Source organism: Ursus maritimus, unplaced genomic scaffold (assembly GCF_017311325.1).
Source record: "Ursus maritimus isolate PB19 unplaced genomic scaffold, ASM1731132v1 scaffold_3, whole genome shotgun sequence".
Taxonomy (NCBI): Eukaryota; Metazoa; Chordata; class Mammalia; order Carnivora; family Ursidae; genus Ursus; species Ursus maritimus.
Window position 1 is genome coordinate 86300423 of NW_024425563.1, and position 63991 is coordinate 86364413.

The 63991-nt window shown below is 40.3% G+C and overlaps 1 pseudogene; it reads right to left on the minus strand.

Moving 5' to 3' along the window:
* Nucleotides 1-26268: 26268 nt before the first annotated feature.
* Nucleotides 26269-60143, minus strand: LOC121105911 (annotated as a pseudogene).
* Nucleotides 60144-63991: the final 3848 nt, after the last annotated feature.

A 63991-nucleotide genomic window follows, 5' to 3' on the forward strand; every position in this document is an offset into this window, starting at 1 on the left:
TGTGTGAAAGTCAGCTCTGAACCAGTGTTTCTTGATGCAGACACGATGATCAAAATCATTCTCTCCTTTTTTGCAGCTGAGGAAACTGAGGCACAGAGAGGGGGTGAATGTCCTTGGGTCAAGAGAGTTAGTGGCAATTATAGACCCAAGTTTACTGACTTCAGTGTTCTTGCCAAACGTAAAAATATAAAATATACTAGCTGGCAGTTAAGTGGTGCATTTTGGAGCTTTTCCTAGGTAGGTGTTTGAGCTGGGAAAGGCAACTGTGACTGATTCTGTAACTGTCCAACATTTCTACAGAGCGGAAGTTAGGCCTGATTAGAATAGATGGTTACATGGCAGAAATGACAGCCCAGCTGGCTTTGTTTGAATGAAGATTGTGTGTGTAGATTACCAGCTGGTAGAATCCTCTTCTTTTCCTGGGGTCTATTTCTCTAGTGACAGCCCAGTGGCCAGCAGGGGGTGGTGGGAAGACAGGAGAGGGTGAGTGGATCAATTCTGGGGTTTTAGGCAATCGCCTCCATTTGCTGTATTTTGAGCATGAAGATGATAGGAATTCCCACATAGTTGAAAACATGGTAAGAAAGGTTATGAATTGATAATGGCATGTCGCTAAGAGAAAGCTGTCAGAGTTAAAATTAGAATATCTCCAGAAGTTCTTTACTAGGAAAGTAAAAATCATTCTTATATTGATTCTTTTTTCTTGGCCATGGACTTGGGCAGAGGATACAAAAGCTATGATTTCAGATTTTACACACACACACACACTATATTTATATGTATATGTATACATATATATGTATTATACATACATTATATTATATATATGTACATATATATGACATATGTACATATGTATGTATAATGCCCCAATGTGTGAATTTCTTGGACTCACTTTTATCTTTACATTAAAGCTTCCTGGGAACTCTTCAGGGATCCCATGTCAGATAACACCATATAACCCTGTACATATTTTCTTCTTTGATAGAACCATCAAATATAGGTGCATTACCTAATTTATTATGCCATGTGTCCTAACGCTCTCAGAAAACTAGTTAGGACTGAGACATATACTAAAACCATAAAATTATCCCATAGGGTCAAACTAGTGTTGCAAAGAGTCTGAAATGACTTATAGTAGTACTTCAGAAAATAATCTTGAAAATAAGGAGATAATCATCTATGCATCCCCCTTTCCTCTCTATGACTGGTACGGGACCATGATTTGCCCCCAGATCTTCATGACTCTCAAGTTTTTCTCTTAGGGTTAAGAGAATTTACATACTTAATAACCATGCCATATTCTTAGTGGGGTTCTCAGCACTGTACCCTATCTGAGGCAATCCTGGTTTCTGAAAAATGCAGTGGGATAGATGCTGCAGGCATATGTGCTTTCCTTAAACCTGGTGTCTTAGGCTGGGTTTCCTCGTAGCAGAATCTGTGGCAGGGATTCTTGCCCCAGTGATCTACCGTGGGAGTGATCTCTGGTGAACTCTGCAGGGGAGTAAGGGAGGACAGTACAGAGGAGAAAGCTAAACGAGACGTGGTTACAGCTGAAGTCCGGCCTGTCTGATCCCACGGCGGAACTCTGGGGCAAGGATGGCACCACAAAAATAGAGGCTTTGGGTTTTGTTTTTTGTATTCCCTACATCACTGAGCTAACGGCTGCAGGTCGTCTTTGGGGAAGTGTAACCCCTCGGCCGTTTGCGGGTGAGGGGTATCACAGCAGTTCCCTCGAGAAGGAGCGGCAGCTAGGGAAACGTGCATTGATCCAGTAAAGGGGATCTGGCTAGGTCACCAAGAACGTCTGTTATACCTAGACAGCCTTATTGTCCTGAATCCCTGCTTCCCTTCTTATTCTGCCGGCCTGAGCTGAACTGCCTGGAAAGAACTGTAAAGGCATCATACACGGTACTCTCTTGAGTTTAGGGGGAAAAGCCAGCTCTTGGCATTCAGCTCTCCCCTGTACCCTGACCCACCAACGAGAGGTCCTAACTTTGAATCCCAAAGTTAACCCTCACATCCTCAAGCCTTGAAACCCATTTATCTTTTCTGGGTTTATCAGCTCTTCACTTCATTGACGAGAGTTTCTATTCACCAGTCTCGGTCCTGGTAGGGCAGTATATTAGTTCCTGACTGCTAGGTAATAAATTACCCAAAAACTTAGTAGCTGAAAACAAAATGTTCACCTCCTTATAGCTTTCGTGGCCTGGCTGGGTTTTTTGGCTCAGGACTTTTTTCTTGTGAGGAATTTTATTCAGATGTTGGCTGGGGCTGCAACCATTTGAATCCTTCATTGGAAATGGAGTATTGCTTCAGAGGCGGCCTGCTCATATGGCTGGCAAGTTGCTACTGGTGGCTGGTGGGAGGCTTCCATTACTTCCCATGTGGCCTTGGACAGAGGGCTGCTTGAGTGTCCTCTTGGCATGGCGGCTAACTTCCCCAGAAAGAGTAATCCAACAGAACAAGGAAAAACTCCAATGGCTTTTATGCCCTATCCTCAGAAGTTGTGTACTGTTGTTTTAACAATCGGTCCCACAGTCCAGCTCTGATTCAGTGGGGAGGAGAGAGCACAAGAGTGTGAACAGAAGAAGGCAAGGATCAAGGGCCGTCATAAAGGTAGGCTATAAGAGGGTAGTATATTTTTCTATTCCTTCTCAATATTTTCCTGCCTTCCCCCTCTGCCTGTTTGCCAAGAATATGGTGGCTCTTTACCTCTCTACCCATAATTTTTCATTGTGTATCCCTGGTATTTCTCAAGACTGCTACTTGAATGGAGTCATACAGAATGTGAAACCAAAAGTTTATTTAAATTAATTTCTAGCAATTTCTAAGCTTTCAGAGCTGTCTACTAACATTGGAGGAGTTGGTGCCAACTCCATATTCTCCTCATCTCTAAGCTTCATCATTATATAATCTTCAATTATCCCTACTTCTGGCCTTCATGATTTCCTGGAAAGTCCTCAATTATAAAGCATATCTGTCCTCTCGTAGCTATACCTCTGTTCTCTCCCTGGGTCTTCAACCATCCACTCTAGTTCTTTATCTACTTAACCGCAAAGATTCCACAATAAGATCTCCTTCCTGCAAGGTGGCAATGCTGAGGTATGGCTGTAGTTGAGCTTGAACTGTAATTGCAAAAGTAGGCAGGTTAGCAGGGGAAAGCTAGTGCTGGACAGCAGAGAGACCCAATCTCTGAAGGGAGCAAAGCTTCTGACCCAAAGCTAGCTTCTGTGATGTCAGATGTCAAGGGAGAGTGATTTTTTTCTTTCACAGCAGGGGATCTAATAGAGTTGTAAAATTCTGACTGTACAGACAGGAGCACCACAAACAGTTTATATGAGCCTCTTTGCTGATCCATACGGGCTCTGAGTCATTAATGAGAATTTGGCGAAGCCTGACCACTCTACTATCTGTGGGCCTCATTCTCTTCCCACTTTTGTGATATTTTCGACTGTCCTGAGACAGAAGAACTGTTCTACTGACACAGGCAATAGTCCCAACCCTGCCAGCTGGCTTACAAAGTGTGTCATTGGTCACTAGAGGAAATGAAAGGAAGCATATATATTCTTTCTTGGCTCAAAACAAATTTCAACTCAAGATAGTGAATATTTTAGGCTTTGCAGACCACATATGGTCTTTGTCACTTATTCCTCTGTATTTGTTTGTTTACAACTTTTTAAAAACTTAAAAACCAATCTCAGCTCTGAGGGATGTATAAATAGAGGCTTCTGGAGGGATTTAGCCCATGGACTGCAATTTCCTAACCCCTGCTATGTCAAACAACTTACAAATGTGGCAATGGCTCCTATAAAATTGGGGAAAAAACCCACTTAAATACAAGTCACAGCCATTTGAAAAGAAAAGGTGCTGATTACTTTAAACAACTATTATAATCTCAAAATAAACAGGAAAACGTCTTGTTAAAAACACGTTCATTCAGTGAAAAGGACGAGGAAGTGAATTATTAGTTAACAGAACTTATTGCCCAAACAGGAAGTCACACAGTTGGTCACATTATTAAGATGTGACCACATTATTAAGATCATATTGATGTGAGCATGTACAATTACTGTACATAAAATGCTAGGACAAGAAGCAGGACCAGAAACGGAAAAGGTTCCACAGTCTCAAGCAGTGTGACAAGTTGAAGTACTGATGACACATTACATGAACTTGAAGAGGTTTTGTGAAATAAACTGCAAGGCTACACAGCTTCTTTATTTAGACTGATGAAGCAGATTTCCCCAATAAATGCCATGCATTGGTAAGATACACAAGTAACTGTGAAATTCAAGAACAGAAAGTATTGCCGACAAGAAGTGAAGGCCAAGATATAATTAATGTTTAGCCTTCATATCTACAAACAAAAGTTCTCTCTTGGGAGAACTGTGTTGATTTTTGTACTAATGATCCCTTGTTAATGGTTGATTTTTACATCTTGCTAAAAAAAATGTCCTCACATTGTCGTAACACACTACCTTCTTCACAGTGAAGTGCTATTACCAAACATTCTTGGTGACGAAACAAAAGAAAGTTGAGGATGCTGCTATGAGATGGCTAACTTTGATATACAAAACTATTCACCTGAGAATATAAAGTGTGGGAAAACCTGGACGGCCTCATAAGTATCATGCTATACACATAAATTTGGTGATTTACTAGAGGAAGAGTTTTCAACAAGGTTTTTGAGCTTAAAGATGAAATTTAGAAGTGCTTTCAAGATAATATGGGCCAGATTTTGCTAAATACTTTGAAGAGGAACAATGGCTATACAAACATAGCCTTCTCAGCAGATACTTTTCATTGTGTGAACCAGTTGAACAAGTTTCTGCAAGACTCTGAAGAAAGTATTTGACCTCAAGTGACAAGATTCTTGAAATTAAAAGAGGGATTTCTGATTAGGTGATGATGGAATAAGATTGTTCTGGAAAAATTTCCTGCAATAAATAACTATAAAACCTGGACACAAAGCAAAAAACCCCCAATGATTTGAAGACACTGGAGAGAGAAAAGAAGCAGACAGACACTGGTGAGGAATAAATACTTGGAGAACAGGAGCTGTATGAAGTAACTTTCCAGTTATCTGTTGCTTTTAGCCTGGTTAGATGGCCAGTGCATGGTGGTGAAGGTGTCACGAGGAAATCTACTCCCTTTAGTGGGGAAATCATAGATGATGAAGAGAGTTGAAATATCCCAGAAGAGGAGACAGAAAGAACATTCACAAATTCTATCTACCAGATTCTCTGGCATATTCCTCAACCACCTATACGTAAAACAGACTCGAGTCATCTGAGCTAAAGACAGATGATTTGAACTGAGACTGGAGTTGCCATGCAAGAAACAGAGTTACATAAGCAAAAGAAAATCACTGGTCAGAGAGAACAACAAAATAAAGAATTTATACAACTTACCATTCACAAACTCCAGGATAAATCCAAAATTTCCCAACATAAAAAGAACCATGAAAATTAAACACATTCTCAGGAGAAAAGAAAACCAATTGAGTCAGTACTTTAGAGCAACTAGATATTAGAGATAACAGAGACAAGGACTTTTAAACAGCTATTATAATGGTTCTCAATGAAGTAAAACAAAATATGAGCTCAATAAATGAGAAAAGTAGAAAATTTCAAAAGAGAAATAAAAATAAAGAAAACAAAATGAAAATTCTAGGACTGAAAAATACAGTATCTGAAATAAGAAATTCACTGAATGGACTTACCTGGAGATGACAGGGTACGTGATTCAATAGTAATTCTCATTTTTTACTATTCTTTTCTCTTTTTGCTGTTCAGCTTGGTTGCTTTTCATTATTGTCTTTCAGGTTGCTGATCCATTCATCGGCCTCCTCTAATCTACTACTGTATTTTTTTTTTTTTTTACAGTTATTGAGTCCTTCATCTCTGTTTTTTTTTTTTTTTATTTCCTATCTCTTTGTTGAAGTTCACACTGAGATCCTTCACTCTTTTCTCAAGTTGAGGGAGTATCCTTATGACCATTACTTTGAATTTTCTATCAGGCCTATTGATTATCTCCATTTCATTTAGCTCTTTTGCCTGTCAGAATGGCTAAAATAAATAACGAGTGTTGGCAGGGATGTGGAAAAAAGGGAACCCTCATGCATTGTTGGTGGAAATGCAAACTGGCACAGCCACTACGGAAAATAATATGGAGTTTCCTCAGAAAATCAAAAATAAGATTTACCATATGATCCAGTGATTTCACTACTTGGTACTTACCCAATGAAAAGAAAACATTAATTCAAAAAGATATGTGCACCTCCATGTTTATAGCACCAGTATTTACAACAGCCAAAAGAAAGAAACAATGACAGATGAACGGATAAAGAAGACGTGGTATATACAAACAATGGAATACTACTCATAAGAAAGGATGAAGTCTTGCCATTTGCAACAACATGGACAGACTGAGAGGGTATAATGCTAAGTGAAATATGTCAGTCAGAGAAAGACAAATACCATATGATTTCACTGATATGTGGAATTTAATAAACAAAACACATGAACAGAGGAAAAAAAAGAAACAAAAACCAGACTCTTAAATACATAGAACAGACTGGTGGCTGCCAGAGGGGAGGTGGGAGGATAGATGAAACAGATAATGGGGATTAAGAGTACATATATTTGATGAACACTGAGAAATGTATAGAATTTTTGAATTATTATATTGTACACCTGAAAGAAATATAATACTGTTAATTATACTTCAGTTAAAAAACCCAAGTAGTTATGATCCAATGCGAACAAAAAAGAAAAAAGATTGAAAAAAGAAAAAGAACAGAAACTTTTACATAAATACGAAGTGCTCTAACATCTGTAAAATAGGAATCCCAGAAGAGAGAAAAAAAGTTTAACAGAAAATGGCATGTGTTGTGATGAGCACTGGGTGTTATACGTAACTAATGAATTGTTGAACACTACGACACGAACTTATGATGTACTATATGCTAACTGAACATAATAAAAAAATAAGAAAGTTTAAAATGCTCAAAGTTGGGGAAGAAATATTACACTTCTGGTATTTTTTCTATTTTTTTTTTTTTTTTAACACAGTATAAAACCAAAAAGTCATATATCACAGCAAGTCATAATTGATGGGAAACCCAAACTGTGAGTAACTTGAATCTATATATTTTTATTAAATAAAGAAATACCTGATTAAAAAATGGCAAAAAAAGAGGGGTGCCTGGGTGGCACAGCGGTTAAGCGCCTGCCTTCGGCTCAGGGCGTGATCCTGGCGTTGTGGGATCGAGCCCCACATCAGGCTCTTCAGCTATGAGCCTGCTTCTTCCTCTCCTGCTCCCCCTGCTTGTGTTCCTTCTCTCGCTGGCTGTCTCTATCTCTGTCAAATAAATAAATAAAATCTTAATGGCAAAAAAATTTCCCCAAATTTGATAAAAGGTAGAAATTTATAGATAAAACATGTTTTGAGGGACATCAAATAGAATTAAGTATTAAGAATCTGACATTAAAACACATCATGGCCAAACTGTTGAAAGTCAAAGAGAGAGAAAGTCTTTAAAGCATGCAGAGAAAGACAGCAACAACACATTATATAAAAGGGAACAATAATTTAATTAATGGCTGTGTTTTCATCAGAAACCACAGAAGACGGAGGAGGGTGAACTATGTTTAAAGTGCTGAAAAAAAAATAATCAATCCAGTTTCTATCTCCAGAGTAAAATATCCTTCCAGCATGAAAATAAAAAGAAGATATTTTCAGAAGAAGACGACTAAAAGTATCATCACCAGCAGACATGAACTATAAAATTGCTAAAGGAAGTTTCTCAAGCTGAAGGTAAATAATACTAGATGGATATTTGTATCTCTACAAAAGAACAAATAACATATACTTGCAAATGTAAAAGCATATTTTTTTGCTTTTTTCTTAATTTCTTTATATGAATCACATAACTCTAAAGAAAAATTATAATGGTGTGTAATTTATAATAAACATAGATGCATTATATATAATAATTGTAACATAAGTCATGGGGACATATGGAAAAAATGGCTTCAAAATTTCTGTTGAGTGGTATATTTAATGTAAGTGGATTATGAAAAGTTAAGAATGTAAGAGCAATTACTAAAATAATAATACAAGGAAGTATAGCAAATTTTAGTAAGATGGAGTACTAGGACAGGATATACCTTCCTGTCTAAAATAATCAGAAAACTAGGAAAAGGATACAATCATAAAGACATTGGATGGCAAGAAATAAAAAACAGCATTCTCTAAGAGATGGGAAATAGAACAAGTCTTACAATTACCTCAGCTAACTATCTGGAGAGAGTTTCAGGTGATAGTGCAGAGAAGGGGAAGGCAGAAAGAACCCAGTTACTTCCTGAGTTGAAGACTCAGAGCTAGAGAGTGGAGAGATGAAGGCAGCTGGAGTTTGAAGGGCAGGATGGGCAGTGGAGGGGGACGGGGAGAGGGAAAACATGAGCACATTCTGGAGATTGGCACTGGGTACCCTTAAGTCTTCAGCTGAATACTGATCAGTAACTGCATATGTCTGAAACTAGCTGAAGTTGGAGGAAAAAACTACCCAAAAGGAATCAGAAGGAATAATATCTAGAGATAGCACAGGGCCTGTTCCTGTTCCCAGTAGAGGGGGAAATCTCATTATTTATGGAGAATCAGGTAAGATATTAGTCTCAGTAGCCAGGAAAAAAATAGTCTTAGACTAAACACTGCTCCGATTCTGCATAAGAAAGCTTTAAAAGCATCTCCTAAAACGATCGAATTGTTGCCAAGTAACCAAACTGTGTCTGAAAGGACAAGGTCAAGAATATTTTCAGGAACAAAAATTAAGCAAGTTAAAATTAATAATACCTGGCATACAATAAACCATTACCAAATATATTAATTTTCTATTGCTTCATAGCAAATTACCACAAACTTTCTAGCTTACCACAACACCCATTTATTGTCTTATGGTTCTGTGGGTCAGAAGTCTGGGAAGGCTCATTTGAGTTCTCTGCTCAAGTCTCACAAATCTGTAATCAAGGCGTTGGCCAGGGCTGAAGTCTCACCCGAGGCTCCGCTCTTTTTTCAAGTTCATTTGACTGTTGGCAGAATTCATTTCCTTGGAGCTGTAGAACTCATGGAGACTGTGTCTTCTTCAAGGCCAACAGAAACAGATCTTTGTGACTTCTAGATTCCTTGTTTGGAGCTTAACTAAATAGGTCAGGTTCCAAAGACAATTTATCTCTTGATGAATTCAATTGATTTGGGATTTAAATTTCATCTGCATTATAGGAGTCCAGAAGGAAAAGAGAAATGGGCAGAAAATTTATTTGAAGAAATAATGCTGAAAACTTCCCAAATGTGGGGAAGGAAACAGATATCCAGGTTCAGGAAGCACAGAGAATCCCAAACAAGATAAACTCAAAGGAGTCCACAACAAGACACATAATAATTAAAATGGCAAAGATTAAAGAACACGAATCTTAAAAGCAGCAAGAGAAAAGCAACTACTTATTTACAAGGGAAACTCCATAAGGCTATCAGCTGATTGTTCAGGAGGAACCTTGCAGGCCAGAAGACAGTGGCATGGTATATTCAGAGTGCTGAAGGAAAAACCGAGAACCAAGAATATTTTACTTAGCAAGACTATCATTCAGAATAGAAAGAGAGATAAAGAGTTTCCCAAACAAACAAAAGTTAATCACCACTAAACAGCCTTGCAAGAAATATCAAAGGAACTTTGTTAGGCAGAAAAGTCCACAGATAAAAGTGAGAAAATTATGAAAGGAAAAATTTCACTAGTAAAAGCAAATGTATAGTAAAGGTAGTAGATCAATCACTTATGGAGTTAGTGTGAAGACTAAAGACAAGAATAGTAAAATCAATTATATCTACAATAATTAGTTAAGGGTGAAACCATATAATTGTTTTTCTCTGCTTGACTTATTTCACCTAGCATAATCTCCTCCAGTTCCGTCCATGTTGCTGCAAATGTTGGGTAATATTTCTTTCTGATGGCTGAGTAATATTCCATTGCATATATGGACCACATCTTCTTAATCCAGTCATCTGTTGAAGGGCATCCTGGCTCCTTCCACAGTTTAGCTATTGTGGACAATGCTGCTATGAACATTGGGGTGCATATGGCCCTTCTCTTCACTACGTCTGTATCTTTGGGGTAAACACCCAGCAGTGCAATTGCTGGATCATAGGGTAGCTCAATTCTTAACTTTTTAAGGGACCTCCACACTGTTTTCCAAAGTGGCTGTACCAACTTGCATTCCCACCAACAGTGGAACCTAAGATACAGCAGGAAGATCGGTAGGAGAAGGAAGGGAAGAATGAAGGCGGCGGTAAACAGAAGGGGGAATGAACCATGAGAGGCTATGGACTTGGGAAACAAACTGAAGGCTTTAGAGGGGAGGGGCGTGGGGGATTGGGATAGGCTGGTGATGGGTAATAAGGAGGGCACATACTGCATGGAGCACTGGGTGTTATATGCAAATAATGAATCATGGAACACTATATCAAAGACTAATGATGTACTGTATGGTGACTAACATAACATAATCAAAATTATTATTAAAAAAACTAGTTAAGGGATACACAAAATAGAAAGATATAAAATATGGTATCAAATACATAAAATATGGAGGGGATTAAAAATGTAGAGCTTGCAGATTTGTGTTCAAACTTGAGCAATCACTAACTTAAAATAGTCTTTTATATAGACAGGATACTAACTGTGAACCTCATGGTAACCACAAACCAGAAAACTGCAACAGACACACAAAAAATAAAGAAAAGAATGGCAAATTTACTCTCTCACAGTTCTGAAGATTAGAAGTGAGAAATCATTGTGTCAGCAGGGCCATGTTTCCTCTGAAACCTGAAGGAGAGAATCCTTCCTTGCCTCTTCTAGCTTCTGGCATTTGCTGGCGATGTTTATTTACTGTTTGGCTTGGAGGTGTATCGTTCCAGCCTCTGCCTCTTTAATGACATGGCTGTCTTCTCCAAACATCTGTGTCTTCACACGGTACCAGGGGTTAGGACATCAACATATCTTTCTGGGAACAGAATTCAACCCATAGCAGTGGTCTGTTCATACAATAGTGTATAAAGATTAAAAACCATTCCGGTGTGCAGTTTTTTAAGAAATAGCTTTTTTGAGGTTGAACTAATGAATCTCAATGAAGTGCACAATTTGAATGCCCAGTTTGATCAATTTTGACAAGTGTACACAGTGATAACCTCACCACAATCGAGATAACGAGAACGCTCATCACCCCCAAGCTTCCTCATGCCCATTTACAAATCCTCTAGCATCCCTAGAGACTTTGATCTGCTTTTTGTCACTCTAGATTACTTTGTATTTTTTAGACTTTCATATAAACAGAATCATACAATAATGTTTCCTTTGTTTTAACTGACTTTTTAACTCAGCATACTTATTTTGAGATCCATCCATGTTGTTGCCTGTGTCAGCAGTCCATTCCATTGTACCTTTGAGTGACGTTCCATTTTAGGGGTATGCTATAATCTGTTTAGCCAGTTGCTTGTTGGTTGACATTTGAGTTGGTTCCAGTTTTTGGCTATTACAAATAAAGCAGCTGTGAACATTCTTGTACCAAAAAAAAAAAGGAAAGCTAAGCATAACACTAAAGAAAGTCATCAAATCACAAAAAGAGAGAGCAAGAGAAAAAAGGAACAGAGAAGAACTAAAAAACAACAAGAAAACAATTAATAAAATGGCATAGCTACATACCCATCAATAATTATTACTTTCTATGGTGAAAAAATTTAGACTTAGATTTAGTCAATTGGACTCAATTTAGATGGTCCCAATTTTGTTGGCAACATCCAAAGCATCATATGCCTTGCAATGATGTGGCCAAGCAAACATATGCCTTCTTCTCTCCATCAGGACTGATCGGGGTGTTGACCTTGGTCACATCAATGCCACAGAGCTTCTTCACAGCCTGTTTGATTTGGTACTTGTTGGCCTTGACATCCGCAATGAACAAAAGTGTATTACCTTCTATTTTCTTCATGGATGACTTGGTAGTTAGGGGAACTTGACGATGGCATAGTGGTCAAGCTTGTTTCTCCTGGGGGGGTGCTCTTTCCAGTACATTTGGGCTGCCTTCAGAGACATAGTGTCTTGGGCCATTGAAAAGTAGGTGACTAGGGGATTTGTTTTTTGTGTGACTATGGATGCCTAAGGGCATCACTTTCTTGGCCTTCAAAACCTTTACTTTGGCTTCAGCTTTGGGAGGGGCAGGAGCTTCCTTCTTTGCCTTTGGTGCCATCTTTGTGAAAGGTCAATAATTACTTTAAATGTTAATGGACTAAATGCTCCATAAAGAAATGGGGTGACTGAATGGATAAAAACAAAGACTATATGCTGTCTACACTATAGGCTGTCTACAAGAGACTCACTTCAGACCTAAGGACACATACAGACTGAAAGTGAAGGGACAGAATTAGATATTCCATGCAAACGGAAGCCAAGAACAAATAAACAAACAAGACAAAACAGACTTTAAAATAAAGACTGTAACAAGAGACAAAAAAAGGCATTGCATAAAATAAGGGGATCATTCCATCAAGAGGATATAACAATTGTTAAATATCTATGTACCCAACATAGGAGTGCCTAAATGAAGAAAATATTAACATACATTAAGGGAGAAAGTGACGGTAATACAGTAATAGTAGAGGACACCCAACTTAACATCAACAGACAGATCATCCATACAGAAAAACAGTTAAGAAATAGTGGCTGTAAACAACACACTAGACCAGAAGGAAATTAAAGATATATACAAAGCAGCCCATCCCCAAACGGCAGAGTACACCTTCTTTTCAAAAGCACATAATACATTCTCCCGGGTAGGTCACATATTAGGCCATAAAACAAGCCCCAATAAATTTAAGAAGACAAATTTCATCAAGCATCTTTTTCAAACACAACTACATGAAACTAAAAATCAATTACAAAAAAAAAATTGGAAAAAAACCCCTAAACATGTGCAGGCTAAACAACATGCTACTAAACAACTAGTGGGTCAATGAAAAAACCGAAGATGGAATCAAAATACATCTTAAGACAAATGATAATGGAAACTCAATGGTTCAAAATCTTTGGGCTGTAGCAAAAGCTGGGTTTTTTAAAAATTTTATTTATTTATTTGACAGAGAGAGAGAGAGAACATAAGCAGGGGGAGTGGCAGCCAGAGGAGAGGAAGAGGGAGAAGCAGGCTCCCTACTGATCAAGGAGCCTGATGTGGGGCTCGATCCCAGGACCTTGGGATTATGACGTGAGCCGAAGGCAGGCGCTTAACTGGCTGAGCCACCCAGGCGTCCCAAAGCTCTCATACGGAAGTTTACAGTGATATAGGCCCACCTCAAGAAACAAGAAAAATCTAAATAATCTAATCTTATACCTAAAGGAACTTAAAAAAAAAAAGCGCAAAGTTGGTAGAAGGAAGGAAATAATAAAGAACAGAACTGAATAGAGACAAAAAAAAATAGAAAAGATCAATAAAACGAAGACCTTTTCTTTGAAAAGATAAACAAAATTTATAAACTTTAGCCAGACTCATCAAAAGAGAGAGAGAGGGAGGAAGGGAGAGAAAGGATGGAAAGGACTCTAGTAAGAAAAATGAAAAAGAAGTTACAATGACACCACAGAAATTCAAAAGCTTATAAAAGATGACCAGAGAAAATTATATGCCAACAAACTGGACAACCCAGAAGAAACTGATAAAATCCTAGAAACATACAATCTTCCAAGACTGAGTCATGAAGAAATAGAAAATCTAAACAAATTACCAGTAAAAAAAGTGAACCAGTAATCAAAAAAAAAACTTTTAACAAGCAAAAGTCCAGGACCAAAATGGATTCACAAATGAATTCTAATAAATATTTAAATAAGACTTAATACCTATCTTCTCCAACTGTTCTAAGAAATAGATGAAGAGGGTCCATTTCCAAAGTTGTTTTACAAGGCCAGTGTTGCCTTGATACCAAAATTGGGCAAATACATTATCAAAAAAGGATAATTACAAGTTCTCAACATTTGCTGCAACGTGGACGGCACTGGAGGAGATAATGCTAAGTGAAATAAGTCAAGCAGAGAAAGACAATTATCATATGATTTCTCTCATCTATGGAACATAAGAACTAGGAAGATCGGTAGGGGAAGAAAGGGATAAAAAAGGGGGGTAATCAGAAGGGGGAATGAAGCATGAGAGACTATGAACTCTGAGAAACAAACTGAGGGCTTCAGAGGGGAGGGAGTGGGGGAATGGGATAGGCTGGTGATGGGTAGCAAGGAGGGCACGTATTGCAGGTATTGGGTGTTATACGCAACTAATGAATCATCGAACTTTACATCAAAAACCAGGGATGTACTGTATGGTGACTAACACAATGTAACAAAAAAACATTAAAAGAAAAAAAAAGGATAATTACAAACCAATATCCCTGCTTTAAAGAGATGCAAAAATCCGTAAACATGCTGGCAAACCAAATTCAACAACACATTAAAAGGATCATTCACCACAATCCAGTGGGATTTATTCCAGAGATGCAAGGACAGTTTAATAGCTGCAAATTAATCATTTTATAGCACATTAACATAATGAAGGATAAAAACCATATGATCATCTCAAAAGATGCAGAAAAAGTATTTAATAAAATTCAACATCCATTCGTGATAAAAACTCTCACCAAAGTAGGTTTAAAGGGAACACACCTCAACATGATAAAAGCCATATATGACAAACTGATAGCTAATATCATACACAATGGTGAAAAGCTGTAAGCTTTTCCCCTAAGATCAGGAGCAAGACAAGGATGTCCACTCTTGCCACTTACATTCAACATTGTATTAGAAGCCCTTGCCATAGAAATCATGTAAGAAAGAGAAATAAAATGCACCCAAATTGCTAAGGAAGAGGTAAAACTGTCTCTAATTGCAGATGACAAGATACTATTATGTAGAAAATCCTAAGGACTCCACCAAAAAACTATTAGAAGTAATAAGTCAATTCAAAATTCAAAATAAGTTTCAGAATACAAAATTAATATACAGAAATTGCTTGGATTTCTATACTCTAGTAAGGAAGTAGCAGAAAGAGTAATAAAGAAAACAATCCCATTTATAATTGCATCACAAAGTATAAAATATCTAGGAATAAATTTAACTAAGGAGATGAAAGACCTGTACTCTAATAACTAAAAGATAGTGACGAAAGAAACTGAAAACAACACAAATAAATGAGAAGATATATTATGCTCATGGATTGGAAGAATTAATATTGTTAAAATGTTCATACTACACAAAGCAATACATAGGTTCAAAGCAATGTCTATAAAAATATCAATAGTATTTACAGAGCTAGAACAAAAAAAAAATCCTAAAATTTATACGGAATCATGAAAGACCCCAAAGAGCCAAGGAAACTTTCAGAAAGAACAAAGCTAGAGGTATCACAATCCCAGTTTTCAAGCTATACTACAAAGTTATAATAATCAAAATAGTACAGTACTGGCAAAAAGTAGAGTCATAGATCAATGAAATAAGACAGAGAGCCCAGAAATAAACCCACCCATATATGATCTAATAATCTGTGATGAAGAAGCCAAGAATATACAATGGGGAAAAACAGTCTCTTCAATAAATGGTGCCAGAAAACCAGACAGCTACATGCAAAAGAATGAAACTTGACCATTTTCTTACCCTATGTACAAAAAAAAAAAAAAAAAAAAGGATTACATACCTAAGTGTAACACTTAAAATAATAAAACTCCTAAAAGAAAACATAAGCACTAAACTCTTGGATATCAGCCTTAGCTGATACATACACATACACATACACATACACACATACACACACACACACTTATGTATATACATATACATAATTTATATATACATATATATGCAAATATATTTGGATGTGTCTCCTCAGGAAAGGGCAATGAAAGCAAAAATAAGCAATGGGACTGCATCAAACTAAATATCTTTTGCACAGAGAAAGAAATCATCAATAAAATAAAAAGTCAGCCTACTGAATGAGAGAAGGTATTTGCAAATGATTCATCTGATAAGGGGTTAATTTCCAAAATATATAAAGAACTCATCCAACGCAACACTGAAAGAATAATCTAATTTAAAAACGGACAAAGGACATGAAAGACATTTTTTCGAACAAGATGTACGGATGGCTAAGAGACATATGAAAAAATGTTCAACATCACTAGTCATCAGGGAAATGCAAATCAAACTCCAATGAGATATCCCACCATTCAGAATAGCTATTATTGAAAAGACAAGAAACAAGTGTTGGCAGGGATGTGGAGAAAAAGGGAGCCTTGTGCACTGTTGATGGGAATGTAAACTGGTACAGCCACTTTCCAAAGAAAATGAAAACACTAATTTAAAACGATTTATGGTGCGCTTGGATGGCTCAGTTAGTTGAACATCAGACTCTTGGTTTTGGCTCAGGTCATGCCCTTTCGGGCTCCATGCTCAATGGGGAGTCTGCTTGAGATTCTCTCCCACTCCCTCAGTCCCTCACCTTGTGCTCTTTCTCTAAAATAAATAAATAAAAAGATTTATATACTCCTATGTTTATTGCAGTATTACTTACAATAGCCAAGATATTGAAGTCACCTACATGTCCACTGGTAGATGAATGGATAAAGAAGATGTGGCACATGTGCCCACACACACACGCACACACACACACGCACACACGAATATTACTCAGTCATAAAAAGAAAGAAATCTTGCAACAACATGAATGGACTTAGAAGGTATTATTTTAAGTGAAATAAGTCAGGTAGAGAAAGACGAATATGATTTCACTTATATGTGGAATCTAAAAAACGAAACCAACCACTAAAACAGAAAACCAGAAACAGACTCATACATAATGGGGACACACTGGTAGGACTATAAGTGAGGGATGTGGCAGGTGGGGCAAAATAAGTGAAGGGATTAAGAGGTACAAACTTCCAAACAGAAGTCAGTCACAGGAATGAAAAATAGAGCATAGAGAATATAGTGATAATATTGTAATAACTTCATAAGGTAACAGATTATAACTACACTTATCATGATGAGCGCTTCTTAATGTATGGTAATGTAGAATCAGTATGTTATATACCTGAAATTAATACAACATTGTATGTCAATTATATTTCCATTCAAAATAAAAAAATTAGAAAAAAAAGAAAAAAGGGGTCAAATCACTGACTTCTTATGCTTTCACTTTTAAGAAATTAGAAGAGGAGAAAATTAAACCTCAACTAAGTAGAAGAAAGGAAATAAAAAAGATTACAGTGTAAATCAGTGATTTAGAAAACAGAAAAAAATAGAGATAATTAAAAACCAAAAACATGTTCTTTGAGAAGATCAATAAAACTGATAAATTTTTAGGCTAATCAGAAAAAAAAATGAGCAGACACAAATTACCAGTATTGGGAATGAACGTGGTAACATAACTACAGATCCTACAGTTAATAAAAAGACAAAAAGGGATCATAATTCATTAGATTAATACATCTGATAACTTAGATGAAATTGATATATTTTTGATAGATACAAACTACCAAAGGTCACTTAAGAAGAAATTAAAAACCTGAATATCCCTACATATTTTAAGAAATTGAATTGTAGTTAAAATAGTCCAAGAAAGAAAATTTCAGGGTCACATGGCTCTACTCATGAATTATACCAAACATTTACTGAAGAACTAATATCAATTGTATGTAAGCTCTTCCAGAAAAGTGAAGAGAAGGAAATAATTTCCAACTCATTGTGTAAGACCAGCATTACCTTCATAATAAAATCAGATAAAGACATTGCAAGTAAAGAAAACTACAGCCCAATATCTGCCATGAACATAGATGCAAAAATTCTAAACTAAAATTTATAAATCCAACAATATATTAAAGGGATAATATGAACAGCAAGGTTTATCTTAGAAATTCAAGATTGGTTTAATTTTAAAAAATTAGTGTAACTCACCATTTAACAGACTGAAAAGGAAAAACCATGATTATTAGAATTGATAGAGAACAAACATTTGGAAAAATTAAAAATCCATTCCTGATAAGACTCAACGAAGGAGATACTATAATAGGACGCTCCCAACCTGATAAAAAGCGTCTATGAAAAACACACAGATAACATTATACTAAATGGTGAAAGACTGAATGCTTGCCCCCTAAAATCAGGACAAGAGAATGATATTCATTTTTACCATTGCTATTCAACGTTGTACTGGAAATTCTGGGAGCAAAAGTGACCTGGAGAGAATAGAGCATTGTGTTGTGAGTGGAGTCTACAACTACAGTTGGAGTGAGATTTGGGGATATGTGTGCTTTACTTGGAAATTTCCCAGAGGAACATGCGTTTGGGACGGGGACCTGCTAAACCGCAGGACTTCACGTGGTCAAATGGGATGAGGATTCAGACTGTTGGTAAGAATATGAATCCTTGAGGGACTCAGTCAGTTAGGCTTCCAACTCTTGATTTCGGCTCAGGTCATGATCTCAGGGTCATGAGATTGAGCCCTGCATCAGGCTCCGTACTCAGCAGGGAGTCTGCCTGAGATTCTCTCCCTACCCCCCGCCCCTCCCTCTCAAATAAATAAATAAATCTTAAAAAAAAAAAAAGAATATAAAACCTAGAAGAAGAACTTAACACATCTAGGTAACGTTTGTATGTATCAACTTACTGCTCTTAGTTGAGGATAAAGACTTCATGATCAAGGAGCTTGTCTTTGTCTTTACTCCCTTCACCAAACTGTCTTGAATACAGCAGATGCTCATGGCTGTTTGCTGACTGAATGAAGGAAGGAAGGAAAGAATACGTACATAAATAGCAACATGGACTCTTGACAGAAATAGCATTAAAATTCCTTCAAATGCTCTTACTTTAGAACACTTTATAATTGGGATGATTTCCATGTTGCTCAATCGAATACACCGCAAAATATTTTCATTATGTCTGGCACTGAAAATTATTGACACAGTATTTATGGGCAACAACATCTCTGGTATCTTATTGGCTTCAGAAGGCTAATTTTTGAAAGACCAGTTTCAAAATCCGCCCAGCGTACTCAGGAAGAGCAGAGCAAGAGAAATCATTTTCTTTAATTAGGGAAACTTTCACTAGAAAGAATGCTCTACGGAGGCATGACATTGCCAGTCTCGAGCATATACTCCCAGTTCCTAGAACAGTGCCTAGAATAAGTAAATACTCGGTAAATATTTTTGGATAAATGCCCAAGTGGTTGCCCACTAAGTTAATAGGATGAGGATTTGTTGACCTATAGGCATGCATCCAAAATTTGTCTTCTCATTGCCCCCAAGGTTGCTCACAAGATAAATCCTCCTTTGCAAGGCTTCTGAAAGCTAAGCCTCTATCTGGTGGTGGGGCTGTTGGAAGTGAGGAACAGACATTTTGCTGAAATATAATTGGGAGGTCTTAAGACTATTAAAATTATTCCAAAAGCAATGCACATTTATTACAAGAATTTAGATATAATAAAATTACATAAAGTAAAAGGTGAAAGAAAGGTTGTGGAGTCTTAAGATTTTTTGGGAATTACTGCAAAAGTAAAACTTATTGCAAAAATTCAGATGCCACAGAATTATGTAAAGTAAAAGGTGAAAATTTCCCTTCTCCCTTTTTTCAATCTGTTATCTTGAGAAATCACCGTTGCTGGTTTGGAAGACCTCTTAGGCTTTCCTCCATGCCCGATCCTGACTATAATAATAATTTTCAAAATGAGTCATGCAACTTTTAAATAATCTTAATATATCTTGAATATCCTTCCACGTCAACGCATATATATCAAATGCATTATTTTAATGGCTGGTTACTAATTCATTGTATAAGTAGTCTATAATTTATTTAAACTATCCCTATTGATTGACATTTGGACAGTTTCTTATTTTTTGCTATTATTAACTGCACTCTGATGAAACATACATTTAAAAAATAGTTTTATGTGTATTTCTATAAGATAAATTTTAGAAGTGGAAGTGCTGATTCAATTAGAAACCAGGTAAGGGTTAGATCTTAAAGCAAAAGGCAGACAGGCCCCAGGTTCTGACTCTTTGCCAGAGAGGGACTTGTGCTTTCTAGCAGCCACAGCAAAGAAGGAAACAGAATCGTTCACAGGATTCCCTGTCCTTAGGAGGGATGTTGAAAGGAAAAGCTACCTTTGGGAACAATTAATGGAATAAGCACTAAAGAAAGGCAGAGCTCAGTCATTCTGGGTGAGAGCTGACCTGTGACAGAGAGAGCAGACCCACTTTCCTTTCTTTCAGAAACAACAGGTGCAGTTTGCTGGAAAGAGCCTAGGCCAGGGGGCTGAACTGTGGGAGGTTTCTGCTATCTACCAGCCTGACAGCGTACATACAATTGAAAACCTGAGAGTCACACAGCTCTCCTGCTTGTATTGTGTGAGAGGCATGGAGATGGGAGAACAAAAAGGGAAGTTAATCAAACCATCAAGTAGTAGCTGGTCCTGGGAGGTGTAGACCCAACTCACCAGTATCAAAATAATAATAATAATAATAATAATAATAATAATAATAATGTCTGACCATGAGCTAGGCCCTATGCTACACACTTCTCACAAATGGTCATATTTACTGTTCACTCATTAAACCCATTTTATAGATATTGAGCCAGGGGAACAGAAAAGTTAAGTAATTTTCCTATGGTCACACAGCCAGGAATGGGCAATCTGAGATCCATGTCCAGGCTTGGCACAGAAGGCACCTAGCAAGTGTGCTCTGAATAACATGGTAAGACGAGCAGATCAAGAGAGGACAGGGACTTCGACCGTGTGAGGGGTCTGGAGCGTACTACAGCAACCTGGGAGAGTCAGGAAGCCCGAGATCCTCCCCAGCGTTCACAGAAGGAGAGCAGGAGTCCATGCTGTGCCTGCCCAGATACTTAGGTTCCAAAAGGTGCCACATAAACTCTCATCACCTACTGGAAACCAGAAACAGGGTCTGGTGAAGAGACTGGGCTCATGTTTCCATCAGCAAAAAGAAANAAAGAGTGTTTGCTCTTTAATTTACCATCCTTGAGCTACTCTGCCCATTTGCATCCCAGAGGACACACACTCTAAAGGGTTTGTTGACTCCACCGCCACTCTCTCTGGGGATTACTGCACAATCCTATGTCACCATGGGAAGACCTCACTGTCTTTGAAATATACCATCCCCCACACTTCACTTCTTTAAAGTCTATATCACATTATTCTAAGATAGTTTACTGAATGCTTACAATTCCCAAAGAGGAGACAGTGCAGCAGGATGGAGCTCTGCTTTCAGGCGACAGTAGAACGTGTATCCCTCATTTCCTTTCTGTCTTGGAGATAACTGTGATGGGATTAGGAGAGTCACTAATTTTTAAAGCCACTGAGGGCAAAATACAAAGTACGTGATCATAGCAGTCATTGCCCTATCACTGCTTTGCTAATTTAAAAGAAGGAAGAATGTTAACAGGGCTGTCTTACTTTTAATATGATGATTTATTCATTCATTTCACAAAGGTTTACTGGGTGAGGGCCAGGCTCTTTGCTAAGTGTTGCAGATACAGAAATGAGACTCAATGTCTTAAATTTCACACAAAAGATCTGGCAAAGCTGTGTGTGAATTCCACTGGCAACGTTACTGGCAATCTGCAGGATTAAGTTATGCTTTTATTTTTCAGCTCCCTCCATTCTATAGTTGCAAGGTGTAAGAATTTCTTGCTGCACAGTCATGGAGAGTCCCTAGTTTCAGTCCTTAAAGAAAGAATGTCATCATCCTCAAATTTCTCATGTCTTTCAAACTATTTTATGGTGGCAGCAATTCAGTGTCCCCAAAGCCCTGGCTTCAGTGGAGACCTGATGCTTGGTGATCACGGATAGTAAGTAATTTGTTTACTATCAGCAACTCCTCTCCTGCATGCCATAGACTGCCGGTTGCAAAAAAAAACAGAAATCAATCTCCGGTTAATTGGAAAAGAGAAAGGCTGTATTAGCTGTGTATCTGGTAGCTTCTACAGTTCATGAGAAGTCCAGAGAACTGGGTTTAGGAAAGAAATAGGAATGGTGGCTGGGCAGCTTAGATAAGCAGAATCTGTTTATAATGCAAACACGGGCACCACTCCCATCCATTCTGGGTCCTGGCTGCCACTGCCACCGCGGTCCTAAACCCTCCCGCTTCTTTGTCTCTCTCTGACTCCATCTGAGGCAGGAGCAGCTAACTGGCCAAGCAGGTCTAGTACCCAAACCCTAGCTTTCAGAGGGCCAAGAAGCCAAGTAATTGGATCCTCACCAAGATTCACACAGTGGCAGTTTCTTCAAGACAGAAAGGAGTTCAGATCCAGCTCCCAAATCACAGATTGCCTTTATAGATAGACAGGAAGTAACAGGACCCCTATGACTATCAGGAAGCAGCTTGGATGATGGATTATAATGATTTGAGACTTTATGGGGACTGACGGGGAGTGCCTTTTGAACCTGGCATTATGGAGCTCGGTAATTTACTGGATGTGAAGGAGGAGAGAGAGAGAAGGCAAGAGTGGGGTCTAGGACCACTCAGGTTTCTGGCTAGGCTGCCTAGGTGATTGGCTATGCTGTTGATCTTACAAAAAATACCAACAAGTGGGGTTAGATTCTAGGTCCCTAACTCTAAGACAGGCAATATGGCATACCAGTGGAGAGACTCTGAACACAGTCTTCTTTGGTTCAACTCCTAGCTGACTATCTTCCAGCTGTACGATTTTGGATGTATGACTTAACTACACTATGCTTCAGTTTCTGCATCTTAAAATGAGGGTAGTAATAATATCTGTCTTAAAGAGCGGTTGCCAGGCTGAATGAGCATTCACATTAAAGAACTTAGAACAGTGCCTGACACTATTAAGTTCTCAATAAATGTTGATTACTATTGCTAGCTATTATCAATTCAGTACTCTCTCCAATTAATACAAAGAGTTTGGGGGTTCTTTATACCCCTATGACAAGGCTGATCCGAAAAACACAGCAACAACAGAGTGGTCTTGGGCAGTTAGGGTCTACTGGTCATACTCTCCACGGAGAAATGCAGACTAGCCTGAGGACAGCCACTCACAGCCATTCATACAGGCAAGACAGCAGCCACTTAATTAAAGACAGTGCTCCACAGCACCTTGATCAGAAATTAAAAAAAAAAAAAATAACTTTTGCAGATCTAAGACCACGTCTTCTGCATATTCTGATTTCACTTTGTGAAAACTACTAACTCACAAGTTACTTCTACCAAGGGAGTGACACAGCATTCTGAAACCTCTACTCTAACACGAGCAAGTCAAACAGGTTTCTTACATAATAAGAGCTCCGGCATTTCACCGAGGGATTGGCTCCCTGCCAGCTCCTCCATCCCCTGGAGAAAGGTACCAACATATTTGCACAGCCGGGTTTGATCCAAGCTTAGGGCACAGGGCATAGTGCAATGAGCAGGTCAAGGCAGAAAGAGGCCAGTTCTACTGCGGCTCAGAGCAACTCTGGAATGTGTGAGGTTGAATGCAAGTGGGAGGCAAATGCTTAGAGACCCCTGGTGTTTCCAATTCCATTTGGGCATGATTGGGGGAATTCTGGGTCTAGACTGAGCTGAATCCAATGGAACCTTCAAAACTCAATCTCCAGGAGCTATCTGGCAGTTCTGTATCAAATCATTAACGTGGGAACTACCCTGATGCTTACAACCCGGAGAAGCAGCATGCAGCTCTTTCCCCCACATTGAACAGCTTGCGTAACAGAGCAGATCTAAATTTCCTAAAGAATGGGAGAACCCGGGGCCAAGAAAGATAAAGATCAGCTTTCAGGCTGGAAAACAAATATCCTTCTCTGCCAGACTAATGCAAAAACGAACTAAAAATTCTAAAAATTTACCGAAGCCTTTAGCACAAACCTTCCGTTCACTTCTTACTCTGAACTGCTGGAATAATCACAGAATACTCATCTGGTGACCATGAGACCTGGCTGGAAAAGGCTAGTCGGTTCTAGGAAACATATGACCTCTCTACTTTTCTGAGTTCTCTTACTGACTTTGAGACCGAGTGGATCCCTACTTCTGGTGTATGATCTAAAATTTGGGGTGTTTTTATGTTAGGGAAATTAATTTATCAGGATAATGTTATTTTTGACATTACATTGAAAAAGGGAGACAAAATGTAAGCCCCATATCAAGAGGACAAATATTCCATTTTGAGCAATTTTTAGTGGAAGAAGTCTTGCTGACCAGGTAGGATATTTCTACCTTAATAATGAGGCTTGTACTACTTATTTTCAGGTATTGTCCTTGGCACTTTGCATGCATTCTCTCTAATTCTCATAATTAACCTGCAAGGTACGCATTACTACTCCATTACGGGGATGCGGAATGGGTTCGGAGAGGTTACTCTGGCTGGTGAGGAACAGACTTGCTACCACAAAGCACCAACGTTATTTCGCTGTACCAGGATGCCTTTCCCTAAAGAAAGGAAACTGCCGTAGAGTGAGGGTATTTTCTGGTTAAGGTAATTCAGAACAGACTCGAACTTGGTGCAACCATTTGCCAAATAGTATTTTGGGGCTGGAATCACACTTCCATAAAGGTCAAAGATTTGAGGGTCCCCCCCCCCCCGCTTTGCTCCAGTGCGTCAATCAGAGCAGATCAGCATGGAAATACCTAAAATTTATGAGCAGCTCCTGGGCAAATGCTGTCGAGACCAATACCCAGTCCACCCAGACCTTGTCCTGAAGGCTGTGTCTGAGAGAAGCTCTGGGAAAGTCTGTTCCCCTTTGGGGTACTTCCTGCAAATGCACAATCTTTTTCATCTATGCAAAAAGAGCCAATTCATCCACCAACCAACCCCCATGCCCTTCTAGCCCAAACCTATCAACAGTGACATTCCTGGAGGACAGAATCTCTACAGGCAGACCTCGGACATATCGCAGGTTTGGTTCCAGACCACCACAGTACAGCAAATCTTGCAATAAAGTGAGTCCAATGAATTTTCTGGGTTTCCCACTGTATATGAAAGTTATATTTACACTACACTGTAGTCTGTTAAGTCTGCAACAGCATGATGTCTAAAAAGCCCATGTACACATCTGAGTTTAAAGCTACCTTATTGCTAAAAAATGCCAACCATCATCTAAGCTTGCAGTGAGGTGTAATCTTTTTGCTGGTGGAGGGTCTTGCCTCAGTGTTGAAGGCTGCTGACTGATTAGGGCGGCGGTCGCTCAAGGCTGGGGCAGCTGTGGCAGTTTCCTAAGATAAAACAATGAAGTTTGCCACATCAATTGATTCTTCCTTTCACGAGTGATTTCGCTGTAGCATGCGATGCCGTTTGATAGCATTTTACCCACAGAAGAACGTCTTTCAAAATTAGAGTCGATCCTCTCAAACTCTGGTGCTGTCTTACTCACTAAGTTTATGTCATATTCTAAACCCTTTGTTGTCACTTCCACAGTCTTCACAGCATCTCCTCCAGGAGCAGAGTCCATCTCAAGAAACCACTTTCTTTGCACGTCCGTCAGAAGCAATTCCTCATCCATTTACGGTCTAGCATGAGATCGCGACAATTCAGTGACAGCTTCAGGCCCCACTTCTAATCCTAGACCCCGTGCTATTTCCACCGTGTCTGCAGTCACTTCTTCGCCTGAAGTCTCAGACCCCTCAAAGTCACCCAGGAGGGTTGGGATCAGCTTCTTCCAAACTCCTGTTAATGTTGGTATTTTGACTTCTTCCTATGAATCATGAATGTTCCTTTTATAAAAAAACTTCCAGTATAGTTAACATACAGTGTTATATTAGTTTCAGGTGTACAATACAGTGATTCAACAATTCTGTGCATTACTCAGTGCTTGTCAAGTTAAGTGTGCTCTTAATCTCTTTCACCTATTTCACCCATTCCCCCCACCCATCTCTCCTCTGGGAATCACCAAGTTGTTCTCTATATTTAGGAGTCTGTTTATCTCTTCTTTATTTTGTTCATTTGTTTTGTTTCTTAAATTCCATGTATGAATGAAATCGTATGGTATTTGTCTTCCTCTGACTTATTTCACTTAGTATTATACCCTTTAGGTCCATCCATGTTTTTGCAAATGGCAAGATTTCATTCTTTTTTTATTTATTAATTTTTCAAAGTTCCATGATTTATTACTTGCATATAATTCATTCTTTTTTGTGGCTGAGTAATCTTTCTTTTTCTTTCTTTCTTTCTTTCTTTCTTTTCTTTCTTTCTTTCTCCTTTTCTCTCTCTCTCTATCTATCCCACCTCTACTTTATTCATCTACAATTGTGAATAATTTCCAGAAGGTCTTCAATTGACTTTGCCCAGATCCATTAGAGGAATCATTATCTATGGCAGCTATAGCCTTATGAAAGTTATTTCTTAAACAAGAAGACTATAAAATCAAAATTACTCCTTGGTCCATGAGCTGCAGAATGGATGTTGTGTTAGCGTTATGATACCAACATTAATTTCACTGTACATCTCCACCAGAGCTCTTGGGTAACCAGGTATAATGTCCATGAACAGTAATATTTTGAAAGAAATATTTTTTTTCTGAGCAGGTCTCATCGGCGGGCTTCGAATATTCAGGAAACCGTGTTGCAAACTGACGTGCTGTCACCCAGGTTTTGTTGCTCCATTTACAGAGCACAGGCAGAATAGACTTAGCATAGTTCTTAAGGGCCCTTCTATTTTCAGAATGGTAAATGAACACTGGTTTCAAATTAAAGTCTCCAGCTGCATTAGCCCCTAACAAGAGAGTCAGCCTGTCCTTTGAGGCTTTGAAGCCAGGCGTTGACCCCTCATTGACAATCTGTTGTTTAGCGTAGCTACCCTCATTCATGATCTTAGCTAGATTTTCTGGAATAACTTGGTACAGCTCCTACATCAGCACTTGCTGCTTTGCCTTACACTTTCATGTTATGGAGATGGCTTCTTTCCTTAAACCTCATGAATCGACCTCTGCTAGTTCTCAGCCTTCATAGAATTGAAGAGGGTTAGGGCCTTGTCTTGAAATAGGCTTTGGCTGAGGGGAACATCGTGGCTGGTTTGATCTTTTGTCCAGATCAGTAGAACTTTGTATCAGCAATAAGGCTGTTCTCTTTCTCTACATTCGTGTGTTCACTGGAGTCACACTTTTGATTTTCCTTCAAGAACCTTTTCTTTGCATTCAAAACTTGGCTAACTATTTGACACAAGAGGCCTAGCTTTCAGCTATCCCGGCTTTCAACATGCCTTCCTCACTAAGGTTAATAATTTCTAGCTTCTGGGGGCACCAGGGTGGCTCAGTTGGTTAGTCTGCCTTCGGCTCGGGTCGTGATCTCAGGGTCCCGGGATCGAGTCCCGCATCGGGCTCCCTGCTCAGCAGGGAGTCTGCTTCTTCTTCTGCCCCTCATCTGCTTGTGCGTGCTCTTTCTCTCTCCCTCTGACAAATAAATAAGTAAATCCTTTAATAAATAAAAACTAATAATAATTTCTAGCTTTTGGTTTAAAGTGAGAGATGTGCGACTTCTCCTTTCACTTGAACACTTAGAGGCCCTTGTAGGGTTATTAACTGGCCTAATTTCAATACTGTTGTGTCTCAGGGAATAGGGAGGCCTGAGGAGAGGGAGACATGGGGGAAGAGCTGGTCAGTGGAGCAAACAGAACACATACAATGTTATCAGTAAAGTTCCCCACCTTACAGGGAACAATCGCGGTGCCCTACACAATGACAATGGTAACATCAACGGTCACTGACCACGGACCACAACAAATATAGTAATAATGAAAAAGTTTGAAATACTGTAAGAAATGCGACACAGAGACACAAAGTGAGCAAATGCTGTTGGAAAAATGGCACCAACAGACTTGCTTGATGCAGGTTCCCACAAGCCCTCAGGTTGTTAAAAAAAAAAAAAAATCTGTGAAGCACAATAAAGCACAGCAATAAAACGAGATATGCCCGTACCTGATTCATCTTTGTATCTCTCATACAACACTTATCACAGGCCTGCTGGTAACGGAGGGTCCACAGACGTCTGTGGACCCAACAGGTGGATATGAAGCAAGACGTTACATGCTACAAATAATTCATACTTCTGTTCTCAAGAAAACTGCTGCTCTAATGGGGTGATAAGAAACCACCAGAAAAAAAAAAATCAGCTAGTATTTGAATGTGGGATCTAAGTTACTTTCATAGTAAAAATCACAAATGCAGGAGGGAGGACTGTGGGCTAGAGTCCTCAGGGATACTTCATGCAAGAGGAGAAAGCTGGAGAGTGGATAGGGATGGGGTAGGTGGGGGTGGTATGGTGGATGAGGGGAGCAAACATGAGGAGTGAGGGACGGGGAAGAAGAAAAGCATGTTAAGTGGAGGAAACAGCATCTCTCTCAGTATTCCTTCTGCTGTCTTCCTCCCAGCATTCCTTATTGCATCTATTCAAGTTGGTTCTGTCCACAAGTTTTTGTTGTGTTCCCATTTCTATACAAGAGCCCCGATGATGTGGTGAGGTATGGGGGAGGGAAAGCATGCTACAGTCCTTTGAGGAGGGCTCAGTCTTTTCCTGAGCCTCTGTCCCCAGGCCATGCCCTTCTCAAGTGCTTCTCAATCCTCCCTCTTAGGTGAGGCACGATGGCTAGAATGGGCTGGAGCTCGGTATTTCCCTCCCCCTCGGTCACTTAGGCTCCAGTAAAACCCCAGGTGATTAGATTCTGGACAACAGTTTCACATGAGGGCAGGCCATATTAAGAAGAGTGGTCTGGCATATTTCAAAATGGCTGCTCTCCCCTCCTCCTACTGGAAATTGGAAGCCCGAGGGGATTTTTCTCCCATCTTCTCTTTGAGAACCTAGTAGTGCTCCTGGGGGTAAAACTAACAAAAGTGTTGGGGGACTCCTCTAAAGACTATCTTTCCCTGGAGTTTTTCTCTCTCCAACTTGTTCATACTGAGCCTCCAACAACGCACCCGTTAGAGTTCAGATTTTCCTACCTCGCACTTCCCACAGAGGTTTCTGCTCTGGTAACCTGTGATTCTCTGTATCTGCTTGTGTGCTTCTCTCCAATGTCAGGGATAGCAGTTTGCCCTCTGCTCTCAATTCTACGATGGATGGAAGAGGAGTTGTTGGTTTTTAATTTGTTCAGCTTTTTCGTTGTGGGTACTGGAGTGATAACTTCCAAGCTCCTTACATGTAGGATACAAGCACATGTTTCCAAAGCAGCATTTTCCTGCAGTGCATCCTTCAAAACACGAATCTGATGGAGTTCTACAGAATGTTAGTAGTGTTTAGTAACAGAAGGGGTCCATGTTCAAGTAGCTTTGCACAATACTGGGTTTCTTTATAGCAGGACTTTTCAGTGCCTTTGTTATACTAATATGCACCTGATTCTATTTTATGGACTACAGATGACATTGTTTCCTAAACTGATGTGACTATGAAGTTCCTTTGGGAAAGAGTATTTCCTAAGACTATATTCCTCAGAACTTGGGAAATGCTGAATTATTGTCTTTCTCAATACCTTCCCCTTGCCTCTAGTTGCCCCACCTCTGTAGGCACAGTTGACGTAATTAGTCCTTTTTAGGTTCATTCATCCCACAGGCAGTATGACAGCTCTGGTGGGTGAATCTTAAATGTTTGGAACATGGTGCCTTTTAGAGCTTAGAGTTAGGTAGGGAAGGTGAGAAAGACATGCACAGAAAGAACTCTAATTCAAGTCTTCAAAGAAAGAACTGCTTCCCCAACATTTCCGCCGTTTACAAAAGATAAAACAAATTACATCTAGAGAGCCAAAACTGAAAACAAAAAAAATTTTTTTTACGAAAGCTGTTCACTTCCCACATTTCATTGAGGTGCCAAATTGGCTTCAAGAATGAAAAAAGCTTACAGATCAAGTTTCTGGGCAGATCTTCAGGATATCATTCTGCACAGAGTTGCCCATGACTTGCCACCTCATTCACTGACTTGTGCCCACTGCAACATCTCCTTCTGATGTTTCTAGGGGTCCCTGTGGACAAAAATCTAACAGGCAGGAAACGAAGGGCCTGGTGACTTACTCCACATGCGTATTCTCAGCAGGTGTTAGGGCTTTGCAGAGGAGTGAAGGGAAGGCTCTGTGGCACCATTCACCCATCAGCCTCTTGCCTGAATTTGGGACACAACGTTTTTACACTAAAGGACCATTCTCCAGAGCATCGCTCTAGCTTTGACTTATTGGCAATACAAGGAAACAAAAGAGAGCTGCTTTTGCACCAGGCACAAGAGTCAAGAGAAACAAAAATTGGTCCTACACTTGATCTTAGCCCAGAGGCCGAGAAGTGATAGAAGAAACAAAAATTGGTAATGAGTAACCAGTGTATCAATTATTATGAAGAGAAGTGACTGTGTATCCGGTAGGCAGTTTAGTGCAATCTAAGAGGCCTGAGAAAATGCTGTCCCAGGCCTTTTTCCCTACCTGGCTCCCTCACCGGATGCAGCTGTGCCTGAAATCTACCCTCAGGCAGCTTTCTTTGGCTTAAGCAGCTCTTCTCCGGCAATCATCTCTCTAAAAGGCACATACCTAAGGAGAGGAGGACACGACTTAATATGACAGCCTTCGCGTGACTGATACCAAACAACAACTTCGTAGCGTAAAAGGAAACAAGGGCAAATTACTTTGTCTCTTTTTCCTCAGGTTCCTTGTTTGTAAAATGACAAAGTTGAATCAAGAAAGTTCTAAGTCATGCTTCCATTTTATGACTAATGACCACTCTCAGGCTCGAGACAGAATCAAGGTGCTGGTAACTCAGGGGGAAAGGAGGGGAAAGCCTCACAGGCATGAAATCCAGTTAGTGGACATTTATTTTTTATAATGGATGAGGATAGAGAAAACTAGATTGTATGTAAAAAAAAAAAAAAGTAAGTATTATTTTGTGAATATAAGATGTATACTGTATCTACTGGGATTCTCTCCGGAGAAACAAACAAAAGAGAAAGAGATTGACAATCTGGAGGCAGAATTCGCTCTGCCCTGGGGCACCTCAGTCTGTTTTCTCTTAAGTCCGTCAACTGACTGAATAAGCCCCCCTACATTATGGAGGATTATCTGCTTTACTCAAAGTGTACAGCTTTAAATGTTAATCTCATCTAAAAAAATACCTTCACAGCAACAATCAGTTTGATATTTGACCAAATATTTGGATATTGTTGCCTAACTAAACTTACACAAAAATTTAACTATCACATGTATACACGTGTGTGTGTGTGTGTGTGTGTGTGTGTGTGTGTGTACTGGGTAGTAGAAAAACGTATTTCTTATAATGGATTGTGGCCAAGAAGGTTGAAAACTCCTGTTGAGTCCACAAAATCATTCCTGACCCTGCTACTAAGACAGTACTGCCCCTACCACAAGAAGGGGTACTGTACCCCCAAATGTAAAAGCGTGCTTCACAGCTTGCCTCTGTGACACCATTTACAGCCTGCTTCTTGAACATCATCTCAGACTTCCCCACTGCTCATTTTGCTTTAAGTACATGGCCCCTGTTCCCAGCCTGTCATGTGTTCCCACCTCAGGGCCTTTGCATTTCCTCTTTCCTCTACCTGGAAGGCTCTTCCCCAGGCTTTCACAGTAGCTGACTCCTCCTCTCTCAGATTCCCACCCAATTACTGCTACCTCCTCAGAGGACCTTCCTTGGCCCATACATTCCCCAGTAACCCTCTATCCTATTACACAATCTTATTTTCTCCCTTGCTCTTATCATTATCTAAAATATGTTTGTTTTTGGTCATTCTCCAACACAAAGGTAAGTTCCAAGTCTTTCCTGCTCACCTTTTATCTTCAATACCTGGCTCGTGCTGGCACACATAAACCCCCCATAAATGGTTACAGGATGACTGAATGGTTGTACGATGGACATTTGTCCATGATTTGGCTATCCATCACCTGAGCCCCCTTTCTATTTTAGGGAGTGCCCACTTTATGACTCTTGATGGGAGAAAGCAGCTGACAATGATACTCATTTTCCCATCCCCCTTTGGCGTGAGGCATGGACATGTGACCCAGGCTCAGCCAATCACATACACCCTCCCTGGAAGCCCCCTTGTCTCTCCCCTTTTCTCTTCTTCCTTGTCAATCTTCTTGATCTTTTCATGTCCTTCCTCCGGACAAGATTTTATAAGCATCAGGGACTTGGACAAGTCTTGGCAGTTACCTTTTGCTAAAAGCAACAAAGGCCTCTGTGGTGTAGTCTCTCTACATACTACCAGCAAGGGTGGGAAGGACTGAAGAATACTGTGTGGACCAGAGTCAATCATTGACATTTCTTGGATTCATCAATTAATGATTTGAATTCTAAGCCTTTGAGTTGGTTGGGACCTACCAAGGGATCACTATTTGTAGCACCTGGCGTAGTGTATTTAGGGCTCTTTATAAATGCAACACATGTGGTTTAACCTCAAGGAATTTCTATAAACTAAAAGAAGAGAGAAACGTCACATGATTTTTTTTTTTAAAGGAGGTGGCAGATTGTACCTTCTAAATATGGCCACAACGATATCTTCTATGTGCTCTTCTTCAGGGCTGTCTTCCCAAATCCAGCCAAGACTTGGACTCTTATCTCTCAATTCTCTTGAATCTGGATGGGACCCACGACTACTTCAACCAACAGAATACAGCTAAGTGATGTCGTGCCACCTCTGGGCATGGTGCTTAACTGGCCCGACAGCTTCTGCTTCCTGCCTCTTGGGAGCCAACTACCATTTAAGAAATAGGACACACTGACCAATGTCGTATAGGTTGCTGCCTATGTTCTCCTCTAGGATTTTGATGGATTCCTGTCTCACATCGAGAAGGGCCATATGCACCCCAATGTTCATAGCAGCAATGTCCACAATAGCCAAAGTGTGGAAGGAACCGAGATGCCCTTCAACAGATGACTGGGTTAAGAAGTTGTGGTCCATATATACAATGGAATATTACTCAGCTATCAAAAAGAATGAGTTCTCAACATTTGCTGCAACATGGACGGCACTGGAGGAGATAATGCTAAGTGAAATAAGTCAAGCAGAGAAAGAGTGGGGGCCTCAGAGGGGAGGGGGGTGGGGGAATGGGATAGACCGGTGATGGGTAGTAAGGAGGGCATGTATTGCATGGTGCACTGGGTGTTATACGCAACTAATGAATCACTGAACTTTACGTCGGAAACCGGGGATGTACTGTATGGTGACTAACATAATATAATAAAAAAACATTAAAAAAACATTAAAAAAATAAAAGATGAAATAAGAAGAAAAAAATAAAAGATGAAATAAGAAGAAAAAAATAAAAGATGAAATAAGAAAAAAAAAAAAAAAGAAATAGGACACATTGAGACCATGACGCCGTAAGAAGCCTAAGCCGTGTGGAGAGGCCCTAGAGGAAGACGTACTGTGTGGGGAGGGAGAGAGAGAAGAAAGTGTACCAAAGTACCAGACTCATGAGTGAAGTAGCCCTATCAAAGCTGGATCCTTCAGCCCGACCTGCCTCAGCTGATGCTGTGTAGACCACAGCACCACGCTGAGCCTTTTCTGAATTCCTAACCCATACAACTATCAGTGAGATAAAATGATCCTTTAAGCCATTGCAGTTTGGAATGGTTACGTAGTACCAGATACTAGAACAAAGGGCATATATATGTAATGTTTCTAAGCATCTGGATGTGTCCATGTAGAGTGTTTTGTGTAAGTGCAGAAAGTCTGGGGTGCTAAGGACCCCAGAGCAGATGTTTCAGTCTCCTGGGTGTAATCAGCACCCTTGGAAAAGCCAGCCTTCAAATAAGAGGAAATCTATACCTGTTCAAGATTGAAAAGGATCTTGCAGTCAGATGCTAGTGATTTCTGGGCTCTTTATTCTGTTCCACTGATCTATGTACCTGTTATGTCAATACCATACTATTTTGACTACTATGGCTTTGTGATATGGCCCGAAACTGGACTGTGATACCTCTGGCTTTGTTCTTTTTCAAGATTGCTTTGGCTATGTGGGGTCTTTTGTGGCAATGTGGGATCTATTTTTTCCAGTTTTGTGAAAAATGCCATTGGAATTTTGATAGGGATTTCATTGAATCTGTAGATGCTTTAGGTATATGGATATTTTAAATTATTAATTCTTCCAATCTATGAGTGTGATACATCTTTCCATTTATTTTTTTCATCTTCAATTTCTTTCATTAATGTCTTAACAGTTTTCAGTGTATAGGTCTTTCACCTCCTTGATTAAATTTATTCCTAGGTATTTTATTCTTTTTGATGCAATCATAAATGGGATTATTTCTTTATTTCTCTAATAGTTCATTATTAACATACAGAAATGCAACTGATTCTGTATCCTGAAACTTTACTAAATTCATTTAATTCTAATAGTTTTTTTGTGGAATCTTTAGGGTTTTCTAGATATAGTATCATGTCACCTGGAAATAGTGAGTTTTACTTCTTCCTTTCCAGTGTGGATGCTTTTTACTTCTTTTCTCTTGTCTGACTGCTTTGGCTAAAACTTTTAATACTATGTTGAATAAAAGTGGCAAGAGTAGACATCTTTGTCTTGTTACTCATCTTAGAAGTAAAGCTTTCAGCTTTTCACCATTGACTATGATGTTAGCTGTGGGTTTGCCATATGTGACTTTTTCTATTTTGAGGTATGTGTTCTCTATACTCACCTTGTTGGGAGTTTTTATCATGGATGGGTGTTGAAATTTGTCAGGTTTTCTGCATCTGTTGAGATGATCGTATGATTTTTTATCTTCCATTTTGTTAATGTGATGTATCATGTTGGTTGATTTGCAGATATTGAAATATCCTTGTATCCCTCGAATAAATCCCACTTGATCATGGCATATGATCTTTCAATGTGTTGAGTTCAGTTTGCTAATATTTTGTTGATAATTTTCCATCTAATTTAATCAGAAATATTGGCCTATAATTTTCTTTTCTTGTGGTATCTTTGGTTTTGGTATCACGATAATGCTGGCCTTTTAAAATGAGTTTCAAAGTGTTCCCTCCTTTTCAATAAAAAAAAAAATAGTTCAAAAAGGATGGCTTTTCAATCTTTGAATGTTGGTAGAATTCATTAGTGAAGCCATCTGGTCCTACACTTTTGTTTTTTGCGAGATCCTGATTATTGATTCAGTCTCCTAACTAGTCTATTCAGCTTTTCTGTTTCTTCAAAATTCAGTCTTGGAAGATTTTATGTTTCTAGGAATTTACCATTTCTTCTGGGTTGTGCAATTTGCTGGTGATAACTGTTCATAGTAGTCTGTTAAGATTTGTTGTATTTCTGTGGTATTAGTTGTAACTTCTCTTCTTTCATTTCTGATATTATTTGAGCCCTCTCTCTTCTTTTATTGGTGAATGTAGCTAAAGGTTTGTCCTTTTTATCTTTTAAAAGAAATAGCTCTTAGTTCCATTGATTGTTTCTATTATAATTTTAGTCTCAATTTTATTTACTTCCACTCTTTATAATTCTCTTCCTTCTAACTTTGGGTTTCACTTGTTCTTCTTTTTCTAGTCCCTTTAGGTATAAAGTTAGCTTATTTGAGATTTTTCTTGTTTCTTAGGGTAGGTCTGTATTGCTATGAACTTCCCTGTTAGAACCACCTCTGCCACATCCTATAGATTTTGGTATGCTGTATTTCTGTTCTCATTTGTCTCTAGTACTTTATTTATTCCTTTTTTTTTTTTTTTTGATGACCCACTGGTTGTTCAGTAGCATACTGTTCAATTTCCACATTTTTGTGGTTTTTCCAGTTTTCTTCTTGTAACTGATTTCTAGTTTCATACCACGGTGGTCAGAAAAGATTCTTGATATGATTTCAGTCTTCTTGAATTTATTGAGACTTATTTTGTGGTTTACCATGCGAGCCATCCTGGAGAATGTTCCATGTGCACTTGAGAAGAATGTGTATTCTGCTTTTGCATGTGATGTTCTGTATATAGCTATAAATCCTTCTAGTCTAATATGTCATTTAAAGTTGATATTTCCTCAATGATTTTCTGTCTGGACAATCCCTCCATTAATATAAGTGGGATGTTAAAGTCCTCTACTATTACTGTATTGCTAACAGTTTTTAAAGTTTGTTATTTGCTTTACATATTTTGGTGCTCTTATGTTGACTGCATATGTTCATAAATATTTTATCTTTTTGCTGAGTTGACCCCATTATCATGTAATGCCCTTTTTTGGTCTTTTATTACAGTATTTGTTTTAAAATCTAGCCACTTTGGAAAACAGTGTGGAGGTCCCTTAAAAAGTTAAAAATTGAGCTACCTATTGATCTAGCAATTGCACTACTGGGTATTTACCCCAAAGATACAGATGTAGTGAAGAGAAGAGCCATATGCACCCCAATGTTCATAGCAGCATTGTCCACAATAGCTAAATCATGGAAGGAGCCTAGTTGCCCTTCAACAGATGACTGGATTAAGAAGATGTGGGCCATATATACAATGGAATATTACTCAGCCATCAAAAAGAATGATTTCACAACATTTGCAGCAACATGGATGGGACTGGAGGAGATAATGCTAAGCGAAATAAGTCAAGCAGAGAAAGACAATTACATATGGTTTTACTCATATATGGAACATAAGAAGTAGAAAGATCGGTAGGAGAAGAAAGGGAAGAAGGAAGGGAGGCGTAAAAAGAAGGGGGAATGAACCATGAGAGACTATGGACTCTGGGAAACAAACTGAGGGCTTTAGAGGGGAGGGGGGTGGGGGATTGGGATAGGCCGGTGATGGGTATTAAGGAGGGCACGTATTGCATGGTGTATTGGGTGTTATATGCAAGTAATGAATCATGGAACTTTGCATCAAAAACTTGGGATGTACTGTATGGTGACTAACATAAAAATGAATAAAAATTAATCACAAAAAAATCTATTTTATCTAACATAAGTATTGCTACAACAGCTTTCTTTTCATTTCCATTCATCTGCACTATCTTTTTCTATCCCTTCACTTTTAGTCTGTGTCCTTACTTCTGAAGTGAGTCTCTGCAGGTAGCATATATATGAGACTTTTTAAAAAAATCCACTCAGCCACTCTATGTCTTTTTACTGGAGTCCATTTAAATTTAAAGTAATTATTGATAGGTATGCACTTATTGCCATTTTGTAATTCTTTTCTGGCTGTTTTTGTAGTTGTCCTGTTTTTTTCTTCTTCTCTTTCTTCCTTTGTGGTCTGATAAATTTCTGTAGTGCTACATTTAGATTACTTTCTTATTTTCTTTCGTGTATTTACTGTAAGTTTTTCCTTTGTGGTTACTATGAGGTTCCCATATAACATCCTATGTATATAACAGTCAATTTTAAGTAGATAGCAACTTAAATTTGAATGCATTCCAAAACTACATTTTTATTTCATGGTTTTTTTTTTAATATTTTATTTTTTGAGAGAGAAAGAGAAAAAACGAGCAGTGGGGAGGGGCAGAGGGAGAGAAAGAGAGAGAGAGAGAGAGAGAGAGAGAGAGAGAGAGGCAGACTCCCTGCTAAGCAGAAAGCCCGTTGCGGGGCTTGATTCCAGGACCCTGGGATCATGACCTGAGCTGAAGGCAGACGCTTAGCTGACTGAGCCACCCAGGCCTTCCCCCCTATATTTATTTTTTGATGTTACATTTTACATCTTTATTTTGTGTATCTCAACTTATTACTGTAATTTTAGTTATTTTTACTTTTGTCTTTTTACCATCATAGTAACTTTATAACTGGTTAATCTACTATGTTTGCTATATATATCTACCTTTTTCAGTGAGATTTTTACTTTCATATGTTTTCTTGTCTTTAATTAGTTTTCAGCTTAAAGAAGTCACTTAAACATTTCTTGTAAGCCTGGCTTAGTGGTGATAAACTCCTTTAACTTTTGCTTATCTGGAAAACTCTCTCTCTCCTTTTATTCTGAATGACATTCTTGCTGTTTATTCATGATTGGAAGATTTTTCCTTTCAGTACTTTGAGTATGTTATGCCAGTCTCTTTTGGCCTGCAAATTTTCTGCTGAAAATCTGCTGGTAGTCTTAATGAATTTTCCCTTGTCCATAAAAAAATTGCTTTTCTCTTTCTGCTTTTAAGATTCTCTCTTTAACTTTTAAGATATTCATTATAACGTGTCCTGTTGTGGATTTCTTTGGATTCATCTTATTTGGAGCCTTATGGGCTTCCTGGACCAGAATGTCTGTTTCTTTTCTCAAATCAGAGAAATTTTCAGCCATTATCTTCAAATACATTTTCTGCCTCTTTCTTTCTCTTTTCTTTTCCTGGGACCCCTACAGTGCAAATGTTATTCTGCTTGATGTTACTATTACGATATCATCACTAAGAAAAAAAATTTTTTTTTCCTTTTGCTGCTCTGTCTGGTTAAGTTTTATTGGTTTGGGTTCTAGCTCACTGACCCATTCTTCTGCTTTATCCAATCTGCTGTTGAACCCCTCTACTGTATTTTTTTAGTTTAGTTATTGTACTCTTCAACTCTGTGACTTCTGTTTGGTACTTTCTCATATTTTCTCTTTGTTGAAAGTTTGACTGTGTTCATTCACTCTTCTCCCAATTTTGGTGAGCATCTTTATTATCATTATTTCGAACTCTTTATCAGGTATGGTCTTGTGTAAGAGATGACCCATGGGGCCAGAAGCACAATCCCTCCTGGCCACCACAGCCAGGCACTCAAGTATGGGCTGCACATACCTGTCAGCTGTGGTGGGGCTGGGGCTCCTGAACAGAAGGGGGTAAGGCGCCCAGCACGTTGTAGTGCAGCAGAAGCATGGGGAAGCAAGGTACAACCATCAGTGCTAGCAAGTTAGAGGGAGACTGCCAAAATAGCGCCTGACAGCACTGGCATGAGCAACATAGAATGAGATCACAAAAATGGTACCTACTAGTGCTTCCGTCCCCAGAGAGTCCTAACAGGTTCTGGCCTCTTTGGCAGTCGCTTTAAGATTAATAAGTGGGTCTCTTTCACATATAGTCTAGATGCTTTTCAAACCATTGCTTTTATGTTGAGTCCCAGAGTGAGTGAGTCTTTGTGTCAAACATTTAAGAGCAGATTCTCCATTTTCTACAGGTCTATGGTACTCCGAGATATAATCCTTTTTGGCTTCATGTGTTGTGGGCTTGCCTCTCCAACACAGGAACCAAGGACTGGGGTGCTTGATGTGGGGTACAAATCCCTTATCCCTCAGGAAAACTTTTGTATTTTTGAGGTCCCTCCCAATTGTGGGTCACTGCACCTGTGGTAGGGTTTTGCTGAGAATGTTTCTCTGCCTCTCCTACCTGCCTTCATGCTGTCCTTTAATCCTTTGTTGTGGAGGTGCTGTTCATATAGTTTTTCAGACTTTTTAAGTGTAAATTATTCCATAGGTAGCTATAGATTTGTTGTGTCTGTGGGAGGAGGTGAGTTCAGTATTTTCCTACTTGCCATCTTGAACTTCTTGCCAGACACAAGTGATTTCTGACATCACTGAGAGAGGGCTGGCATGGATCAAGAAGAGACAATATCATCATCAGAACTACTAAAAGCCCTTTACCATCTGAAGAGGCACAGTTATCAGCTCTCAGCTCCATACACCTAATGGTATCAATTCTTGGAATCCTTCAACTTCTTGGTTGTGGATGGATCAAGGAGATTTTTTCCCCTGACTTCTTCATTCCCCTCCAAAATTTAAGCCTTGGGGAAAATCAGACTGCAACCAAACATCACTATAACAGGCACATATACTATGATGCATTTTATGGAAGAAAATTAAAATGTTAAGGCATTATATGTTAAATCCTCAAGGAAACATGATTCGAAAAATCTCTTATGTATTTAATGCCCTGCTTATGTTTCTCCCAGAAACACTCTCTACAGCTTTCACTAGAAGAAAAAAAAGATTGTTGTTTTGTCTCATCTGTGGACTCCTTATGTTGGGTTTGGTAGCAACTACCAGGTGAAATCTGTGTGTTTCCGAGTTAACCTGGAAGCAGGTAATTCCACAAGGGGGCCCTACACCACATGGCTTTGTGACGTGTGCAGGTACTATAGGACATGTTTTCTTTTGTAAATCTCTAGGTAAGGTACGTTCTGTCTATCTCCTACCCAGGAGCCATTCCTCACTGTACATCTTTGATTTTTTAAACGTAGCTAGTGACCATCTCCTTCACTGGGAGTTCAGACAGTCCCTCAGCCCAAGTAAGTGAATCTTGATTAAGTCAGTGAATCAAATTCCATCCTATTTGTCAGTAACTGGTTTAGGAATAGGAATGTGACACAGTTCGGGCCGATGAGGGCTAGAAGTCTGCTGTGGGACTTTGGGGAAAGTTCTCCTATCTTTATAACAGGCAACCAAAGGAGGGATATTCTCCATTTCTGTCTTCTGCTAGAAGGTTACTATGTGAACGTGTGATGCCTACAGACACCATCTTTTCCACCATGAGGGGAGCCAGTCCAAAAGAAAAGTCAAGGAACTGACCAGAATGGTGAGAGGAAAGAACCCATGTCCTTTATTGTATTATGAGCTGCTGAGTTAACCTACCTTAGAATTACCCTAACTCTAGGCTTATGTAAAAATGTATTTCTTAAATTTATTTAAGTCAGTCTCAGTTGAATTTTTTGTTTTGCAACTCATAGCATTCTCATATAGTAATTAAGAATAAGAACTAACAAATGTACTAAAGGGAAAACCATCTTTGGCACTGGGGAGGTAAAGATATCGCATGCTTTTGGATAGGGAAGGCTAGAACATATGTTGGGTTGTCAGTTGCCTTTGGGGAGATCCATGTTAGTTAGAACAGCAAAGGAAGTCACCTTAGGAGCACCTGAATTAAACTCAGCTTTGAAGAGCTCAAAATAAGGGAGTCAAGAGCAAAAAGCCACTGTTATGCAGTGTTTCTGTAAGGCTTCGTTAGTTCACAAGGAAAACGCAGAGTATCCAGAAGGTCTGAAAGCCTGAAATGAGGGTGTCATAGCATCTGTGAAGAAGATACATGTGGATGTGTGTAGGCAAGGATGGAATAAGATGGGGAAAATAGGATTTTAATTACTGTAGCACCTAGTGATATGACTCAGAGTGAGTGCATGTTTACTGGAGTTCCTCTATGGGATAGTAAAGGAAATTCTTTGCATAACAGCTCTGGATGGCTGTCCCCAAAGAGTTATCCCAAGCTATGGGGCTCTTGGAGATGTACCAACAACCTGACTTGTGTCTGGATATACTGCCATCAGTTCCTTTGAGAACAACCAGAATGATGAAAACACTCTTGACACTTGGAACTGCTCATATTTTAATTCTCTTGTCACAGGATAAGTATGTTGCCTCTGTGCTCTGAACCAAATCCTGACGTAGTTCTTGGAATGAAGGAAACATAAATTTTCTAATCTGACAGAGAACAGCAACTCCTCAATAAGCAGCAAAGGAAGGCTGAAATGGAAGACTGGCCACTTTCTCATAGCCCCCCGGAAGGCAATTTGAGTAAAATGGAGGCTTTTAAAAAATTATTGATTTCTTTTAGAAGCTCCTGAAAAAGGGAAAAGCAGCCCCTGACAACCTGGAGCTGGTGTGGCCCTCACAACTGGGCCTTGCTGTTATCCTGTTGAGGACAAACAAATTTCACAGAACATCAACATGAGACAAGGCCACTCTGTGATCATGGTAGATCGAGACAGAAACAAGTCTACCTTATAATCACATGGGAACACAGACACAATCTGAACGCTGTTCAAGTTACAATACGCCAAGTGTTCCACTCTCCTGGCTAATGGGAGTGACCACTCCTCCTTTACCAATTACAACTGTGGCCTTGCTCTATTCTACTCTCCCTCTAAAGATTTATTAGGATGTTGTAGTAGTTTCCTAGGGCTGCCATAACAAATTACCACAAACTTGGTGTCTCAGAACAGCAGACATTCATTTTCTCACAGCTCTGGAGACTCAAAGTATGAAATCAAGGTGCCAGCAGGATTGGTTCCCTCTGGAGGGTCTGAGGGAGAATCTGCTCCATGCCTACCTCCTCGCTTCTGGTAGCTGCTGGTAATTCTTAGTGTTCTTTAGCTTATAGGTATATTCCAATGTGTGCCTCTTTCTTCACATTGCCTTCTCCCCTGTGTCTCTCCTCTTTGTTTCTGTCTTCTCTTATAAGGATTCTTGTCATTGGATTTAGGGCCCACCTGGTTAATCTGGGATGACCTTGTTTCTAGAGCTTTTGTTTTATTACATTTGCAAGGACCCTTTTTCCAAACAAGGTCACACTCACAGGTACTGGGGATTAAGAATAGGGCATACCTTTTGGGGGACCATAATTTAACCCACTACAGATCCCTAACTGTAGAATTACCCCAGCTTCCTGACAGCATCCAATCCAGAGCAAAGCCTCTCTTCCTTAAACCCTCTCCAAAATACCTAACATAAATCTTAGTGTAAGTCTTTTCTAACACTCTCTTACTGAGGCAGCCTACAGTTCACTGTTGTGTATTCCCCCTTGCTGCAATGAGTAATGAACACAACTTTTTCAACTATAGGAATAGTCATATTCCTGGTGGTCTCTGGCTGGAGGGCACTGATATCCCCTAATACTTAACATCTACTGAGCACTCTAACGTGTTAGGCACCATGTCAATGCTCAAATGCAAGAATGCATCGAATCTTTGTAGCAACTCTATTATGAGTAGGTACTATTAACCCTCATTTTACAGCTGAGAAAATTGAGGCTTAGAAAAATTAGTACCTTATTTGTCAGGATCCTCCAGAGAAACAGAACCAAAAGGAGTTAGGGAGGAAGAGAGGGAATCAAGATTTATTATTTATTATAAAGAATCTGCTATGTGATCATAGAGGCTAAGAAGTCCCAAGACCTGTAGCTGGCCAGCTAGAGACCCAGGACAACCAACAGTTTTGTTCTAGTCTGAGTCTAAAGGCCTGAGAACCAAGAGAGCCAATGGTGTGGTTATAGTCCTATAACTCGTAGGCTGGAGACCCATTAAGAGCCAGTGTTTCACTTGAGTCCAAAAGCAGAGAAAGAGCTGATATCCCAGTTCTAAGGCAGTCAGGTGTGAAGAACCCTCTCTTCTTCAGAGGAGAGTCAGCCATTTTGTTCTGTTCAAGTCTTCAACTGATTGGATAAGGCCCACCGACATTAGAGAGAACAATCAGGTTTACTCATTCTGGTTTAAATGTTAATCTTATCCAAAAACACGTTCACAGCAACACCCAGGATATTCTTTGACCAAATATTTGGGCACTTTGTGGTCTAGTCAAGTTGACACATAAAATTAATCATCACAACATCTCTCTCAAGATCCCAGAGCAAGTAACTGGTGGAGTCAGAACTCAGAGCCCAGGTAGTCTGCCTCTCCAGTTCATATTCTGCCATAATACTCCTCAGTGATCTCCCTTTTCACAGGTGGGCTTCATCCAGAGACAATCTTCAATGGATTCTATGCTAATTCTCTCTGATCTCAGACTCTGCAACACACAACTTGGAACTGGATTATGTATTGTTTCATGTCTTCACTGTTGTTTCATGTGTGATTTTTCTCCCTTCTATCATTAGATTAATCCCATTGGGAACAAGGACTGTGTCTTAGGTTTTAATAATAGCTAGCATTATTAAATACTTATTATGGATGTATTTATCCATTTAATATTCACAACAATACACAAGATAGCTACCTTTGTTTTCCCCATTTTACAGATAAGAAGACTAGACCCCAGATACTGGCCTACCTACATAGGGCTACAGGATAACCCAGGTGATTTGGCCCCAGACCCGGTGTTCTTAAAACCTCTCTGCCATGCATCCTGTATCTCTTTCCTCCAGTTGGCCCCCATTCTCAGTATCCATCTCGGTGGGTAGCACACACAGGGCACCTCGGGACTCTCTCTAGGGAGTTGGTTTCAGGAAACAAGAGCTCTTTGGGGGTGCTGAATGGCTTTGAAATTGGCTGACCAGGTGTGTGGGGTGGAACCCCGTCTGCAGAGTAATCTGGCTTGAGGTTGGGCTGGTGCTCTCTCTGGGGTTCCCCTGCTCCTTTGCTGGCCTCAGCTCAAGAATGTACTTTCTGAGAAGCCGTGGTTGAGCAAGCCCTGTGACATGTCCTCTAGAGAGGTGCTCAGGTTATTCTCACCTGCCTGCATCCTGGTGCCAAGACTAGGCCTTGAAAATGCAACGTCATCTTGCTAAGCATCAGCTGGCTCCTGTTGTTAGGAAACACTGTCCCACCAGGAGCTGTAAGAACAGGTTCTTTGCAGAGAGGAGATCTACGGTGCTGGCTGGCTACAGTGCAGTGCTGGCTGGCACAGTGCCCGGGTGTGGGGCACTGGGGGAGGGTGTATTTAGTCCTCTCTGAGGCTGCTGGAGCAAATGCTAACCCAACCCTTCGGGGGTCAGAGCAGAGGATCCATCCCCCAACTCCCCACACACGCACATCCACGTTACCTGAACAAGCAGGTGCCTTTTCAACTCCCCTAAAGCTGAATTATGCCCTAAGTATTCCAGGAAGACTTAAATGACCCAAATATAGTGAAAATCTGAATGAGTGTGTAGTTTTCAAAGGAAGGTACGTCTCCTTGTTTCCTCTAAAGTACCGGTCACAGCTCTTTCATTACTGAGTCATTACCTTCTTTCTCAAAGGCTGGACCATGAGCTTTTTAAGAGAAGAACCATGTTATTGGTGTTTGTGTTTCTGGCACCAAATACAGGGCCTGCAATATTGGGGTCACTTAGGAACATCGTTCTGAATGGTAATATTTGTAGGATTTCCCCCCTGATTTTTATTCATGTTGCCATTATCAAAAAAACCTTGTTATATGGGAAGAAGGCCTGACAAGAAGGCAGGAGGTTGTGGTTATGTCTCAACTCTGGGATAAAAAAGCTATACAACCTAAGCAATGTAAGTTGACTTTCAGATCTCAGCTTATTTATCTGAGTGAACAAAGTTGAATTTGAGAAAGTCTAAGGTCCCTGCTAGTTTAGTCCTAGGACTCTGCATGTGACATGCTTGGCACTGAGAGGGTGTTATAGGAATGTGGTTCCTGCTATACCTGAGTTCGTAGCCCAAGAGTGATAATGTGGGCACAGACACACTGACGTGCCCTTCCCCCTCCTGCTCTGAAGCTAGTGTCTACAGGAAATGACCGCAAAAGGGGTGGACTTGATTGGCAGGTGATAGCTTTCCAGAGCCTTTGAGGAGCTTGCCATGGGGCCCCTGCTTCATGGTCATGGCACCTGCTGCCAGAATGCCTACATTACAGACCTTGCCTGGAGCTCCCTATGTCTCTCCCACTGCTAATCTCTGTAACCCTGCTGTCAGAATATGACGCAGGCTCTCCACCTTAGGCCATATGGTTGGGAAAAACATCCTTCTTGCAGAGATTCCTGCGGGGAAAGGAAGGACACAGCTCTTTGATCTTGATCCCTAACAAAGAATTTGTCTTGGGATCTTTGAAATCTTGGGAGGAAAAAAAAAAAGACCTGTACTTTCAAAGCTTTCCTTATTTGATATATAATAAACAGGAGGACAAACAGAACTCTGAGGCAACTATTCCTTTGTTCTGGGAGACATTACAGTGGATATTTGGTCATTAAAAGGGAAATCAAGTACTCTAGAATGCTGAAACTTAGACCTTGCCTTCCAAGGGGCTCCTGGGTTATAAGCTGTTTTTATCATGGGTAGAATTGCAGCTCTGCAAATTGTTTTCTATAAGGAAATGTTTCATTTTTAAAGAAGAGTTAGTCTTCAGAGTCTCTGATAGTTGTTCCCTGCTCTTGAACATGTGGTTGTTCTTACGGGAATGAAGGCTGGAATCTGGGTGTGGGTGCAGGTGGGGGTGATGGAAACTTGCCCTCACTGAGGCGGCTGGAGGCATCACCAAGAGGGCCAGACTGGGCAGCTTAAGGCCCCACTGCTCATGTGCTTGAAGCCCAACACTTTGCAATTTTCTAGACTAATCAACCCGGACTTTGGAAAAGGACCGATGCTTACTTATTGCCTTCCAGTTCATTTTCTGGTTAGGGGCCCAGAGGCAAGACCAAGCCTTCTTGAGTGGCGAGGACATTTCCACTGTTAATCATGTTGAGACATGCCAGAAGGGGACAGAAAATGGGAGAGTGCTTGGGGAACAATGAAGCAGGGATTACCAGCCAAGTGCCCCATGGAAAGAACCACCACCTCTCTGATGGAAGGAAATACCCAGTGTCTAGGACTGGGGAAGCAGGCTAGGATGGGTGGTGGCCAGCAGAGCTTATACAGGGAGAGGTCTGACCTGTGAACCTTATGATTCCTCATTTCTAGAACCAGTTTTAACGCTCTCCGAGTTGTAATTCCTGTCTATTATTTCCGAATGCGTATTAGCGTCTTGTTACTCATGAATGCTTGGGGTTAGCTGTTGGGGCCTGAATGACCACAACACCTGACAGCTCTAAGAGCCAAGGCAGCAAAGTGAATGGAGTCTACAGAGGAACAGAAGCTAGAGACAGGGAGGGACTGAATGTTGGAGGCATAACTATGGTTTCAGATTAATGAGGCAGCTGCTGTGAGATATCCCCTCCCCCAAATATACTGGAGGGAAAGTGTCTTCAGAGAGGGAGACCGGGACCTACTATTTATGCTGGTGGGGAAACTGAGTCAGCAAACAAGTGAGACGGAGGGCAAAGGGTTGCAGGGCTCCATCCTTGATGAGAAGGAGGGGATTCCGAGGGCAGGGATCATCACACAGAAGGCGGGATGGGAGAGTAATAATGATGAGGATGAGTGTGCAGACAGAGGTTTTTGTTCTGGAAGCAGCAAAGTAGAGCAGACAGAGCATCAGAGACCAGCGTCTTGTCCTAACTTTGCTACAAGTGAGGTGCAGTCACTTATCTTCCTCTAGACTCCGATTTCCCCCACAGAGAGCGATTTGTTTACTTAGGATGCTGTCCCCCTCTGTGTTCCTTCCTAAGCCAATCTACCACCATCAATGAGCAACTGGACCTCTCTCCTCTCTAGTCTTACTTCCTTTGTGGAGATTTCCAGGGACTCTGGAGCAATTCTAACCACAGGACCTAATGGTTGAAGTAGGAAGTCCCTCTATGGAGCTGTGCTCCTGGGTCTAGTTACCCAAATCCAGATTTGATAGTTTAGGGAAAAAGACGCTCAAAGGGCTTCACCGGAATCATATGTCCCAACAGTTACAGCACTGGGAAGGATGGACCTTGCCATTTCAGATGCCTGTTTCAATTTTGGAAGAAAGTACTTTGTGTCTTAGAACCTGAGTTAAATGTGACAGACGTATCTGACTACTCAACTGTGAACTCTGGGCTCTGGTCTCCTTGAATCTTCAATGACAACATTATCCTGGCACATGTGTGCACTCAACATGTACTGGATAAATGAGTTAATGGAATCTACAAATAGTTATGAGATTCAGATTTTCTAAGCCAACCATCAGGCTATATTGTCTGCAAAGAGTCTTATGCTGCTTCCAGATGTGTGAAGGACTTTGAGAGATGTCATGAAATGCTGAAACTGGAATTTGGAGGCCATTTTGGAGGTTTCTGGGGATCAGTAGCATCCTTAAAAAAATAGGTGTATAATTACCGCATAGTACTTCAATGTTCTCCTTGCCTATAAAGCTTATTACCATCCTCAAAGCAGGGTCCTGAAACAAGTGGGCATCATTCTCACTCAGCCTTTTCAGTTCTTCTTCTGAACTCTCCTTCCCCAGAGGCTGGTGACTTTACTCCCTTCCAGGTGACCCAGGACCACTCCACAGGTCACTCTACTTTCCTCACACTGACACGGGCCCAGAACCTTCCTGACATCCTTCCTTGTTTTTTCCCCTCAACTGATATGAAGAACATTCACCATGTTCTTATTCTTCTTGTGGTTCCCCCTAAGTTTCTGTGGTCTTTGAATGAGAAGGAGGAGAGAGAAGTCCTCGTGCCTCATCAAAGCAGTTTGGAGCCCTACAGACATCTTCTGGAGACCTCAGGATGGCTACATGCTTCAGTCCACCCAGGAACCAAACCATATGCTCTGACCTAGCATTAATCCCAAGCTTCCTTTGTCACTTCATTCTTCTTTATTTTGAGGGATGTATGCATTTTCTCCCAGAGAATCGGTTGAAGACAAATATTTGTTTCCTGAATCTAGTAACAAGGGGAGCCTGGAGGAGTATTCCAGGTGTGAGGGTGGAGAGCTGCCTTGACACAAGTTGGGGCCCTGGTGAACAGAGCCTGGCGGTTTTTGTTTTTCCACTCGGATAAAAAAAACAAAACAAAACATGCATCCCACCTTTCCATTACATACCTTGATGGATTGGTTGGCCTTGGATTGCTACAGTAAGGTTTTCAGGGAAATGTAAGCAGGTCTGGTAGGGCGAGAGCTGGAAAGGCAGAGTAGAGAGTCATGGTTAAAAGTCTGATGTGGGACATGATTGCCTGGCTTCAAATCCTGGCCCAACCATGCAAAAGCGAGTGCCCTCAGGCAGGTTCCTTAACCTCCTTTAAGGTGCTTTTCTCATCTGTAAAATACATACCTCGTACAACTGTAGTTACCACAACAAAAAATACTTAAAATAGTTTCCAGGTATGACATATAAGTGCCTGCTATTACCATTCTAGGTAATCCATGCTGTGTGGGGCCTGGGAGACTGGTACACAGTGGGCTTTGGTGTCGGCCCCAACCAGACCCCCTCCTTTCCACAGAGAGTCCTATATCTGAGTGGTTACCATTGTTCTTGGAGTCAGGGCCTTTTCCAGGTTCATGGCTACACTACTTCTTGCCCGTAAATGAGAATGAAAAGCCCATAGACCTTTACATGGTGAGTGCCCTGATCTTAAACAGGTGAGCCCATGCATGCAGCCTGATGGATGCTTCTCCTAATTTTGGAGGTTGAGCTGAACAAAGTCACTAAGAACTCCTAATTGTTTTGATCATGTGTCCTTCAAAAGCTCCTGAAATTCTTAGAGAATAACACTTCTCTTGGAAACTGGACATCAGACAGAAACGAGCCATCAAAACTTGAGCTGAAATCCTCTCGAGTCTTACACATTTAAAGATTAAAAAGCAATTTCCTTTAAATAATCATTCTATCACCCACTTATGGGTTCTATTTCAATATCTTCTTTTAGGAGGCTTATTCCATTATCTCAGTAAGGAAAAAGCAATAGGAACTAATGAAAGTAAAGGGCAAAATTTCCTATTAAGCTCATCCCTAATGTAAAAGATGGAATTTTATGGAAAAAAATGTCTAATAATAGTTATTAAAATGTCTTTGGATAAACAAACAACGCTGTACACATCAAAATGCTTGACATCAGGTTAAAAGGGAAAAGTGCGTGCTAGAAAAACCAGGTAGCACGGCCTGGGCATGTCTATTAAGGAGCAGCTCAGGGCATCCGTGTGCACTGGAACACAGCTCCCCGCACAGGCAGCCCAACCACCATTGTGGCCAAAAGGGCAGACGGAAAGGCCGTTAACCCTACGAGAGCCTGAGGCAGGGTGAACTAGAAGAGCTTACACCGACACAGAAATTCTGATTTTCCAAAGAACACTCAAGAAAGAAAAAGGCACATCTCATTCCTCTGATCTGCTCATTCTGCAACTTTCTACCTCCCACGTCTCAGATCACACAAATAAGAACTGAATCATATGACTTTAAAAAACACAATATTCCTAAACGGACAGGTAAACTTCAGCAGACCGAATATAGTTTTCAACTAGTTTATCCTACCAACGCTATGGAGTGATGCCGTGAGCAAGATCATGTCATTTACGAGTTGGCACAGGCTTGCTCTGTCCTACCCTTGGTCTTCACTGATGGGGAAAATCACTCTGTTTCCTTTAACAAATGTTCATTGTTCACCTATCATCTGTTAGGCATGGGGCAAGGCGTGACTAAGTCAGATCTGATCTCTGCCTCACAGCACAGGCTCACGGCAGAGGAAGAGAAGCAGTAAAAACACACTGTAATGAGTCCTGTGATGGTCCATGGAGACACATGACGGCGTGGGCTGTCAGGATGGGCAGGTGAAGGATGAGGAGGAATAACTGGGAGGTGAACTCCAGACAGAGGAAGTAGCATCTGCTCAGGGGTTGGAAATGAGAAAATGGCCCTTTGGGGGAAGACAGGTGACCAGATGAACGTCACACAGTTCGTGGATAACTGCAGAGCTGAGTCTTGTCAAGGACTGAGGCTCTGATTGTGTTTAGACTTAACGCTTGTGAAAAAGCAGTTCTTTTTGACTCAGGCTTGCTGTAAACAACAGTGGCCGGAAGATGCAATTAGGAAGAGCTGTGTAAGTACCCCAAGTCACAGGAATGTTTTTTTATATTCTATAAAACAAAGGAATGAGCGCAGAAAAGAACTGTCCAGCTCTTTAATAATATAAATTATAACAAATAAAATTAGTGATAAACTTCTGTGATTTCATTGAAAATGCCTTTATTTTTGAAGTGATTAACAACAGATACAACATATATTTCACTATCTCCTTCACTTGACTTTTGTACTTTTCACAATTATCTAAAATATGTTTTTCAAAATCTTTCAGTCCAGATATATGTATGCTTTAGGTACATTAAAACAGGCTCTGTAATAAAACTTTGTAAGAATTTCCTTCTGTTTATACTGAATGTCAGGTCTTCAACAAGTATTTTTTGAGCACGTATGTGTAGCAGACAGTGTTCTAGGTCCTGGGGACACAGAAATGACCAGAACATATAGAGTAGCTGCTCTCAGGGAGGCTGTATTCTAGTTGGGAACATGTTATGCACCAGCCAACCAATGACATGTCAGGTGGGACTGATGTTATGAAGCAAAATAAAGGAAGGTGGGGGGGTATAGGGAGAAAGAGAGGTACTGTTTGTAGGAAGGTCAGGAACCGTCTCTGAAGCTGGCTCACACCTGAGTGGTGGTAGCAGAATGTCGTGAGAGGTGGGGGATTCCTGATAGATTTCAAATGTAGAACCTATAGATTTGCGAAGGATGGGAAGAGGGCTGCAACAGAGACCACGCTTAGGTCAGGGCAGGAAGGGGAAGATTTGGAGGATTTTGCTCAATGCAGACCTAGACCAGAAGGCAAATGTCTGGAGGCTGGGGTTGGCTGTGACATCGGGTTAGATTAGGAACACACAGGGCCATACGATGATGACGGCCAGGATGACGGTGACAGCCCAGATTCTTGGGCTGCCTGGGTGACTGAGGTGATCGGGGATGTAGGACATAGGGTTGCTCCTGGTGGTCTCCAGAGCAGGCTGTGGGGATCAGGTCATGAAGTGACAGAAGAGGATAAGGTGAAGCTCCAAGGAGCACACAGGGCTCGGCGAGACCTCACCTCATGGCACCAAGGCGGTGTCAACTCTGGCGGAGGGGTGATGGCTGGAGTAAGTCAAGCTCTAGCGTTACTTTCTGGCACCAGGGCTGCCCCTAGGACATGTGGGGCCCTAGGCAAACATGTTTTGTCGGGCCCCTACCTACATAAACAACTTATTGGTTAAAAGATGTTTCACAAAATTCATGGGTCCATGGGAGATACAGGATTATAGTACAGATATCGGTATAGGGTTTATTCTCAAAAATTTGGAATAATCAGCAGGGAAGTGGTACTTAAGTATTTTTAAATTTTCCAATCAGAGCTTGCGATGATTCTTCATAGTGTCTCTATGACAGTAGGTTCATAGAAACCCTCTCTTCCTATTCAGATCCAGAAACCATATTCTTCATCTCTTTTCTTGTCAAATGTGCTCTTCTTGACTAATTTCACATCTCCCACCACAAGGAAATAGTGGTAATGCATTAATTATCCACAATGCCATGGGCCTTCAGATCCTTGAAACAATGTGACTCTTTTTGGCTCTGCAGTTCCTTTATACCATCTACTTAATGCTGGTTATGTCATAACTCATGGTGTGACATCATTTGTCATGTGACTCCCGCATGCTGGCTTCCAATGACTCTGTGTTTCATTGATGGGGACCACAAATGCAAGTCTTAACTGGAGTATGCAGAAAAATGATTGATAATCTACTCTTTGGTCATGTTGAATTTATTTTTTAGAATTCGATAACGCAAACATAAAAACCACATCTTACACAAATTCTCCTGAATTCTGTAGGCCATGATTACTGCATTCCTAGAATATGATCTCTTTCGATGCTGGCTGCACTCTGACCTTCCCATGGCCATCAGTGAGGGGGACAGGCCAGTGGCTCATGGGCAGAGCCACTAGAGTAGTTCCATTAGCCAATGTGTGGAATCTCTGATCCTTTCTTCTAGGAGGTTAGGACAGACCTGGGATCTTGACGTCATGGTATCAATCAGAGGCAAAAGAGGACTTCGACTAGAAAGGCCTGTTGTCATTCCCGAGCAACGGTTTCAAAAGCCCTTGGGGAAACAGGTGTGGCCAGCCACAGAGCGCGTAGCTAGACATAGAGGGTAGAGCCTGTGAGACTGTGGGGTGATCATGGGTGGTAGCTAGAGAGGCAGCGCAGGTAAAGGACACCTGCTGCCGCCCCTACTGCCCTCAGATACCGTAGAATGGACGCAGCATCAGAGCCAACACACAAATAGGTGAGATCTGACTGGTGGGCTCACATGGGTAGCTCAAGCCCATCGGTCAGCAGCAGATAGCTCGTAGCCCGGAGTCCTGAACTTGTCCTCTAACATGAATGAAAAGCACCCCAAATCAGTATTTCAGTATCAGTGTGGTGGTCCAAGCTCACAAGAAATCCTCTCTAGCCAACAGGATTGGTCAACTCAGCTGGCTCCTTACTTGGGACAGACCCAGGTAATGGGACTCCAGATAATCCTATAGGACCAAGTCCTGGAGCAACACCAGGCATCTCATCAATCCCAAACAGGAGGTATTTTAGAGGGCTGGAGAGCGACTAAAGAGAAACAAAAACCAGGCCCATACTACATGGTTCCCAGGTGGGGCTCAGGGACCCTACCCGGTTGACAGCCAAGGGTGGGAGACTTGTACTCTCAAGTGTGTGCTCCCAACCCCTTCCCCTTCCTCCTCTGTGCTTGCCCAGGTCTAGTGGTGATTGTCTGACATCACAGCTCAAAATCAAATGTAATTTTGCTTCAGACTTTTGCCTCCAACTTCTTAGCAAAACAGACCTCTGATTAGTCCCTGGGTTATAAATATTCTGCATCTTTCCATAGTTTTATCAGCACAGAAAAGGTATTTACAACATTTACCTGGCTAAACAAAGTGCTTTTTAAATCCAAGGGATTTACTTCTCAGTTTCCTTTTCATCAAAGCTGATTCCCTTTTTAAAGAGAGACTTGTATTTCTGAGATTATATTTGTTTCTGAAAGTGAGGGCTTACCTACACTACCCTTGTCCACGGGCTAGAATGCTGAACTCCTGGTACTAAGGCCAGGATCACCTAGGACACAGACACATTTGTGAGTTTCTCTTAAGTATTGGAGGCCATGGGCAACACAGTGGGAGTGAACTCAAGCCGCACTTCACCTCTGCCACACCCAATTCTGAAACAGCAGAGGGCTTTCCCTGGCCACACTCTCTGCCGGTGAGCACCTTTGCTGGGAGTCCTGCCCAAGTTTAGAAGTTTTGGTCTATTTCACAGCCTCATATTTTGCTCCTGCTCCACCTTTGCTCACTCCAATTGTTCTTACTATTTGGGCAGAGTCCAAATCTATACTTTCAGAGAAATTCACAAAGTTTTGTGAAAAATTAATTTTTTGAATTTAAGGATTTCCCCTTCAAGTAATGCTACAATTTTTTAATGTTTTACCTTTCATTTAAGATGTCACCAGTGGCTACTCTTCAAAGAGATTTAGGCAGTCCCTGACCTTGACACAACTATTGCAAGGTCTCCCCACTGTCACTGTCACATCACCGGACAGTTATGCCCCAGCTGACAAACAGATGTTAAGTCATTTTATGGTGGTTCTGTCTGCCTCCTCGCATTCTATTTCTGGCAATCATTAGTTGTGGGTACGTATCCAAGTATCTGCATATCAACCGTATTTTGCTTTTATTTTCTTGTAAAAACGAACGGGAGGTGGTAAAATCAAAGTGCCAACACCAGTAATGACGCGGTTAGGGCGGCTGAAGGCGGGTAATCCTGACCTTCAGTAGACATTCCACGGAGCGCAAATGGTTGTGAGTTTAGTTGCAGAGAAAAGCAACCAACTGAAGACTACAGATGGTGTATCAACGGAGAAACTGGCTTATCTGCGTAAGTATGATTGAGGATGAGCAGTGACCCAAACGCGGGGAGAAGTGCACAAGGCTGCCGTCGACGTCTTCTCAGAGAAGATGACGGCAGGCCTTCCACCTTCTCTTAAAAACCATTTCAAGAAAACTTATCTGACACCATTAAATAGAATCCCCACCAGCTAGTCCTTACTCAAGCTTTAAGTAAGTTTTCTCTCTAGGCTGAGACAACTGGCAGCTGAGGTAAGAAATAATTTCAAAATCTGTAATTTATTATCTCTATGTGATGTTTACTGTTTTTAATGCATTAAATGTATAAGCAATCTGTACACATTGCATATTCATGCAAAAAATGGTGCCTTTAATCACAAGCATACATTTTATAATGTGAGCTCTCAAGAAGCAGAACCCCCCACGTGCCTACTGTTAGACTTTCAGATCCTTGACTTTCAAATATGTGTTCAGGAGTTCATTATATACCCATGTAAAGGACTTTAATTATATATGATTTATTGGGGTGATCTGTCTCTCTTGTTAAGAATGCTGTGGTGTTCTTTTGAAAAAGGATGTTCTCTCTGAACAATGCAAATGTTGAATCTGTTTTCTGTACGTTTCCATAAATAAATGAAGCAGAAGTGCCCTTCAGTATCCAGGTCAGTCACTTGCTCAGTGGCTTTCGGGACACTCACTTCTGCCGGGAGACATTTAAAAGGCAATGAACAAATAACACTCCAAAGCACTGACAGTCATGGGTCTGACCACGTGCTAGGGACACTGTCACCATGATTCAAGTAGAAATGACCATTGTACGTTGAAGAAACTAAGAATCAAGAGGACGCTTTTTAAAAATCTTTACAGGCAACATGGAGGCAGACCCCCACACCCATCCCTGTGCCCTGGAATCTCAGGTTTTAACAAAATCAAAACTTAAAAAAAAAATGCTCATTGACCTTCAAAGTAGATCAAGTACAGATTCCTTTGCCAATAGAGCTGTTTTTACTTTTCTCAAATTATGTTACAGTGGTCTCTCACAGCTCAAAATAGTCCAAAGCTTCTGGTGACCTATTTTTTAAACAGTTCTAAAAATATAGATTTCTAAATACATGTTATCTTAAGTAGTTTGTATTTTAAAGTTATAATCCCTAGCCTATGACTAAATGTTTAGAGATATCGAAGTAAAGGTTTTTGGTATAAAGATATATCTCATTTGGATTTTGAAGAAACTTAAAGCATAAGTTTAAAAATCTAAATATTTAATAATTGCACCCATAAATTTTAAAATCTAAATGTTTAATAATTGATTTTTTAGGTTAGGCTGTGTTTGAAAGACTGGACCAAATTGTTAGTGGAAGCTGAAGGTATTCCCCTAGGAGACAATGTACTTGAAACATTACCTAAAATGATGATAGACGAGGCTTAGGCAAAGGGTCAGAAATTTGAGAAAGTGCAACCGAGACCATAATATATGAAACCAATTTTGAAAATATATATGCACAGGAAAGAAAAATTTGGAAGGATTAACACTAAATTGTTAACAATGGTTATACCTGGTTTATGGGATTATGTGTTTCATTTCATTTTCTGTCCTTAAAATTTTTATAACAAAAATGTGTTTGTAAGTAAAAACAAACAATACTTTTTTAATATGGAAACGAAACATTTTGGAGTAGGGAATTCGTGCTGTCACAGCCCCGCTGTTCCTCTGGCTCTTGGTGGTTTCTCAATTGAAAGAGATGTGAGAGAGGCTTAAGGAGCAAAGGATTTTAAACTTTGCATTATTCCATCAACAATGTAATAATCCCACTTTGCATTTCATCTGGGAAGTTTTAATGCTTTCTTTACACCTAACAATAGAGCTTAAAGTCACCAAATAGCTTAAGTCCTAAACCTAAGGTTTTAAAATTAAAAAAAAAAAAAAAAATCCAGAGCCAACAGTGAGGTGAAGGTGCTTATGTTCAGGCATAATTAGATATTTGTAGGTATTTACTACAGACAAAATATATACTGAGGCCAAAGAGCCAATCTTAAAAGGCTAATGAATTAACTGATTCATTAATTGTGAGAACAAGGTTGTGACCTAAGAATTTTTTACAGCACTAGTTTGGTGACTGGAAAGATGTGAGTTGGTGTTAACGTGGTTTCTTATTCTCTGTCAATGCAGACAAGGAGGTTTTTAGGGTATTTCAGTTTGCTTTTCTGTAAAGTGAGTGGCTTTTCCAGTGGAGGCCGCAATCAGTGCCAGCTCCCCTTGGGTCTGGGGCTACTGGGACTATTTTAAACTGTCATGCTAGCCTACACCAGGGCTTTGAGAATATAGCAAGTTTTTAGCTCGCTGCTTCCTACTTGTTTTCCTGCTGGCCCCCTCGGCCTACCTTGCTCTGCCAAGGGTGAAGCCGGTCACTTGTCCAGCGGCCTCTCTCCGGAATGCAGTTTACCTGGTTGTCTTGTGATCTCGGTTTTGGATGGATTCAAGAAAATGCATGATTTTGTAACATGCCCACCAGCTCTGTCTCGTCAGTGTGGGAGCAAAGTTCTCCGGAAGCTTTCTATATCCTAAGTGGAAGCAAAACCGAAGTCACCTCCATCCTGTTTCTCACAGTTGGGGTCTAGAAAAAACTGGCTTTTCCGGTTCTACAGCACTCTGGATTTCTGCACACTCGCCACTGACTTTTGTTTTGGTCTGCCACTTCTTCCTTGAGCTCCTCTCGTCGGGTAACACCCAGCCAAAGACAGCCAACATACACTATTTACGTGCCGTTTTCTAACGTGCTCCAGAACTGTTGGCATGCTACGTTTATGCGCTCCCTCCCCAAGTGACTGCAGGTGGAAGCTGTAGAAAACATCTTGCTCACGCATAACTTGGATCAGCAGCGTTTTCTTCTCTAACGTCTGTGTCTTCCCTGCTTTCCAGCAAAGAAAATGCAAGAAAACGCCTCCAGTGTTTGTTATGCTGCGTCCACAAGGGACCAACCTCTAGTCAGGGTAAGTTACGCTACGCCGTGCAAATCTCTGGCTTAGCACAGAGGGTTTTGTCTCTCACACAAGTCTGATGCACATGGGGGATCCCATCTCTATCTGATAGCATTTGGGACGCATGGCCTCAAAAGCTGCTATGTCAATAGAAGGATGGAGGAAGCGCACCAGCTTTTGAGCACCTTGACCTAAAAGTGACTCCTGTCACTTCTCACGTTCGCTGGTCAGAATTACTCACGGCCCCAACCTAGATGCCACGATGCTAAGAAACGGGAGGAAATGGATATTACCTTTGTTACCCTGTACTCTGTTATTCCAATACTCGATCAACAAAGGAACCAGACTGCCCTTTCTCTTATTAGATTTGAAATAGAGTTAGTAAATGTATGTCAGATGGAACATTGTCTCGTAATGCACAAGGCAGGGCTCAGGCCACCTGAAATTGGTCCTTAGCTCTGCCCTCCCCCTGCCCCACAGTTTCTCATGAGGCTCAAATGCAACTAACCCTGGAGGACACGTGAGCTCATACAGCTCTCCAGGCCCGTACATCACTACAAACCATTTTCAGGCCTCCAAAGCACTGACAATCAGAGGTGACATTAGACTGGCACACACCAGTGTGGCACGCCGCCCTTTCGACCTGACAGCCGTTCTGACTGGTTGAGTATCCCTCCTGATGGGTCAGTGCCCATGCCTTATGATTACTCATTATACCGACGATCACTCCTGCTTACTATTCAAATACACCAAATTACTTCTAGATCCTACGAGATCCTGCTGGTGCTCAGTGTTTTGTTTTCGATTTTAGAAAACACCAGTCCAAACCAAACAGCCCGAAAAATAATGTAAAGATTTATGTTACGTTTCCTTAAAAAGGCAGCTCAGAAGGTTTGCTTAGAGCATATCACCTGAACCTTTCTACACATCCTCTTTAAACATCTTTTCCTCATTTAGAATTTTTCACTCATGGCAACAGACAAAATTTCCGTTTTCTCTCTCTCTGGGTGCGCAGTCCTATTTCTATGAAGTGGCTTTTTGAGTTCATATTCTTTCCCTGTCCTGCCTCCTTTTCCTCTGTAAATCTTACACCTGGCCCTCCCTGCTGCCCAAGGCCATGTGGTAAGTAGCCTGATCCCATTTGGGCTGCTTTACCAGTACTTGGAAATCTGGTGAATATATTCATCAGTCACTATTTTATCTCAGAGCATACCAATTGTTTCATCAATGATATTCAGATTTTTGTCACAAGAAAAAAATAAGATGACACCCCTCTCAAGATGCTAACATTTTCTGCCACAAGCAGAAGCTGAGCAGCTGGCTCACCACACTGCATCAAGCAGGGTTTCAGAAGAGTGTTTCTATCTCAGTCATTGCTGATGAAACCTTCCATGAGAGCGGAATCTGCCAACTTCATCACAAACGTATGTGAATGACAGATTTTCCCTGCCTCAGACATTAACAAACTGCAGATGATAAATAGTTCTTCGCTTTAAATGCTAGATTTATTTCTCAGTCTGTTAAAATGCAAATACCCAAAAAAGAACACAGCTCCTTTCCCCCACGGGTTTCCCAAGGTCTTTGTTCTCAAATAATCTTAAATATAACTGCCCTTTGAGAAGTTATGCTCTTGCAATAAGCAACATTTAATGCTTGGGTAATCAAACGGATTTTGTCCATGATACTATTATAATTTTTAAGAGAAAAATAGTGCCAATCCTCGTAGAAACTGCCCTTCTCTAATAGGTAGTTTGAAGTTGCAATTCTTTTGTTCTTCCCTCCCAAACAAGACAGATAGATAGATGATAGACAGATAGATGATAGACAATTATTTAACAGATAAAGGGGATGAATGGATAAGTGCAAATGGAGCAGAAACTGACATCACATAGAACCACTGTGCCCAGGTCACTGGGGCTGAGGCACCGGTATGACAGTGAAGAACTGACAAGGGTTCTTCTGGTCCAAATGGTGATGTAAGAAGACTCTGAACGCACCTCCTTAATGGACACACAAAATCTACACTTACTTATAAAGTAATTTCTCCTGAAGAAGAACTGAGGGCAGACTGAACACCTTCTGCACAACAGAAGATAAAGAGACCACACAGAGAACAGCAAGAGAGATGGAGACATGGTAATGAAGACAACCTGACCAAGGTTGCCAGCCGCAGTGGGGAGAGATAGTACCGAAGGACTGTGAACAGATTTGTCTGCCTGGGGCCCAGAAAAAAAAAAAAAAAAAGCTGTGCTTAAAAGAGCAACTTGAGGGGCGCCTGGGTGGCACAGTGGTTAAGCGTCTGCCTTCGGCTCAGGGCGTGATCCCGGCGTTATGGGATCGAGCCCCACATCAGGCTCTTCCGCTGTGAGCCTGCTTCTTCCTCTCCCACTCCCCCTGCTTGTGTTCCCTCTCTCGCTGGCTGTCTCTGTCNNNNGGGGGGGGGGTTGTGCAGGGGTTGCTGGGACTCTCTCCAAGTCAGAGGGGCTGGTGAGTGCCATGGTTTACATTCTCTGTCCACCTTTCTAGAACAGGCTGGAGCAGGGTCCAGGGGCCACAGTTGTCTTGCTTAAGTGAGCCCCAGGCCCCTAACCCACACCAGTCCAAGCTGTCCCACCAAGACAGTTCCAGTGCAGCATACACCCCGATACCCATCATCAGTGCTCACTACAGCTCCAACCATCTTGTCAAGGTGAGACAGGCAGAAGGTACCCTGAAACACTCCAGACCTACCACACTTCAGCTCCAAATGATGTGGTTGGGTACCCTTGATGCAGAGCACTCTGGGACCTTCTGACCAGTGCCTGCTTTGGCTCCAGCTGCCTTTGGCTCCAGCTAGCCCTCCAGGGTGCCCTGCGTGAGGAGTGCCCTCGAACTCCTTGGGTCCAACTACCCTGCCTGAGCAAACCCTGTGCCGAGCACCCCAGGACACCTCTGCTTGAACCCATTTCAGTTTCAGCTGTTCTGCCAGGATGTCCTCTGTGCAGAGAGCCATGGAACCCCATGACTAGCACCCCCTTTAGCTTCACCAGTCCTGCCAGGGCACCCTCTGCATTAAGAGCCCCAGAACTATGCCCACTTCAGCTCTGGCCATACCACCAAGGGCAGCTCCAGCACAGAGTGCTCTGGGACCCCCAGCCAAACAGTATCAAAGTAGAAATCAATTGCAAGAAAGAAACTGGAAAACCACATGTGGAGGCTAAACAACATGCTGCTAAACAACCAATGGGTCAACAAAGAAATTAAAAAGAAAACTAAAAAAATACACAGAGACAAATGAAAATGAAAACATAATGGTCCTACGTCTTTGGGATGCCATGAAAGCAGTTCAAAGAGGGAAATTTATAGTGATACACACCTACTTCAAGAAACAAGAAAAATTTCAAATTAAAAAATCTAACCTTGTACCCAAAGGAACTAGAAAAGTAAGAATAAATAAAGCCCAAGGAAAGCAGAAGGAAGGCAATAATAAAGATCAACAGAAATAAATGAAATAAAGACAAAAAAAATAGAAAAGATCAAAGAAACCAAGTGCTGGTTCTTTGAAAAGATAAATAAAATTGATAAATCTTTAGCCAGAGTTATCAAGAAAAGAGAGAGAGGACCGAAATAAATAACATGAGAAATGAAAGAGGAGAAGTAACAGCCAGCAGCACAGAAATACAAAGGATTATGAGTGACTATGAAAAATTATATGCCAACAAATTAGAGAACCTAGAAAAAACGAATTCATAGAAACACGTAGTCTTCGAAGATTAAATCAGGAATAAACAGAAAATCTGAAAAGACCAATTACTAGTAATAAAATTAAACCAGCAATCAAAAACTCCCAACAAACAAATGTCTAGGACCAAATAGATTCAAAGGTGATTTTTACCAAACATTTAAAAAATAATTAATACCTATTTTCCTCAAACTATTCCAAAAAATAGAAGAGGAAAGAAAACCAAATACATTCTACAAGGTCAGCATTACCCTGATATCAAAACCAGACAAGATACTACCAAAAAAAAAAAAAAAAAAAAAAAAAAAAAAAAATGAAAGAAAGAAAGAAAACTAAATGCCAATAGCCAAATGAATGCAAATGTAAAAATCCTCAACAAAATATCAGGAAAGCACAGTCAACAATATACTAAAAAGGTCAATCTCCATGATCAAGTGGAATTTATTCTGGGGACGCAAGGATGGTTTAATATATGCAAATCAATCAATGTGATCCATTATATTAACAAATGAAAGATAAAAATAATATCTTTTCATTAAATGCAGAAAAAAACATTTGACAAAATTCAACATCCATTCATGATAAAAACTCTTAACAAAGTGAGTTTAGAGGAAACATAACCTCAACATAATAAAGGTCGTGCATGACAAACTTACAGCTAACATCATACTCAGTAGTGAAAATGGAAAGCTTTTCCTTTAAGATCAGGAATAAGACAAGCAAGTCCACTCTTGCCACTCTGACAAGAAAAAGAAATAAAAGGCATCCAAATGGTAAGGAAGAAGTAAAATTCTCACTATTTGCAGGTGACATAACACTATATATAGATAATCCTAGAGACTCCACCAAAAAGCTATTAGAAGTGATAAATGAATTAAGTTGTAGGATACAAAATTAATATACAAAAATCTATTGCACTTCTATACACTAACAATGAAGTAGCAGAAAGAGAAATTAAGACAACAATTCCACTTACAATTTCACCAAAAAGAATAAAATACCAAAAATTTATTCTTTTTTCACCAGGAAGAATAAACCTAAATAAGGAGATGAAATATCTGTACTCTGAAAAACAGAAAACACTCATGAAAGAAATTTAAGACAACAGAAACAAATGGAAAGACATACCACTCTCATGGATTGGAAGAATTAGTATTGTTAAAATGACCATACTACCCGAAGCAATCTATGATTTCAATGCAATCCCTATCAAAATGCCAACAGTACTTTTCACAGAACAGAACAAATAATCTTAAAATTTGTATAAAACCACAAAAGACCCTGTAGCCAAAACTGTCTTGAGAAAGAGGAACAAAGCTGGAGGTATCACAATTTCAAATTTCAAAATATACCACAAGCTATAGTAATCTAAACAGTATGGTACTGGTACAAAAACAGACACATAGATCAATGGAACATAATTAAGAGCCCAGAAGTAAACCCATATCCATATGGTCAACTAATTTATGACAAACGAGGCAAGAATATACAACGGGCAAAGGACAGTCTCTTCAATAAATGGTGCTATGAAAAATGAACAGCTATATGAAGAAGAATGAAGCTGGACTACTATTTTACACCATATACAAAAATAAACTCAAAATGGATGAAAGATCTAAATGTAAGATCTGAAACCATAAAATGCCTATTAGAAATCATAGGTGGTAATCTCTTTGCCATTGCCATAGCAGTATTTTTCTAGATATGTCTTCTTAGGCAAGGGAAACAGAAGCAAAAATAAGCTATTGGGGTAAATACCCAGAAGTGCAATTGCTGGATCATAGAGTAGCTCAATTTTTAACTTTTTAAGGGACCTCCACACTGTTTTCCAAAGTGGCTATACCAACTTGCATTCCCACCAACAATGTAAGAGGGATCCCCTTTCTCCACAGTCTGGGTATTTACCCCAAAGATACAGACGTAGTGAAGAGAAGGGCCATATGCACCCCAATGTTCATAGCAGCATTGTCCACAATAGCCAAATTGTGGAAGGAGCTGAGATGCCCTTCAACAGATGACTGAATTAAGAAGATGTGGTCCATATATACAATGGAATATTACTCAGCCATCGAAAAGAACAATTTCTCAACATTTGCTGCAACATGGACGGGACTGGAGGAAATAATGCTAAGTGAAATAAGTCAAGCAGAGAAAGACAATTATCATATGGTTTCACTCATTTATGGAACATAAGAAGTAGGAAGATCGGTAGGAGAAGAAAGAGAAGGAAGAAGGGGGGGAAAGAAGGGGGAATGAACCATGTGATACTATGGACTCTGGGAAACAAACTGAGGGCTTTAGAGGGGAGGGGGTGGGGGATTGGGATAGGCTGGTGATGGGTACTAAGGAGGGCACGTAGTGCATGGTGCACTGGGTGTTATACGCAAGTGATGGATCATGGAACTTTGCATCAAGAACTTGGGATGTACTGTATGGTGACTAACATAACATAATGAAAAGTTTTTGTAATAAAAAAATAAGCTATTGGGACTACATCAAAATAAAAAGTTTTTTCATAGCAAAGGTAACCATTCACAAAATAAAAAGGCAACCTACTGAATGGGAAAAGATATTTGCAAATGATATATACAATAAGGGGTTAATATCTAAAACATATAAAGAAAATTGTACTACTCAAAACAAAACCATAATCCAAATTAAAAAATGGGCAAAGGACCTGAATAGAGATTTTTCCAAAGAAGACATACAATGGCCAACAGACACATGGAAAGTTGTTTAACATCACTAATTATCACAGAAATGCAAATCAAAACCACAATGAGGTATCTGGTAGAATGGCTAAAGTCAAAGTGACAAGAAATAACAAATGTTCGAGAGAATGTGGAGAAAAAGGAACCATTGCGCATGTTGGCGGGAATATAAATTAGTGTGGCCGCTTTGGAAAACAGTATGTAGTTTCCTCAAAAATTTAAAAATAGAAAAACCATATGATCTAATAATTCCACTACTGAGTATTTACCCAAAGAAAAGGAAAACACTATTTCAAAAAATCATATGCACTCCTATAATTATTGCAAGATTATTTACAATAGACAAGATACAGAAGCAACCTAAGTGTCCATCAGTAACTGAATGGATAAAGAAGATGTGGTATATAT